This window comes from Amblyomma americanum, chromosome 1, assembly GCF_052857255.1.
Source record: "Amblyomma americanum isolate KBUSLIRL-KWMA chromosome 1, ASM5285725v1, whole genome shotgun sequence".
NCBI lineage: Eukaryota > Metazoa > Arthropoda > Arachnida > Ixodida > Ixodidae > Amblyomma > Amblyomma americanum.
In genome coordinates this window covers 522,904,415-522,975,504 of record NC_135497.1, presented here as the reverse complement: position 1 = coordinate 522,975,504, position 71,090 = coordinate 522,904,415, and the positions used below count along the sequence as shown (strand labels likewise).

Sequence of the window (71,090 nt, the reverse complement as noted above, 5' to 3'; positions counted from 1 at the left end):
AACATTGATGGCATGTATTGGCATTCCCCTATTCAAAATAACGTGTCTGTCTCTTCTCAATAGGTCATCATCAGATGGTGCCACTTTCATGCTTAGAAAGAAGCAGAGCTTAAATTCAGGGGGGTCTCGGCTGGCCTCAAAACACTTACCAAGACTAACGAGGAATCTGAGACTCCCCGTACTAGAATATAGGGAGTGTAAGAATCCGAAGCAAGCAACCAATTTTCTTATTCTTGTTAGCGGTGGTTGGAACATTTCTCCTGTCATTTAAAAAATGTGTGATGATTTTTAGCAAGAATAATTAACATGTTTTCTTAAAGTCGAGACAGGAAAAAAATGCAAAATTGACAGCACAACACACAGGGTGGAAGAAAAAGGGAAACCAGCACCCTCTTACCACGATTGAGTCCTGTGCTGGTCGCTCAGCTCCAAGGGTACACAGCAACGACAATCACACTGGCGTAGCCTCAGCTATGCCACCTTCTCTCTCTCTGGTTCTCTCCCCACCTAATCTAGAGTCACTAGAGACCCCTTCAATGCAGCCTGCCTTTAAAAAAACACCAGTGCATTTTAAGGTGATAATACTGCATGAGAACAATGCTTTTACCCTTTTTTCTCTAGTACCCATCTCACACGGCACTTCTCATAAACAATTAAAGCAGAAGGATAACCATGTCATCCTTCTGCAGTAATGCTGGTGTCACATGGCACTCCTCAGAGACTGCTGCAGCAAAGGCGTCTTATTTCAGTTGGTGAAAAAAATACCAATGGCGTTATATAGTGCAGCTATGAATGCGCCTCAAAGATGAAAAATAATTGCACTTGACAGCTTCTCTTGAAAGCTTCTCTTCTGAGGCCTCTCACTGTATAACAAAAGTAAAAACAGCTCTAATTTTTACACAAACCACACAGAAAGAACAGACAGGACAGCACCCGGCCTGTCCTTTCTGTGTGGTTTATGTAAAACTTAGCGCTGTTTTTACTTTTGTTACACATTTTTACACAAACTAGCCCAGCAAGAGGTACTGTTAAACGGACCTCTCACTGTAGTTTAGTTCCATTATTTTTACTGCCTCTAGATCTGAGTGGAAAATAAGCACTGTCTACTCCAAACTACTGCAGGGTCTGTTCAATTATAGCCTGTGCATAAAAAAGCAAAATTGCTAAGTGCAAAAAGGTGAGTGTTCACCATAAATCGTTAACTCAGCTATTATCTTAGAGAGTTTAATTTTTTTGCCATTTCACTAGCTTGGCGATGACACTGCAAGTTCAGTGAATATACTTGCTCTAATACATTTACTGGAAACTAGGAGCTTGTAGTGACCTGTTTGAGTCAGCCTTTCGGCATGCTACCTGATATCATAGTTAAACAAAGCTTGAAAGAAATTGCATATGCTATGGACACCAGATGTTTGCTTGCGTCTTCTTTCAAATGACGCCTTGGACATGGACCATAAATGAACCACACCGTAATATTTGCTCTATGACTGGTAAATAATTTATAATTGTGTTTCTACTTGTTGTTTCAGTATTATTAACCGAAATATAGCTGCGACGTGTAGTTGGTTTTCAGGTCATCTCAAAAGCCAGAAAACTCTTAATATAAATTCTGATATGGCATTGCATTTTTATTCCTTTGGAATAACTCAATTTTGCAACAGCATTGTTTTCCAATGGCTTAGTTCTTCCCTTTTGTTTCCAGTCATTATTTGCAACCGCATTTTGTTTGCAGTGTTTTACTTCTTGCCTTTTGTTTCTAGTCATAGTGACCGTATTCTGAAAATTGCAACATATATACGGAACGATTTACAGTCCCTGAGAATAAATCTTCAGTTTATTTGGTTTTCTAGAAATATACAGGCAGTGTATTTACTTGAGCAATATTGTATTGCCGTTCATGGGTCTGTGTGACCAAAAGTATTCATAAAATAAAATGTTTACAGAGAATCGGTCTGTGTTCTGCACAAGTGTAACAGTTTCATTACAAGACTGCAAGTTCACTTCCTAGTGCAAACATGCTTTTGCATTTCGCTTCATTGCAGCGCAGCTATTTGCAGGCTGTGTGTCCTCATCATGGGGAGGTGTATCCGTGTCACTCCCTTTCTGCATGGCGTCGCCACTAAATGGCTCTTTACACTGCAGGATTACGTTGTGAAGAAGGCATTATGCCACAGTACAGTTGCTCATCCTCAATGTGGGTTGTATGTCGATATTGTTGAGTCTTCTTAATTTTGCTTTGAGCTGAGCTAATGCTCGATAAATTACGGACCTTGCTGCGGCTAGAGTTCCATTGAAATTTGCTGTTTTCTCAAGTGTCCATTAATGCTGTATGGTCGCATTAGTCTACTGACACGGGATAGGCAAAGCCGCCTATGATGTGAAAATTCTCTGGCAGGTTGTCAGCTAATTTATCAAGGTCAGGCGTGACAAAAACTTTGGCATCATGGATTTGTCCCTGGCTGCCTTCACGTATGTGAGTGCATATCATGCTGCTGTAGCAGGAACCCTGTAAGATGAGTGAACGGAATTATTTCCTTCTATTGTACGCATCTTGCTCCTTTTCGAAATCTTTGAGTGCAATGTGGCAGCCGTCGTAAGCACCACCAAGCCCAGGAAAGTGCTATTTTCTGGAAAACTCCTGAGCAACTTCTTGCCGGTTTGCAGGCCAACGAATGAGGTCTTTTGCAGCACATGGCCACACTTCTTTAATAGCATTAGTTAGTTGAAACACCAACCCTTATTGACACCAAATCGATAATGAACCTTATGAAATGATTCCTGGTTCCCCGGCAACCACAGTGTCAGAGGTACGCGAGGTATCCTCTCTATGGTAAGCCGCTCTTGTGTTATCCTCAGCAGCACCTGCATATCAGGCAGAGTACTTAAAAGTCGGTCAGAGGAGAGCACAAATTCCTGTTTAGAGCATCGGTTGAGTGAATTTCAGAAGCAACAGAATAAATAGGTGGATTTTAATATACTGGCTAACTTAAAGTGTGAACTACTGCCCTTTAAGCGATAAGAAGTGCGATGTCATACATGTTTTCGTGTTTGAATAACCAGAGCCGCGCAGAACCCTTCATTTGTCTTAACGTGCCACACTTCTATTTACACTAATGAAGAAATAAAAGTATGTTTTTTACTTCCAAGGCGCTGCGGGTCATCTGGAATTGCTCCTTGAACTGAGTGTCAGTGTATCGAAGTACCACATTTAGTACGTAGCCCTTAACACCACGGATCATCCTCTCTGCGACTCCGCGGTGTACGTACATGCAAAAGGGACGGATAACGTTCCCTAACGGTAGCAAAATAGTGAAATGACACCTTGCATGGCAACACGGGCAGCTTGCAGAACGAATGTGAACCGGTGCTGCTGTCTGCGCCTCCGGGAACCAATTTCGTCCAGCTCATCTTCGTACATCCAGAACTGCAGTAACTTGCGCTTGTCTCCTGCCATAGTCAAAATGCACGCCAATTAACGCGCCGGAAACGGAAATGTTACAGGCGTCAGGTGGCGCTCTCATAAGTGCACGGGAATCAAATGGCCGTTAAGTTGCGCTCCGAATCCACTCCTAGGTGATGCGCTCGAGCGCGCCCTCTTGGAGCTTGGAGTACGCTAACTTAAAGCGCCCAATGGTAGAAAATACTCGGACATTCTCTAATAATCGACGGCGTGCGCGGCCATGTTCCCCTTCGCGCCGGGCCGGCGAGCAAAGTGGAAAGAGCAGAAGCACACGCAAGGTTACGCGCTTGTATTAGTTTTATTTGCGCTGTGCGCGGGCGCGATTGTTTCCGCTGCTTCGTTTTTTTTTCGAATATGCGCCGAATTCTGTGACAAAGGGGCATGTTATAAAAAGCGGGAATATGATTTCGCCGCAGTTGACGGAGTAAGTAAGCATTGGATGAATACTTGCGCGCGCTTTGAGCGGTAGATGAGATATGGGGAGGTTATAATCTCCAGAAAGGATGATTATATTACGTTGACGCATGTGCTGTTTCATGAATTCGGTCAATATGTGCAACATGTCAACCGCAGCGTCAGGGGCCTGTACATAGTACCGATATAAATAGAATAATCAGTTGCTAGCTTGCGCGGCAATGCTTCAACACGAACGACATCAGGCAGAGTAGTAGTCTGTATGCAATCATTAACCAGAATCGCGACGCCACCGCCATGGCCGCACCTGTGTTTACACAAAACCAAACAATATGATGGGAAGATGTGGTCGTTCTTAATGTGGGAAGATAGCCATGTCTAAGTGATTGCTATTATATCAGGCCTATGTTCAAGAGGGAACCCCTCATGTTCGGCTACTTTGCCACGCTTCTGGCGTTTATATTTACGATAAATAAACACTTTCAACTCTGAAACTGCGTTGTTTGCCGCCCGCGGTTGCGTGATTTTTGGAAATGGCTACTTTGTCAGCTTTTTTATCATTCCAGACAAAAAGCTAATCATTTAAATTGGGTTTACTGTAAATCACTCAAACTTTGTCATGGTTACCTTTGTTCATTTTGAAACTATCCCAAAGCCTTTTCTTGATATTGCGGGCTCTTAGTTACAAAACTTCACTGAATGATATATTTCATTCTTTGAGCTCGAGCAGTTTTTGAGTCTTTGATCTTATCTCTGACGTTAGCAGCGTTATCATTATCGGACGAGACCTATTTGCCTTCGTAGCCCCAAGCCGATGAATCCTATCAATTCCAGAAATTGATACTCCTAGTTTGTCTTTAAGAGCTCCTTCAGATACTTCTTCCTCAAGACTTTCACTGGTCTCTTCTTCATCTTTTTCCAAGACACAAATAATCACGTTTGACCGCCTCCTGCGCTTTTCCAGGTCATCAACCTGTTGTACTATGTGTCTAAAGCTGTTTTCCAAACCAGCAATCCTGTCCTCAACATTTGATACTCGGTTCTCGAGGTTTGCCAGCGCGTCCAGATTAATGTCTATGGCTGCTTGGGACTCACTCGCGATCTTATTTTCCTCCTTAATTGCATTGATGTCAGCGGCGATTTTACGTCTTTCAGCCATAGCCTCCTGCATTTTAACACCTGGGCTGCTTTCTTTGTCGACAGCAAGCAAAAAGCAGATGCTCCGAACAGACCAAACAGTCACTCAAAACCTCACAAATTTGTTTTAGGCATGGCAGCACCAAAAGGAACAAGTCACTACTATGAAAACGCTGAATAAAAAATACAAGATTGTTGTTGAGCAGCATATTCCCTGGGGTGCCGCCGCGCACAATGCGGATGGCATGCGCTGTGCTGCTTTTACTGTTGTCCGCTGTCGATGATTTTGGCGATTCCGGGGCGATTACCCAAAATACATGACCCCGATGATCTCGCTCGTCGAACGTTACGGCGTAGTTCACAGTTTCACGTGGTATCTCACAACGGTCGATGTTCCGGCGTGCGTAGTTGTGATGGTATCAGGCCTTTTCTGAAGACTCCATCGTCGCAGAGGGCGTTGCGTCTGGCCAGGGTGTACCAAGGAAGACCTGAATAAAAACAATACAAGAGGGTTGTTGAGAAGCATGTTCCCTGCGGTGCCACTGCGCAATGTATAAATAAGGGCCGATTATTTCTTTCGTTCTTCCTTTATTTTTTTCTTAGACATTTGCCTAAGAGAGGGCTGAGACTAAAGGCTTGGTATCTCCTGACGAGGCCTCAGCTGAGAGTGCTTACTGTTGAGAGGGACAGTGTATAGCATTATGCTTAGAGCTAAGTCGTGTATTAGTTGGTTCGCTTGCCAGTCTTTCAGTCTTCCATGGGGTTAGACGATGTGGCGGATAATGTGTGTGAACTGCTGGTCAGTGTGGATTGTGGAAGCAACATTAGCGTGTGCAGAGGATTCATGAAGCTACAGGCCAAGTACTCTATATGAATGGAGCCGAGGAATCAGGTTACCTGAGATTTGAACGTAAAAATGTGGTAGTGATACTTCTGGTATTTGGTCGGTTGGAGGAAAAAGAGTTGTTATTGTTTCTAGTGCAAGTGCATCACCGGCTTGTTCACGTTTCGCTTACCATGCTTATGCCTGACTAACGTATTTCCTCTACATCCCCGGCGCCCCGTGAGTGCACCACAGGGTAAGATCATCTCTAGAGAGGGTATGCTGCAGGCACGGTATTTCTGACTTCAGGAGAAAGTGAAGACATTCCTATGTTAAACAGGGTAGGGGTGATTAGGTGAATGGAATGTGAGAGGAAAGATTGAAAGTATAGATGCTCAACGCAACAGCCACGTCTGCCAAAAGCGACAACGACTTTTTTAACCGATGACATCCTGTGGCAAGGACCTCGCGCCACAACAGGCGATAGCCCCTATATCGCAGACCCGAAGGGCCAGGAAGTCGTTCCGTTCCCAGCTTGAGGGTCGCATGGTGCATCCACCAGAAGCTCTAAAACGCACATTGCTGCATAGCTTCATAAAGACCTTAATTAAAAATGGCGGTAATTTAGCTCTAGTTAACCTTGGAGAGATGCGATAGCTACAGCTGGACGAATGGAACTCGCTCAGTCGAATTGCAAAAGTCAGGCTTTCACCGCTGTGTTTCGCTGGCCGTCCCTTCTTTATCTTCGTCCCTAGAAGTGGATTCACTCTCGCTCCTCCTCTCCGCTCCTCCCCCGGTTTCGCTAGCACGCCGCACCTCCGGCAGTTGCTACGGTGGCCACGGCGCCTCCACGCTGATGGTTTGAAAAGGTAGCGTAATGTAGGTGCGCAGCGCGCACATTAGCTGCGTGCTCTGACGTCACTCCGCGCATGCGCACAACTGACGAGGCGAGAGGCGTCTGCTCCCCAGTGGGCGCAGCGATGAGGTGCGTGGCACGCACACTAGCTGCGGACTATGACGTCACTCAGCGCATGCGCATAGCTTTCGTAGCGTTGGTGACACAGCTCAGCGCGCAGTCACGTTGACATCGCGAAGTAGCTGGCGCAGTGTGGCTATCGTTACAAAAGCGGGCTTCCCTCACATAGCAATATTCGTTCGAAAGTAAAAGTCTTGATTTATGTCAACGTTTTATTACTTTTTTATATTACATCTGGCTTAGCAGTGTAGTAGTAGTAGTAGTAGTTGAAAACATTTATTCCAAAAAGGTAGGATAGAGAGGCGAAAATACAAATTTTGGGTGGAGTCCTGATTTCAGGACTCCAATGTCCACCGCCGTTGCTCTTGCTAGGGATATCAGCTTTCGCTGCGTCGCCAAGTCAGAGCTGAGCAGGGCAGACTCCCACTGTTCCTCGGAGTGGTGTTTGTCTAGTTCGGGGAGCTTGGGACCGGAGCAGCCCCATGTTACATGATATGTTGTTGGAATTCCGCCACACCAGGGGCAGATTCTGTCATATCTGTCGGGGAACAAGATGTGGTACTTGTGTAGGTTAGGAAAGGTGTTCGTCTGTAGTTGTCGCCATTCCGTCGCCTCTGCCGCCGTTAGCTTACGGTGTGGTGGGGGACAGACTTGTCTTTGTGTTCGAAGAAGGAGGAGGCGCTCGCCGTACGTACAGGGGAGAGGGGTGAGGTCGGGGAGGTTAGTCGCTCGGTTAGTATATCCTCGAGCTAGACTGTCCGCGGCCTCGTTTCCCTCGAGCCCCTCGTGCCCAGGAGTCCAAGTGATTTGGTGCTTGCATGTGGAATTTTGAACTTGTGGGGTAGTCAGAATGGGAGCGACGGAGTGTGGAAGTCTGCCAGAGAGGAAGAGGCGACACGCGGACTGGGAGTCGGTAAAATTTTTAGCTCATTTCCCGTACCATCGCTGTGCTGGATTGCGAGGGCAATTGCAGCAGTTTCTCATACTGTGGGAGAGCAGTTTCGTAGGGAGGCGCTGGCGATTTCCTCGAAATTGGTGTCCAACACGACCGCCACCGCGTTTGTTGAATCGGGGTACATGGCTGCGTCGACGTATACAGCATTTTGTGCCTGTCGATGTGTGCGGCGCAGATAGTCCACTCGCGCCTTTCGACGTCCCTTTTGTGAGTCCGAGTGCATGTTCTTCGGCAGTGGAGCTACATACACGCGAGTTCGCAGAGTTGAGGGTAGGTCTCGGTTGTCCTGGACAGCGCGTATGTCAGCCAGGGAACCCACTCTTTCCAAGATTGCGCTTCCAGCTTTGGTGGTGAGGAGGCGTTCCTTTGGTGATGCTAGGACGGCTTCTCGAATTTCTTCTATTGTGTTGGTCAGTCCCAGGTCCTCGAGGTGGCAGCTGGCCGTGTACATCGTGACGCCTAACGCATGTTTGTAGGCGGTACAGATGATGGCGTCTGCTTTGTCTCGCTCATTCCCCAGAAGTGGTAGGAATGGGAGACAGTATTACATGCGGCTCATAACTAGATCCTGTATTAGTCGAATTGTATCCTCCTCTCTCAAGCCTTTTCTGTTGCGGGTGATGCGCCGAATCATGCGGGAGATCTAGAGGGCAGTTGCCCTGAGACGCTGCAATGTGTGGTTGGCTTTCCTGTCGCTCTGAAGCCGAAGGCCCAGGATGCGTATAAGAGGGACTTCCTTTATTCTCGTGCCTTCGAGGTAAACCTCGATGTCGCCGGGAGATTTGCAGGCATAGCCCTGAATGCGGATAATTTCGGATTTGTCGGGTGCGCAGCGGAGGCCGCAATTTGCTGCTTGTCTTTCTACGCAATTGACTGCCTCTTGTAGGGTGTTTTCTTTGTCGGCAAGGAAACCCCATGTGGACCAGATGGTAATATCATTGGCGTAGATAGTATAGCCGATGCCTTCAATAGCCTCCAGTGCTTTTGTCATGCCGATCATAGCTATATTGAAGAGGAGAGGAGAGATGATAGAGCCTTGGTGAGTGCCTTTGTTGGTTGTCTGCTCTGTGCCAGAGCGGACATCTCCCATGCCAATCGTGGCCGTGCGGTTGCTGAGAAAGCTTTTGATGTAGATGAAGGTTTGGGTCCGCAATCGAGGGCGTTGAGCTCTTTCAAGATGGCGTCGTGAGAAACGTTGTCAAAAGTGCCTTTCAGATCAAGTGCCAAACATAAGTGCTCGCCGCCTCTCGGGATGTTACTGAGTACTTCTTCCTTGAGAAGGAGGAAAGCGTCTTGCGTAGAAAGACCTTTCCTGAAGTCGATCGTAGTGGGTGGAAAGAGGTTGTTGTCTTCTATGTAGTTTTGAAGGCGGGTCTGGATAACGCGCTCGTATAGTTTGCCAAGGCAAGAGGTGAGGGAGATGGGTCGTAATGCTTCCAGGCTTGGTGGTTGGCCTGGTTTTGTGATAGTAACGATTTCGGAGTGTTTCTACTCTGCAGGGAGTTCTCCCGCCTCCCATAGGGTGTCATTTATGTAGGTAGTGAGGACCTCTATCTGCGACTTGCCCAGGTTTTGAATCATCCCATTTGTGATTTTGTCCGCGCCAGCTGCCGTGTTGCGTGTGGCAGATCGAGACGCGGCGTAAACCTCAGCAGTGGTGATGGGGGCGTCCAGCCTCTCATTTGGGCCTCCCGTGTACGGGATTGTGCTGGGAGGATGGGGGTGCCGATGTATTTGGTTTTGAGGGCGGTGAGGAGGGACGCGTCGTCTCCGGGGAACAGATGGGCGATTTTCTTGAGTGTACGGTTAGTGGCAGACCGCAATGTTTGCGGATCGGCGAGGCTGCGGAGGATCGCCCAGGTGCGGGAGGTACCCAGCGTGCCGCGTAGTGACTCACAAAATTCCTGCCAATTATGTTGAGCGAGGTGTTGTGCATACTCTTGTGCTTCTGCCGTGATCTGTGATATGCGGAGTCTCAGGAGACGATTGAGGCGTTGGCGTTTCTATCGGCGAACCAGAGTTCGTCGGGTCTGCCACAACTTCAGAAGGTGACGATCGACCGCCGGACTATCGGGTGTGCATTGTACTTCGGTGAAGGCCTCCTTGTGTGATTTCCGAACCTGTTCACTCCATTCGCTTATTGATTGAATGGGGTCTTCCGGAACGGGCTGTGCATGGTATTTAGTCCAGTTCGTGATTTTTGCTGTTCCCAGGTTGCGACCAATGTTTGCAGAGGTGATAGACGTGCTTACGATGTAGTGGTCGCTACCTAAATTCTCTCCGCGATTTGTCCACGTAGCGTTATGGATGTTCTTGACGATTGTAAGGTCAGGGCATGAATCGCGTGTGACGTTGTTTCCTTCGCGGGTTGGGTATAAGGAATCAGTAAGTATTTCCAGGCCCAGGGCATCCCGAGCTCGTACCACACTCAGACCACGCAGCGAGTTCGTTTTGTAGCCCCATTCCCTGTGGGGAGCGTTAAAGTCACCGAGTGCGATAATCTGATGCGAAACAGCTAGCTGATCTGCCTCTTGAAGTATGTCAGAGAAATTGGCCTTGGTTGCTCGTGGGGGGTGATACACGTTCAGAACGAAGGTGCTGTTGCGGCTCCTCTTGTTGGGAATAATTTCGATCATGTTGTAATAGATCTCCTGTTCTCTCAAGGAGTGTTCGACCACCGTGATGTCCTTAGAAACAAGGGTGGCAACTTTTAGCGAGCTCGCGTTGTGGACTTTGTAATATCCTGGGAGAGTCGGCGCCGGGTCGGCTCCTAGCTCTTGCAGGTAGATTATATCGGGTTGAATGGGGGTGACATTGATGTGTTGTTTCAAGAGGCTTTGTTTTCTCCTGAAACTTCGACAATTCTATTGCCAGATTTCTAGGCGGTCAGGAGTGCCTGATTTAGAGAGCGGAGCCATCCTGGTGGCTGGTAAAGCTCCTGACAGATTCGTTGTCGCTACTCATGGCGACCGCCGCGGTCGCGGACCGGTAGGTTTTTGCTCGAGGGCTGTCAGAGCTGGTAACACGTTTTTTGTTAGTTGCTTTGGTGTTTATCAGTGCTTGTAGGGTAACAAATTGGGCGTCATGTGCGTCCAGGCGCGCGCCTATTTTTGCGATTTGGGCATAGTGCTGCGAGGTGAATGTTGTGAAAAGTGGGTTTATGTTATTCATAATGCTATTCAAAAGACGTCCATGTATTTCTTCAAATGTTTTGAGGAGGGGTTGGTTGTCGGTTGGCGAGGTGTGGGAGTGGGTGTCGCCACTGGTGGTAGAAGTGGTTTGGGGGAAGTCTCAACATCCCGCGGCGCGGGAGGTGGGGGAGGTTGGACATGGGGGGTGGTGAGAGGAGTACACTTGCGGGCTAGCTCCGCTACCTGGGATTTGTAGCTTGTCGATGGTGTGTGCCATTTTTGCGCAGTCTGGGCATTTATGTGGAGTGGGTGTGTTCGAAGGAAAAGTGGGAGGGTTCTTAACGAGCTCTGCCCAGCTCACCTTTTTGTTCGTGGCCTTGGATAGCCCCTGGTGTGGCCGGCTAATTTCCTTTTTTTTGCTTGGGTGCAGGGGGAGGAGGGGTTGAACGGTTGGTGGAGATGGATCTCGATCTGCTCCTACTATTGCAGCTTTGGCTGGATGACCCGTCGTCCGTGCTGCACCAGCGCGGCGTACAAGTTCGGGCCTGGTTGTCTTTCCTGGACCAGTGTTGTTCCTTGATGGGTGGGGTGGAGGATCGGACGGATGGTGGCTTTTGCTTGAGTGGTTTGAACCGATTGGGGCACTCTTTGCTGCCGGTTTCGTGTGTTCCTCCGCACACAACACACTTCGGCAGGCACTGATGTCCATGAGGAGGATGTCCGTGAAGTACACAACCTTGGAGGTGGTCGGGCCGTTGAAAGCGATCAGCATTGACGATGTTTTCCCCATGCGTCGTACGTCGAGTACGGTGGTCCCGCGTGAGCGAATGTATAGGCCCGTCTGGAGAGCTTCCGGTGTCACGTGGTCCGGAATTTCGTGGATTACGCCCCGTCTGTCGTGCTCTGTGAAAGGTATGTAGGCGTTCACGTCATGAGTGAGGTCTCCAAGGGACAGTGTCCTGATTTGTCGAAGTCCGTTGGGAACTTCTGCGTGCGGAGTGCTCGCTACGAGGATATTTGATCCGTAGTGGGGGCGAAGGAGGTACCTTCCTTCCACCTGCTGCGGTTCTAGACAGGCGCTGCTTACTGCTTGGGCAAGATCGAGATTTGAGAAGTTCTTTAAAGCGAGTCCTCGGCGAGGTCGAATCACGATTCTGAAGTCCGTTTGCGGTACAGGCGGGAGGCGGAATCGAAGGCCGCGCTTCTTTGGCGTAGGATGTTTGTGATTTGTTGGGGGGTCCTGGGAGTTGGTGCTGCCCTGCACTTGGCTATTGGTTTCAGTCCGGGCTGCTTTGCGAAGCTTCCTTTCTTGATGTATTTTCGACCTGAAATGGACTGATACCACCCATAATCGGTCAGTGAAGGTGTTCGGCACCCGTTCCCACCATTTTCCGTGCAATTCCGACCAGTTTTACCCGAAAAGGACTCTAACGCTCCGAGCCAGGCGCGGAACGCTAGGCCTCGCGTTGTGCCTAGCACAAGGGCGGTCCTCCAGCCCACGCCTCGCCACGCGCCACGCTGCGCGGCGCTGAAAATGAGCTCGGAGGCGTCCCTGCCACCCACAACAAATGAAGTCTTGGTTTCTGACATGGATTTAACCGACTCTCAAGACCGAACGGAGAGCTGTCCGACGACTAGTTCGTCCCCGGCCTCGTCACCGCCTACTACCCCTCTGCCCAACGGCTGGAAGATAGCCTTGAGCTGTCTTAGCAGTGCAAAAAATGAAATGAAATGGGTTTTTTTTGGGGGAAAGGAAATGCCGCAGTGTCTGTCTCACATCTCGGCAGGTACCTGAATCGCGCTCTAAGGAAAGGGATCAAGGATTGAGTGAAAGAAGAAAGGAAGAAAAAGGTGCCGTAGTGGAGGGCTCTGGATTATAATTTCGACTACTTGGAGTTTCCGGAGCCCTCCACTACGGCACCTCTTTCTTCCTTTCTCCTCTCACTCCCACCTTTATTCCTTCCTATACGGCGCGATTCAGGTATCCGCCGATATATGAGACCGATACTGCGCCATTGCGTTCCCAAGAAAATAATTTTTATTTTTTCATTTTAATCTTTGACGTGCACTGACATCACACAGCTCACGGGTGCCTTTGCGTTTCGCCTCCATTGAAACGGAGCCGCTCCGGTAGGTTCAAACACGGGTACACCAGATCAATAGCCGAGTGCTCCAACCACTGAGGCCCCCGGCGGGTTTAGTAGTGAAACGTGGTGAGCTTTCCGTTTTACCGCAGCATCCGTTATTATACGGTTACCAGCAATACCGTGATCGAATTAATAGAGGCTCAATGCACCAAACAATTAGTCCGCTTGAGTCCCGCGTTAACCGGGCAATGCCTACTGCGACAGCTCCGTCTCAATCCACCCATTCCCACGCCAACAAGTCCTACACCTTGCATGATTTCTCTGCGCACGCAGGATCATATATATCAGAAGCCCCTACGGCGCAATATGAGCGCTAGCCTCCATCAGGGTAGGCGGCAGGCTCGAGCGAGCTATTACACCAAAACATGCAGCAACCACTCCGATATCCTTTATGTTGACGTGGCAGAAAATTCTAAAGTAGGATTTTTCATGGCAGTCGCAGCCTATGAACACGGCACTGTGGGGGCTGCCGCCACTATCCGAACTAATTCACCTGCAGAGGCGGAAAGAGCCGCAATCTCAATTGCGCTGGCCCACTCGACCATTGATAAAAACATAACTGAAATTTGCAGAATCCCAGGCCCCTTACCGCAACTACCAAAAGGGCGTGGTGACGCCAGCCACACACCATATTCTTGCCACAGCCACATCTCTCTACCGAACGGTTACTCTGCCGTTGATCCCTGGGCATGCTTCGATCTCCGGTAATGAGCGCGTTCGTGCGCTGGCCCGAGAACGCTCCTCCCAGTCCCCGGACGATCAGGCAACCAACCCTGCGCAAGAGGCCCCATCGGTCCTTTATACAGATCATCAAATCACCGCATTCTACAAACTCAGCCGCATGACATTACCACCACCCCATAGTACTCTGTCGCCCTTATCCAGCGCCACAAGGCGACAATTACAGACGGGCTGCTTCATTTCACCCTACCGTTTCTCATGCTTTCACCCCGCCTTTCCTCCTAATTGTAACAACTGTGGCATGCTCAGATCCACACTTTTCCACTACCTTTGGGAATGTCCTTCCCCACAGGCAGTATTTCCTTTCCTCAATCCCACTCATTCTTCCTGGGAGGCTGCTTTTCGGACCGATCAGCCCGCCGGCAGAAATGGCTGGTGGATCTTGCCTTATGTGAGGCACAAACCCGTGGACTGCTGGACCAGTAGGAGACCACCCTGGAAGTTTTTTTCTTTCCTTTTTTTCTAATAAAAGCTGTTTCCATCCATCCAGCCTGGGGAAAGCGACCCGACCCAGCTTCTAGTAGTGGTTTTTCAGGAAAGAAAATTGCGCTGTAAAGGTGTCACTTCTAGGTGGACACCTCATCCGCGCCGTAAAAGAATGGAGGAAGCTTGGAGTGAACGAAGAAAGACAGAAAAAGATGCCATAGTGAAGGGCTCTGTGATAACTTCGACCACCTGGGGATCTCAAACCTAAATCACATCGAACACACGAGCACCCTTTTACGTTTCGCTCCACTGCCGCTATCGGGTTCCAACCTGGGTATTCGTGCTCAGCGGTTTCTAATCGCGTGACACGCATGCTGAACATGGAATGCAGAGAGATGAGACGAAGGCGTTAGGTCGGCGAGAGCTAGAAGGCTATGCGTCGAGAGCAAACCATAAGACGTGCCCCGTAGATGGTGGTGGTGAAAATATTGTAATGAAATTGCTTAGCAGGCTGTAGCGGCGTTTGTAGCTCAGTCTGGATGCACATTGGCGTAGGCTTTTGTCCGAGCCCTTTCGATGAGTTTTGTCTTGCTTCGTCCGAGCTGGTCAGAGCTGCGTCCCACCACTCCTGCGTTGGCTGGTTATTAATAATAACTGCCTGACTTCGTTGGCACGCCCATACCATATGCTACAGGTCCGCCTTCTCCCAGCATAATTTTGATTGTCAGTCAAATGACTCCAGATCTATTGCGAGTAGTCTTCGTGCGTTGTTGTAAGTGTTGGTCTCTAGCTTTTGGAGGTGCAGTTCTCCCCTTTGTCTAGTGTCTTAGCCGGCGGAGGCTAGACCCGACGGAATAATATTAACTGCTGCAGTATGTCAAGGTAAGTTAGTAGTAGGGTAGGAGGTTCCACGACATCCGTACTGGCTGCCGGGGGAGAAATTCTCGGGCTGAGGCATGCGCGCTCTCGCTACCTTAGATGCCCTAGGAATCTGGTACACATAAGTGTTTTTTGTCGTTTGGTAGCCACGGGTGTAGCTATCTTTGAGGATTTTATCTGCTAGCGGTGCGATTCTGCCCCTGAGGTAATAGCCATACGCTGTCTGTGAATCTGTAAGAACATATTCCGAGGTAGTGTGTGCTGCGGCTACAGCCATCGCCACTTCTTCCGCAGCCAGTACTAGTCCGTCCATTGTTTTGTTTTAGGGCGCTACCGCGACGGCCGTCATTCCCTGCTCGGGAGACGCAGCATCAACATCGGACACGCCCCCCCCCCCCCCCCCCCCGCCGTCCGTAGTGCCTTTTTATAGCTTCGTCTCGTGCTCGTCGTGTTGACTCCTGAAAATAGGGGAGCATATTCCTGGGTAGTGGAGCTTCCTTGAATTCTCCATTCCATGAGGCTGGGATGTCGTTCTTGGTATCTAGCTGTCGGGAAAATTGATGTTTTAATCATTGAGTACTCGTCGGCCTGTTCGAGTAGTGGAGAGCTGTACCACCTGCGCCGTGAGGTGTGCCTCTAGCAGCACAGTCGTAAGAGCGGGTCCGTCAATGTCGCAAGAGTGAGGCCCAGGGCATCCTTGTAGGCTGTTACGATTATGACGTCGAGTTTCTTGATGTCAAGATTCTTGAGGCGCAGGTAGAGTGCTGCGTAGACGACGCGGCTTACGACCAAAGCTGACACCAGTCTCAGAGTATCTTCTCGCATCCCTGGTTTTTACGTTGTTATCCTAGCTATCACCTTGGCGAATTGTATAGCCAGTGAAGGAAGCGTTCTGGACTAGAGTTGCCACCACATAGTCTGCTGTTCTTTCGTTAGGGTGTGGTGTGGTGGCGGATATGTGAGCCTTCCCTTTCTATAGTGTAGCGTGATTTTATTGTAGGTGATTAGTCTGTCCCGCGCGCAATCCCTCTGGACTGTTTGGCCTGCTCGGTTGACGTACGCACGAGGAATAGAGTGGGCCTTCTTTCCGGGTTGCCTGCGTGGGCTGGCAACCAAACTAGTTGAATTGGTCTGAGGTCGTGGGGGCTTGATTGGAGAATTTTGTAGGTGGCAGAATGAATCTACCCCTTTACAAAATTCCTGATTGCGGTTTTGGAGTCGCTCATTTTGAGTGTGGCAGTGGAAGATGCTATGGCCAGTGCTATGGTCGCCTCTTCCGCTTCAAGAGAGGTGGTAGTCCTTATTGAGCCCGAAGCCTTGTGTTTGAGGTCGTGTGACACCATGCTTAGGGCGTAAGCTGGGCTGCATGGATATTCTGCCGCGTCTATGTAGACTGCGTATTCGTTTTCCGCGTGTTTTTTATACAGAGTTTTTGCGCGTGCATCGCGTCTTTCGCGGTTGTGGGTTGGGAGTACGTTCTTGGGTAGTGGGTGGTCGATTAGCTTTTCCTTGATTTGTTTAGGAATGCAGTGGGTGTTGTCCGGAGGGGGACCTTTTGGTTGAATCGTTATTGCGGCTAGAATGTTTATGCCCATGTTTGTAGAGGACATTCTGTCCAACTGTGCTGTGCGGTAGTCTTCAGTCAGTTCTTGTAGAGTGTTGTAGACCCCATGCGGAGGAGTCTGTTGTTTGAGGTTCCTTGTGTTAGATTTAGGACCGATTTGTTGGCCTGTTCAATTAGCGAGTTTACTCTTTCCGTTTCTGTCTTTTTGAGGTAAAGGTAGGGGAGTGAATGTACCGTTCTGCTATTCACGAAGGATTGCGCTAACCGCTTGAGGTCGTGTTGCCGCATGCCTCGGTGCTTGTTTGCTATTCTTTTGATTAGCCTGATGGTTTGATGTGTCATTACCGCGAGTTTGGAGATGGTGTCTATTGAGGCTGTTGCTTTGGATGAACATTCTCAGAACGCAGAGTTTAGATACCTCCGGCACTGGGAGGCCGTCGACCTTCACTTGTAGAGAGGGGTTCCCCTTTTTGTGACGGTCCGCGGTCGGATGGAGCAGCAGGATTTCGGATTTGGTCGGCGAGCATGCGAGGCCTATACAGGCCGCGCACTGGAAGGAAGGAAGGAAGGCCTCAGACGTTGCTGGCACATACCCACTACGGGGGAGTGGCCAAGACACAGGCGGTTAATTACTGGATACAGGAAATTTTTGACGGGAAAAGCAGTGGAAATAGTATGTAGTCTGATAGATTGGAAGAGGGAAGGAAAGGGGTCCAGTTAACTTGGAGATCGAAGACGGGACAATTGCTTAATGTGCATAATAGTACACAATGCCTGTAATGTTGCAATGTCTTACTGACAGAGATCAGGAAAAAGAAATTAGAATGGGAGTCGCTGCGTTTCTTGAAGAAAATTTTGCACAGCAGAGCGCACACTCCTGTCGCTTCGTCCAAGCAAAGAAGCGCCAATGGAAAGAACAACCGCGGAAGACACAGGCAAGCCCAGTTGATGAAATGGAATTTGCAAAAGACGCTTCCTCAAATGAGAAAAGCGGCGGCAGAACAGCAGGAAGTGATCCATTGTCTCAGGTTCGGCACAAAAAGGGCACAGTGGGGAAGCTGCCAGGCCAGATCTGTGAAGGTAGAAATTTAGAAGGGGAACCCGGCAACGCAAGCGCGTGAAAGAGACCTCTAGTCTGCGTGAGCGCCAGTCTTTGCTACTCCAAGGATGCAGAAGATGCTGATATTCGGGAGACGATGTAAGAGCCGAGGCAGCAAATTCCTGAAATATTGTATAGCTGCGAAACCTCACCGCAGCTGAATATGCACACGATGGTAGGACAGCAACAATTGGGCCGCTGAGAGAGGCTCTTGCTAAGGAATCTGCAACCTCATTTAAGTGAATGCCCATGTGACCTGGTACCCAAAGCAACCTTACCGAATTTAGATGCAGCGGAATCAGGAACTTAAAGAGGCGTAATGGCCGAGAGTCAGTGGGCGAGGATAAGGAAGAGCAAATGGACAGAGAGTCTGTCATAACCACGACCTGGGAAACGGTAGATTCTAATTTTCGTAAGGCTAAGATTACTGCTAATAATTCAGCCAGAAAAATTGGAGTGAAGTCAGGAAGACGGAGAGAAAAAGACCAATCCAGTGAAGGTGAAAAAATTCCCACACCTGCCTTTTCGCGATCCTGCGAGGCATCGGTAGCAATAAGAACATGAGAGGGAAAGGACCTTAGGTGGTCCTGCAATAGACCCTGAAGAAGCGGGAAGGGCTGCAGCTTTGCATTCGATGGGAAAATGTCATCGAATTCAATCTGGGCAGATGAGGAGTTGTTATATATTTGGCGGACATCAGTGAAATGGATATTTATGCGATCAAGGAGGGACTGCACGTAACATATCTGCGGGGTATGAAATCGAGACCAGGCAGCACTAAAAAAGGCGGAAGGTTGACTAAGAAATATTATACTGGAAGCGTGAAGAGGGGAGTCGCACAATTTTAAAAATGTTTGAACAGTTAAAAGGCGAAACCTAGCTGATAACGAAGGCATTCGCGCCTCAAGGTGCAGAACAGCATTGGCGACATATTTTGGAAGCCCCAGACAAAGGCGCAACGCCTCACGCTCCAAAAGCACAAGAGGGCGAAGTTTATAGGCAGGAGCTCCTGAGAATAAAACACACCCGAACTCCAAAATTGGGCGGACGTACATTTTATAAATCATCAGAAGCGTATGCCTTCTCATGCCTGACCTAGCACTACAAAGCCTGCGCAGGATGCCAATGGCCCGAACTCCTTTTGCAGAAACTTGCTCAATGTGTGGCCGCCAGGAGAGAGTAGAGTCGTATATTACACCGAGATACTTCACCGTCTGGACTTGAGGTATTATGTTATTTCTATAGACCGGGCAGATGTTTACAGGAACAGAAACTGGAAATACTAACAATGCGCATTTCTTCACATTAAGGGACAGATGAATTCTTCCTAGCCAGTTGTCAAGAAGATTGAGGTAATTTTGCAGGGTGCGATAAAGAGTGTGAATGTCACCTGCTGATGCAAAAAATGCAATATCGTCGGCGTACACATAAGTTTTCACATTTTGAATGCATGAAATTGAGCTTAGAAAAATGTTAAAAAGAACAGGGGAGAGAACTGATCCTTGCGGAACACCTCTTGTCTGTGGAAATCGCCTCGAGGAAATACCATTTTGGCAGCAGTAAAATTCTCTATTTTCTAAAAAGACAGAAATCCAGGCTACAAAATAGCTTGGGAAGTTGAGTTCCTGTAATCTTAGTAATAGAGTCGAGTGCTCCACGCAGTTGCTCTACCTAGCACTGGCCTACCGCGCCCGCTTCCACTTGGAGGGTTTCTTCGTCTTCGCCGACATTTTCCGCGATCGTCCACAGAGTGATGTCATCTGCGTAGAAGGAATGGGATAGATGTGGGATGCGCTCTATTTTTCGTGCCATCGATATGCGGCTAATGTTCAAGAATAGTGGAGATAAAACGGAGCCTCGGGGTGCGCCTCTGCTTCCTAGGGGAAGGGGGAGAGTTCCGATGACTCAAATCTTACCTCCGCCATCTTGGTATTCAGAAAGGCGGTTATATAAGCGTGTGTTTTATTTCCTGCGTCAGAGTCAGATAGGGCGTTTAGTATGGCTTCGTGGTGGACGTTGTCAAACGCTTTCGTGAGGTCTAGGGCTAGTAGTGCTCTTTGTGCTGGCCGTGTCTGGGGTGTAGAGTTTCTTTCGAGATTTGAAGCATCACATCCTGCGAGAACAGCTTGCTTCTAAATCCCAGAATCGTATGAGCGAAGAGGTCCAGTTCGTGCATGTGGGTTTAGAGACGGCCGAGAATTACCTGTTCGAAGAGTTTTCCCACGCATGAGGTGAGCGAGATGGGACGGAGGTTCGCCAATTGAAGTGGTTTTCGTGGCTTTGAAAAAAAGGTGACCTTAGCGTGGGTTCATTCCGGGGGGCGGGCGCCTTCCCTCCAGTGTTTGTTGAACAGTTTATTTACGGCTTGGATCGAATTGTCGTCCAAGTTCTGTAATGTTTTCTTGGAGATTTTATCGGCTCCAGGCGCCAAAGTGGCAAGCAGTTTGTGCATGGCTGCTCTCATTCCCCACGTCGATATGTCTTCGTACAGCTCGGGATTCGGAGGGCCTGAGTATTGGGGGAGTGGGGTCTTAGCTGTTGTTGTGAGATACCTGTCTTTTAGGTTTCAGATCAGGGTGCTGTCGTCCACATCTAGTTTGTGGACGATGATGGTGACGTTACGCTTTTGGAAGTGTTTAGTGTTGTCTGGTTCCAAGAGGCAACGTAGAAGTTTCCACGTGTCTTTCAGTCCCAGATTTCCTTCCATGCGGTTGCAAATCTGGCCCCACTGTTGACAGGTTAGGTGTGATGCATGTGCTTAGATCTTTTTTACCAAGGCCACTATTCTTATTTTAGGAGGTATGTTGTGTTTGTTTTTGAGCCATCTGTTTTGCATACTGGAGTGTGCTTCCCACATGTGGCGAAGTCTACTGTCCATTGTTTCCGCTTCCCGATTGCTCGGGACTTGAGATTGTTTTTGGCGATCGTGAGATCGAAGGTAGTGTTTCGCTGCGCGCTGTTTCCTATGCACGTGTGCTGTTATTAATGCAAAACGAGGGTGAGGCCATAGTTTTCCATTAATGACTAGAGTTGTGATCCCTTTGTGCAGTTGTGCTTCTAGCCTTAGCTTATGTGCCTCGCGTTAAAATCTACTAGGATTAGTAGCCGGTTTTTCCCGCTAATCTTCAGAGCTTTCCTAATGACGGCGAGAAGGGGGGCTCCGCTGCTTTTTTGGAAGCTGTACGTGTTGAGGATGAATAAGCTTGGGCTTTTACTAGTTTTTGGAAGGAGCTCTATTAAGTGGAAGCCTATATTTTCTTGTTCGATTGAATTATCTGTAGCGGTGTAGGCTCTCTGGACAAGGGTGGCTATCCGCTCCAAAAGCAAGCTTCGAACACATACTCTTCATGTGCCGAGAACTCCAACCACCATCTCGCTGGAACCTCACAGACCTAGCAGGTTGAGAGATTGAGGTCTCTAACTCAGAACCAGCCTAAGAGGCTGGTGGAATGGGCGAAGAAGGTCGCCATAAGTCATGGACTGATGACCGCCAACCGGGATTAAGAACCAAGCCAACCAAACCTCCCTAACGCCTGCCCATATTTGGTTCACCAATAAAGTTTTTACCTACCTACCTGGCGACCTGTAAGCGAGCCCGATAGATGGTGGAGAGCAGGCCGAGAGAGGAAATCGGCGCTTTCTACGTAGCGTGAAAAAAATGGCTATGAAGAAATAATGGACGCAGTAACTCTCTCTCGCGGTGGACAACTCATGCGGGTTTTCATTGATGCGGTTGCTTAGGGCAGTACACTGAAAATGCGTTGTAAAATAAAGGAGAGACGCAGTAACTATCCAGCTCTCAGAGAGTACCCGACCCGCATCGTCAGGGATGAAGTTGAGAACAAGCAATACAAAAAAGAAAGATGCGGCAGTAACGCCCGGCTCGTGAAATTTCTACTGGCTTGGTTCCTTACCATGGACTCGCATTTGACAACACACGTAGACGTCTGTTACATCTCGCCCTTGCCAAAACGCGGCCTTCGCGACCAGGACTTCTTCAGTGCATGCGATGTTGTGCTGCGGAATGCGAGGACACAGGTTGATGTAGCGGCCAAAGAGGACACGTTTCGGTGGAGGTGAAATGCAAAACACGCCCGTATAGTATGCGATGTCTGTGCATGTTAAAGAATCTCAAGTGGTCGAAATCAATCCAGAGCCGTCCACTACAGCGCTTCTTTCTTTCTTCCTTTTCACAGTCCCTCATGCATCTTCCTTCATTGTGTAGTGCATGGTGTCCACCGTAAGGTAGATAAGTAGGTGAAAACTTTATTGGTGAACCTTATGGTTGAGTTACTGCCTAGGGATGGTCTGCCTCTTAATCCTGGGTGGTGGCCAACAGTTCATGGCATGCGGCGACCTGTCCAGCCCACTCTACCAGCCAACTATCTGAGGCCGGTTCGCAGCTGGAGACCGCGATATCCCAACCCTTTTTGTCCGTGAGGTGCCAGCGAGATGGTGGTTGGAATTATCGGCAAACATATAAAATGTGGTCAAAGTTGCCTCTCGGAGCCCCACAAAGAGAGCATTCGGGTCTGTGTTGACCTGGGAGCATAAGGGCTAACAAAGCCGGTGAAGGTAATGTGGGAGCCTGGAGGTGTCTACAGGTAGTTCGTTGTTTTTTCGAGCGAGAGATGTGTAGTGGGGGATAGACGAGTCTATGCTCCCTGTAATGGAGGGTTATTTCATGATAGGTGACGAGCCAGTTCCCAGCGCTACACACGTCTACGGTGTTCTCTGCTCGGTTGACGTACGCTCGAGCAAGAGAGTGGGCCACTTCGCGGCCGGGGTTGCCTGCGTGGGCTGGCACCCAGACAATTTGCCTGGTCGGAGTTGTGTGGAGAAATAGTTAGGAATTTTTCTGGTGGTAGAATGAAACGGCCCCGGGCACAATTCGTGATCGTTGTTTTAGAGTAACTAAGAATGAGTCTGGCAGCGAATGAAAAAATGGCAGGCGCTATGGCTGCTTCTTTAGCTTCAAGTGAGGTTGTTGTCTTGATCGAGCACGAAGCTATGTGTCTGAGGTCATGCGATTCTACAGTGATGGCGTGGCCGAATTGCGGATGTACTCTGCCGCGTCCACGTACACCGCGTCTTTCTTGTTTGCATGACCTATATGTAAAGCCTTGGCACGAGCTTCGCGTCTGGCCTGCTTGTGAACTGGGTGTACGTTTTTGGGCAAAGTGCGAACTATGGGTGTCCCTGACGTGTGTTGGGATGGCGTGGGTGTTGTTAGAGGGTGGACCTGCTGTCTGAATCTTTAGAGAGGCGAGAATGTGTCTACCCGTATTTGTGGAGGAGAGACTGTCAATTTGAGCCGTGCGATGAGCTTCAGTTAGTTCTCGTAGTGTAGTGACTCTCTTGTGGGGCCTTTTGTTTCTTAATTATCAATTTAAATATAACTGATACAGGAGCTAATCAAAAACAGAAGGGAGTGAGAAGCGGCATATTGAAGGTGTATAACGATCAATTTCGGCCGCCTGATATTGTAGCGATAGCAACACTACGCCAGCCACCTCACGAGGTCAGCATGGCTGCGCGCTGAGCCGTGGCACCACCACTCCGCCAGATGTGCACATGCGCGTAGTTACATCATAGCTCGCAGCTGGTGTGCGCGCCGCGCGCCTCGCCGCTGCGCCGACGGCGAAGCAGACGCCACCCGCCTAGTCATTTGTGCCCATGTGCGGAGTGACGTCAGAGCACATAGCTGGTGTGCGCGCTGCGCGCCTGCATTACACTAGCATTTCGAGCCTTCATATTGGCAGCATCGTGGCCACCGTGGCAGCTGCCGGTGGCGCGGCGCGCCGGCGAAGTCGAGTGGGCGAGGAGTGGAGAGGTGGAGAGGGGGAGAGAGTGCATCCACATGCAGAGACGAAGATGAAGCAGGAACGCCGAGCGAAACGTAATGGCGAAAGACTGACTTTGCAGTTCGACTGAGCGAGTTCCACTCGGCCAGCTGTAGCTGTCGCGTCACTCCAGGTTTCACTAGAGCTAAACCACTGCCATTTTTTTTTCTTTCATGTTCACTGACGTCGCATGTTGCCTCTAGTATTTCTCCAGCACCGACACGAAATTACAGTTGCGTCGGCGTAGCCGTCGAGGGAGAAGCGGCGTGGGGCGTGGCCAAGGGCTTAAACTCAGCGTTAGCGTTCCATTTAACGCGGAACGTTCATATTTCTGGTTACGCAGGTCGCTATACAAACCGAAAGCAAGGCAGGCAAGCAGCTAAAAAAGAGGAGATTTTTTCTTCAGTGCAATTTATGCTTACGTCAGCTCTCGACAAGGCAGAGTGTCAATTTGTAACTCAAGTTTTGCACTGGCAGACTTATCTGGGGAAAAGCTGCATTGGAGAGTATACTGCGCCCTTTGTCTGGAGGAGAGACTATCCTCCTTTCAAGTTTAAAATGATTAGTAATATCGTGAAAAGATGATAGGCCGTCCTTCGAAAAACTCTCAGCAACGACAGCGTCCCCTGCTCGGCTGACGAATCCTCGAGCTGTTATGTGTGCCGCTTCGTTACCATGGTTCCCCGAGTGAGCCGGGACCCATATCAATTCAATAATTCTGTCTAAGTCTTTGGTTTGACCCAATATGCTCATTGCTGCCTGAGAAATTCTGCCCCTCGCATAATTGCGTATGGCAAATTAAGAGTCGCTGAGTATGATAGTAGCTTCTGTGTTAATGATAGCAAGGGCGGTTGTCGCCTCTTCTGCCGTTTCCGAGGATTTCGTTATGGTAGTGCCGGAGACTATCAGTATACCTTGCGTATCCACCGCCGTTAGTGCGAACGCTTGTTTCTGGGCATATTCTGGGGCATCTACATATACTGCATGTTCATCTTGGTTGTATATGTTGTGTAGAGATTTTGCCTTAGCCCTTCTTCTCCCCTCGTGGTGAGCAGGATGCATATTCTTAGCTAGTGGCTTAACTCATATTACCTTAGCGATGCGTTTAGGAATGTTATCTGGATCGTTTTTGAACGACCCAGCTGACGAGCGTCGAGGATCACGACACCCGTGTTGCGAGTAATGAAGCCTTGTCGGACTTCCACCGGCGAGCTTCCGTCGTAGGCTTGATAAATGACACCTCTGACTGAGTCGTCTGGCGCTGCTACATACGTCGCCACTACATAGGTGCGACCTCCAAGCTGGAACGCTTTGACTTCGGAGTACATTGCACCTCGCTGGCGTGCCGGGGTGCTTAGAGTGAGCGCGTTGTTATTAGAATTAACACGCATGGTGTCTTCAGTTAGTGCGGCCTGAAGAGGAACCTTGGCTGCCGCGCACAGGGCGAGTTCGAGTTGGCGTGGCGCAAAGTCGTTTAAGTTCCAGCCTCGAGGACGGCAGACTATTTTGTAACTCGCTTTTTGGCAGTTGCGGTAGCGGCACTCGCCTTTTGATAGCGGGCGCATTCCGTTTCTTCTTGGCAGGAACGCCGGAGTCATCGTTGGCGGCGTCTTGCTGCAGGCGCCGGGCGCGGTCTTGTAGGCGAAGAACGGTTTCCCATTCTCCGGACGCCAGCTCCGGGGGCGAAATGTCATCTCCCACGACGGTGTAGTTCATAGCTGAGGTCGTATGAGCGGCCGGCTGGCTCGAACAAGCGAGCGCAGGGCCCAGGGCCCTGAGGGCACGGCAGAGTGTAGAGAAGGCCGTGAGGCACACAGAAAAGGGCGTTGACTTGCCAGAACTGCTGTTCGCGGGTACGGGGCAATGCTCCGAAGATTTCCCAAAAACGGCAGCTCAGAGAATGCAGTATTTCCGCCAAAAGTTGGCTGTGAAGTGAGAGCCCATGTAGAATACGTCCACACAGCTCGGTGTCTTCGTCTTCCTCCCCACTGGAAGATTCTCGAGAAACACGAGAACGCCGCAGTGATGCAAATAATTATGCGTGTCGCCAGCATCCAGCTGTTTTGACTGTTGAGAAATGTGCATAAAAAACTGAATTGGAATCTGGCAACGTTGTTCGTGGGAAGATTGTGGCATGCAGTGTAGCTCTCGACTGCTGTAAACATGTTGTAAACAACGGAAAAATCGTGGCGTTTGGAGCCTGATATTCAGCGATGCATACGTACTGTGACTTCATATGGGTGCCTTGTTTCTTCTTAATTGTTAACTGAAGATGAGTGCCGCGGTTGTGACGCGCTTGGAGTGCATTTCGTTCATTGAGCACAATGCATTATGCATGTCCTGTGTTGTCGGTCGCAAATACACGTAACATACGTAATATGAGCTCTTTCGGCTCTTTCTCCCAATTTATGATGAGTGTTTCCCTATCGTTGAGATAAAACCTTCAAAAAAAGCACGAAAGCCATGGATGACTGCTCGCCTGGTACGACTGGTAAAAAAGAAACATAAGCTCTTCGCGACTTTCATAAAAAGTAGAGCCCCCGCAGTGTTAGCCACTTATAAGTCGCTAAGGAACCGCTTAAATAGCGAAATTAAATCATCCAGGACTGCCTACTATAATAATTTGTTTAATGCGCATCTCTCCGACCACCCGAAAGAAAAGTGGAGACGCCTAAATGTTCTGCTAAATCGAAATAACCAACATCAAGACCTCGCGAGCCTAGTTATGCATGGCAAGGAAATAGCTGGGCCGTCCCTTGCAAATGCCTTCAACCAATATTTCACTGAAGTTGGAAGCAGTCAGTACAATCCAGGCATGTCTCGATTTTTGGACGACAGGCTAAACGAATCGATGTTTCTTGAACCAACCGACGAAGCTGAGGTTTACTCAGTGTGCAAAAGTTTAAAGAACACGACAAGTCTTGACCCAAGTAATATTCAAAGTTTACCTGTAAAATACGTACTACCTTTGATCGTGCCATGCCTCACACATATTTACAATACCGCGCTTCGCACAGGACGTTTTCCCGCTGCCATGCAGGTGGCCAAAGTTGTGGTTATTTATAAAAAAGGTGATAAAAACGTTCTAGGAAATTACAGGCCAATATCTGTACTACCTTTTTTCTCCAAGGGGCTAGAGTGAATAATGCATCGACGATACTACAATTTCCTACAGAAGCACTGTGTAATAGCCAACTGTCAGTATGGATTCACCAAGCATAGATCAACTGAGCATGCTCTGCTTGATCAAAAAGAATACATATTAAATAACTTTGAAGCTCAACACTTCACCTTAGGCGTCTTTGTAGACTTTAGCAAAGCATTCGATACACTGAATCACGAAACTCTGTTTAAAAAACTCGACCACTACGGTATACGTGGCCACGCCCTCTGTCTCATTCAATCGTATTTCAGTGCTCGTCGCCAGTATGTCGCTTTAAATCACTGCTCTTCGGACTTGTTAGCAATCACAAACGGCGTGCCCCAGGGCAGCCTTCTGGGGCCACTCCTATTCAACATATATATTAATGACGTATGCAACATCAGTAATTTAGTTAAATACATCATATATGCTGACGACACCAGTCTATTTTTGTCCTCACCTGACATTAAAGAACTAACTAGCAGCGCAAATACAGTTTTGTCATCATTATCTGAGTGGTCATCTTTGAACTCATAAAAATAAACAAACTAAAAACTAAAGCTTTATTGTTCCATCCGAAGGGGCATCATATAGGCAGTGTGCCACCACTCTATTTCGACAACGCCCCCATTGAGTACGTGGAAACCTTCACATTACTCGGAGTGATATTTACTGCTACTATGTCGTGGGACGCCCACGTAAGCAAAGTGTGCCTATCCCTTTCCAGATATATTGGGATAATTTCGCGGAATAAACATATTCTACCCGCCAAAACCAAGCTTAATCTGTACTATGCGTTCTTTTATTCTTATGTATCGTATTGCTTCCTTGTATGGGGACAAACCACAGCATCTAACATCCAGAAGCTTCTAGTACTGCAAAAAAGAATACTTCGCGTAATTGCTAATGTACCGTATGATGCTCCGACACGTCCTATCTACCAGCAATACAGAATGATACCCGTAACAAGAATGTTCGATTACAGGTTTTCATTGTTCTATCAAAAAATAATAGCCGAAGACGACGCATTTTTTTCCGGCATTGTGACACTTACACCACATCGGACACCGTATGTGACACGACAGCGTATGATCTATTCATTACCACGATGCAGAACAAACTATGGCTTTTCCACACTAAAATACATTCTTCCGAAATACTTGAACACGCCATTTTACGACACGTTACACAGCATGTCTGTCTCGGCTATTCGAAATGTGTTTTCAAGCTAGGTGCCACAGTATGTGTACCCATGTATAGGACTCTATTGCATTGAACTGTAAATTTTGTGTAAAACCTTTATTCTGTTGTGCGGAAATACTACTTGTCCATGCTAATAGTAAAAAAAAGTTCCCTTTCATGCATGTATGTGAAAAAAAAAAGTTTCTTTTTATGCACGTATTCAAAAAAAAATATTTCCTTTTGCGCATGTATTTTACACGCCTTGTCTTTCCATGTACCTTTGCGTTGTTACAAGTGTATGTAACCATCACAGTCGCTACCAAACTGCCTCTTTGTAGGGGTGGCGAGGCTTGTCAAGCGGTCGTAATGACTGCTTTTTTCTTGCCACCCTCAGTTTTGTAAAAGAAGCTGAAATAAAGTGATTGATTGATTGAAGCTGCTGCGCAATATAAGCAGCAAGTAGGTGGAAGCAGAAATGCACTTAACAGTGTAATCTTTGGCCCTATGAGGCCGAACACAATTACAAAAGGAAGCGAGTTTGCCATGGTAAGTGAAACAACTGCTTTCCGCGGTTTATTTTGGATGGTCAGCGTTTTGATAAGCGAATGTCCGAAGTTGCTGGCCCTGATACATTTTTTAATCGTTCTCCTTCGCCCAGGACGACTGTGCCGTGTTCTCTTATGCTGCGTACCGAGCTCATAAAGGGATTTTTCATCCGCAGCAACACTCACAGCTTTATCACGAACGACTGATACAGAAGTTGGCCGGTATGCATATAAGTAGCAGATACGTAGGCGCAGGTAAAAATGCACGAATCAATTTCATCTTTATTTACAGCATGTATTACTGCTGCAGAGCGTAATACAAAACCAATGTAAGCGAGAAGCAGCACCCATGTGTACTCGCGCCATTTGCCACTCGCCAAGAGCCACTCGGGCTATCATGCACCGCTGAGACAGTTTAGTGCATTTTATTAAATCCAAATGCTATAAATTAACGGGAATGTCGCATCAACTGGTAGTAAACGTGTCCTAATACATTGGTGCCTTTCGTGGCAATTATGTACCGCGAAGTGCGTGACGGAAAATCATCCGCACTCGGAACTCGTCTTAAAGGTGGACGTCACCGAGCGTCTGTACCTGCTTGCTGTTTACTTTTCCACGGCAGTCGGCATACTCGAGAATTGAAGGCAAAAGGCGCCCGTGTGCCATGCGGAGGAGAAAATTATTCCGGAGGCCTTCTACAGTGCCGGGCCAGCCATAGACATTTCGAGGCTGAGATCACATTTATTTTTAACCCAATTGCTTACAGCTTGAATTGTATTTGCAGTTTCCCTGCTTTCCATCTGGTCTAAGTTCTCGTGCCCGACATGCTTTAGCCCGAGTAGCGTCTTCTTCTTGCCGTGCGTTGTGTTTAAAAAACATTCAATTAGTGTTGCAAGTAAACATTTGTGAGAATATAACAAAAAGGTTATAACGGCAGACAGTGGCTTAATTAGTTAACAAATTTGTGCAGTGAACAAAGTGCGCCAGGAAATGAGTCGCTGAGCACTTTAGTGTGAATGGTTTTGAGACTAGAAAGAAAAGTGTTTTGTCAATAAGACAATGCAAGCCGAGAGAGTCGGCGTGCCTAGCAGTTCAAGGTTTAAAAAAACTGCACGCTCTACCGCAAGCGGTATGAGGGCAGTTCCAGGGTGTAACAGCCTTGTGATTCACTCTTTATTTGTCGCCAAATACTTCTTACAATCATTGCACTGCGTTATAGTTGGCATTTTAGCCTATATTACACGGCAAAAATATGCTGGTCTCTATGGGCTTTGTGCATTTAAGCCCAGACAAGCGCCGACTGGCAACTGAGTTTATTGAAAAAGGAAAAGCGGTAACGTATAGTGAAGGCCGTTTTTTCTGTTGTTTTATATTTTATCGTTTACTTTCACTATATATTACCACATGTCGCTCTTGAATAAACGTAGTTCCTACTCAGGGCTTGTCTTGCCTTTGTCCCGCCTTTGTTGGACTGTTTACCACCATGAATGCCTACCAACTCGCCCAAGTCTCAGCTTTACTCTCACACTGATAGATTGTTGTGACCCATTAAATCGGTCTTGTCAGATCGGCATGCTTTTTGAAAAGCATTTCGGTAATCGTCAACTTCTCAGTATTCGCGACATACAGTTGCATCTTGGTCTCTTTCAGAAAGCATGCAATATATTACCTTATAAAATAATGCCTTGCATCCTTCTGTTGTGAGCTGGATTTAAGTGATCCTAGCCGGATGTCAGCAGTTGGCCCGTGCTAACTCTTGCTCATCCTGCCTTTATTTTTGGTAATCTCAGGTAACTCGAAAGGTATTCCACTTGGCCCTTCCCTTTTCTTACAGTTATCAACGACATTCCTTTCACTTTTTCATTTAACTAGTCCTAATTGACTGCTATGTGGTCTGCCATCCCACTATCAACGCCAACATTCCAATCTCCAGAACAACCGTCCACGTGCTCGAGAATGGCCTATTTGCCAACGCTTATAGGACTGCAATAATAGTTTTTACCGTCAGCCATACCTGCCTTCATTACGAGCTGATATGTGCCAGTATTTCCTTTGTGCTTGAATCCTACCCTGTGTCAAGCGAAGCAACAGGGAGACTTCCATTATGTGATGTGGTTAAAATGCCACGTGAGCATGTGACGTTTATGTGCATGTGTCATTTGATCCTTATCCTCATCTGAAATGACCAGCCAGGTATGAATTTGGGCCAGCATTTACAGTATTTATAAAATGGTGCATCCTTCTCTGTAATAATGCTAAATTTGACATAAAGACTGTCGTAATGAATGGAGACAGATTACAGCTGCAGTTATGTTCTTACACTGACTGCAGCTGCTGTTTAAGGAGGATTATCATTTTGGTGCATGATTTTGAAAAGCAGGCCATAAAACAAGACACTTGTTTGACTAATACATGTAGTCCTTCTAGGACAGTTTAAACTCAGATACACTTCCTGTATGAAGCCAAAAAGGAATAGCCTAGGCAAAGATATTCAAGTAGATTAGCTTAACAACAATGTCATTTGAACGTAAGGTATGCCTAAAGGGAGCTTCGGCAGTTTGAAAACCAAACTGGGAATGAAATAAGCTTAACTTTTCCGAAGATGCTGCTAATAAGAAACAGTCAGCATGTTCCAAAGTTTTATGCGAGACAAGTGGTACAGACAGTGCTAACTTTCATCTGCTGTTTTGGGAACCAGAATCACTGTTGCGATCCCTCTTTTTCTTCTGGTAAGAAAAGACTCTTAAACATACTGTAAAGATATATGAGGGGAAATATGCATGTGTGCCCTAGACACAATGAAATGCTTATTTTTTTATTTCATTGTATTTTGCGTCAACACAGCTTTTACCCTGTAAACATGTTTCTACAATTTCTGCTTGACATAACCACTGTGCATGGTCAGTGTATCTTGTTTCCCGGAATATATGAAGTATTCTTTCCCAGCCTCAACCAGGCGCTGTCCAGATGTAAGCCATTTTACCAACTCCCACATAATGTTATGTTTACAATGGTGAAAGGCATGCATTGCCTTTAAATAAGTTCTAAGGAAGCACCTTGTTTTCATCACGTGGGTACTTTAAGAATTTTTTGGAGTTGTACAAACAGCATGCCAGTTTGTTTCTGCATGTTTCAGCATTGATTGGTTCTTAGCACAAGTCTCCAGGCATGTTTGCACTCCTGCATTCCAGCTTGCGCAATTCTCTTTGCAATATGAGTTCAGGAATGACTGCTAAAATAAAACCGGTCGCCCGCTGTCACTGTGCAAAAAAGAAAGCCGCCCATTTCAGCGCGGCGATAGATGGCTTGGCCCTTTCCTTTGTCACCACACTGTGCTATTTAAATTTTGGCTTTTCTGACGGACAGGTAACATTGCAGAAAGAAATCTGCACTCTTGAACGGTAACTCTTCTCTGAAATGCCGACTACCGTAACAACTGATTTTAGATATTTAAAATTACTGAGGATAATTTTCTCGTGCAGTTGCTTTCGTGTCCGACAGCAGTGTGCTAAAATGCCGAATTTTAAATGCATGCATTTTTGAGACACACACTTCTTTTATCAATAAATCAAGAAGTGTCTTCTACAATAACTTAGTGGGGAGCCTGCAAGGAGACCAGTTTTCTTCACAGTGACAACCAATGATTATTGATGACAACTATAGTGCGCATGAAGTATTGAAAAAGCCACCAAATAAAGGCAATTATAGTGCATGTATAAAGGCTGCAGTGTGCTATTTTTAATAACATATGAGTTAAAATGTGCCCGATCTGAGCTCAGATGGTAATTTTCCTGTTGTAACTACAAACGATCGAATACGTACTGCTAACCTATCTTGTGGTCGTCCCGTGTCCATGGATGCGAGAATTCGCGATACGAATCGCGTCGTCGTTCTGAAATCGTTATTGCCAGTTTGGGTATAGTGTAACTTTAATGGGGGCACTTTTCAAATATTGGGGGTGAAAAATCTTAGATCGTAGACAGAACGGTTGCATATATGGGGGTCCTCAGCGGAGTTTAATCGACTAGCGGTCGAATGAGTTGTGTCACGATCGCGGTGTGATGCTTTTTTTCACTTTCTGAAATAGAAATAGCGCGAACGTTAAGCGTTACCCTGACGTTGTTTCAGAACCTTGCCTGGGGTGTTGCAACTTTTGTTGCGGCTTCGTTCACGGACGTCAGGGTCGGCCGCGCTGAGATACATGACTATCACAGCCCATCGCGGTTTTACCCGCTACGAAAAATCTCACAGCTGATCATGACTCAGGTGAGCCACAGTATTAGTATGCGGGTATTTGTACGGCAATATATCTTCGTGTTTTGCTACGGCACTCGCCCGTGCTGCCGCAGGGGCGGCACTGGCGAGCACACCAATCAGAACGCCTGAGTCGTACGCTCGGTAGCATGCAGAAAACTTGACCGTAAAACACCTCATCCGCCTCGCGCTTTCACGCAGCCCTGCGCATGTTCTCAAGGACGCTCCGCATGCGGCTCAAAAACGATCGTGCAGACAGCGTGGGGGATTGTCTATTCATCGCTGGAAAGTTCTGACGCAATTTTTTTTTCCTCCTCCGCGCGATTTACACAGCGGCGACAGGCTACAACCACATCACCTTCGTCCACGCATAACTCGCCGCTAATGAATGAATGGGTGCTCCTTGCCTGTGACGAAATTAGCGCTGTTTTGTGGGGCTAATCGCGTCGAGGCTATCACACGGAATTTGTGGCGATGGCGTGGTTGTCGATCCTCGAAAAATCGCACTAAGTGACGAATGTACTTTGTAGAAGGCGATGTGTTCTTGTGGCGCCGATATCTGTGAAAAACGAAAACGTATTGGCACCCTTGTCCTACATTACTACTATAAATAAGGACCTTGGTGAATTTGCCATTTTCTAGCGGGAAAACAAGGCTGTGGTCACCGGAGGTAACACCAGTCTGCTCGCTGTTTATGTGCCGCGTTTGTGGCAATCCTTGGTATCACTCAGTAAATAACACGTCGAGTCGACGGCATGTTGTGTTCTCCGTTGAGAATATGTAGGTATCTGTGGCGGGAAGTGGCAGCAAAATAAGGCCGGATGTGGATCTGTGCAATGCGATTACGCAAATCTAAACATGCTTGCGAAACAATTCGCCCTTTTGCATGGATAGAACATTTACAGTGCATTTTCTCCGAAGTAATCGGACAAATTTTTGTACGATCGATCGGGTCGGTTGCCTCTCTCGCTGTCGTGAGTTTGCATGGGCTAACGCTGATGCCGAAATGGTAACCCTTCAGAAAAAGTTGAGAAAGCGGAGGTGGTGGGGTTCAGTCTAGATCGCCTACTATATGGGCGCGTAGCGTGATAATGCGAACGTGTTTGGTGATACTCGCCAAAAGGCGGTATCGTGCGTACCCATTTTTTTTTGTGTATCCATCGCAGCTTTCGGACACCATAAACTAGTTCCCGTGTTGGTGTTTCAGTGTCAGAACACCACCCTGAAATTTTGTGAGTGCTGCATCCCCCTCCTACCGGCCTTTACTTCGCCCATGCTAATTACACACCGCAGCGGTATATTAAAATGCTAAAATGAAAACAAGACGAGTCTCAGTTTCTTTTCGAAAAGATTGATCTGCGTTGTCGCGACTCTATAACAGGCAGTATAAATTTTTGCAGAAAGAGTCGATCTTCTTCGCCATGGCACGCCTTATGGTACTCGTTTAAATTGTACGCGCAGGTCACGCATTTAAACATACATTTTCACGTCGGCCTCCTTTTTCATCCTTTGTATTGTCCTCTGTCGGTAAAATAAAATGTTTTTTTTTTCTCAAAGTTCCTTGACTGCTGGGTGCAGGTTGTCATGAATTGTGTTGAAGTTTTGACAAATGTCGTTTGTTCGCAGTTTTTGACCTTGTTATAAAGCAGAAATTTCTGTGGGGTTGCATATTTTGTGAAAATAATGTAGATAGCTGCTGTTTTTCGCACGAAACTTTTTTATGTGAAAAAAAAATGTTCTTCGCGATTCAAGTCCTGGAAGTCTTACGTGCACTCGTCATTTTCTGTAGATATTACAGGGAACGAAACAAGAAACCGCTAGGCTTTAATAAAGGAGAAAAATGACTGCGGTATTTTTATGCGAAGGATCACTTTTTTTTTTACCGGCGGCGTATAACACTCTTTGAAAAATATTTCGGGCTACATCACTGATAGTGTGCATCCACATTGGTATATACTGAATAAATTTTCACTAATGTATACAAATTGTAAGGGCCATACTCCACGTAAGAGTTAAATCTGTACAGCGTACGGTGAAACGCCTTCAGAATGAATGACAATTTATCACATCAACAATTTATGGAACCTCATGTCCACCACATATTGTATCTGGTAGGCTTTAGTTTGGTTTTATAACTTTCATAACTGTCAAAAAGGCTTCATGCGGCGTAATGAAAGCCAATATCACTTTATTGCCATCCATATGTCATATCTCATTTAGTTATTTGGCTCTTTCCTTTCAAACCATTAGGTGTTTGTAGTCTATGCTCTACAAGGATTGACATGAAGAATGTTTTCCTGTAGATGCTCTGTATTTCATTCACTTGAGGTTTCAATATACTTGGATGTTCAATATACTTGGATGTTCACCAGTGTTGTGCAGATACTAGTGGTGAATATTGGGACGCATTTCGTAAACTGGGCTTTAATAAGGGCGATAATGCTGTGCAAATGAATGTGTGTGATTGCTATGAAGTAATTGTTGGAATGGTTGTGATAGGCGAGTACCATAAACAGTAGCAGTATTGGTTTATTTAAAAATAAATAAAAAACGGAAGGAAAATAATGTTGCCGGTCGCGAAAATGGCAATCTAATATCTTAAGCACCCGAGCTGCAGCCGGCGGACGTCAAAGGAAAAGGGAGAGGATAGGAACTAGAAATACAGAGGGGAGCGATCGAAAGAAAGAACAGGGGAGAGCATTATACACTATTTACAAAATATATAAAAGAATCAAGTTGGCGTCGCTCGCGCGCTATTGTTCCGGCTATGTTATAAAATAAGTGCGCGCGAGCGGCGAATGTGCAGAATTATTTACAGGAAAGAAATAAATTTTATATGCACAGCCGCGCACACGTAACGTCCTTTCTCGAACTAATCGCGTTTGCGCCACATTGCACGAGTGGCCGGGGTGGGGTGCCCGGCCGCGTACTGTGCCATAAGACAGCAGTGTCCACTTTGCTCATAGCGTAAACACTATTGTCGTTTTTGTATCTACTCTGTTGTTTAATGCGAATGATATCATTGAAACTGAATTGAAATGTTTCCTTCCTGTGGGCGATGATTCGTTTGATGTCAGTAGAGGGCAATGATGTGTTTGGCACTGCTATTTAAATTGATCCATGCAGGTGTATCGTTCTTCTGTGGTTGGTATTGGTACTTTATGCATTCTTTCTATTTTATTACTCTTGCTCATAGAAAAAACATGAACATTCTTTCTCAATGCAAGCTCTTTGTAACGATGATATGGTTAAGGCAGAAGAACACTGCTGTAAAAACTGAACATTGAAAAATAACATTCATGTTTGCGTAAATGAACGCATAAGGCATGAATCCCAGCTCTGCTGGCAGTGCAAAGACTGTGTGGGTACATAGCAGCCAATAGGTGTATTATTTAGTTGTCTGTGCGTCACGGTATCAATGTAAAAAACTTCTCTGCATAAGGATGATGCATGCGGACACACACGAAATCTAGAAGGAGCTGCTCCATGCCGGCGTGGCACCTCCTTGTGAGCGATCAACGCATACCTTCCAGCTCGCCCCTCTGCCCTCGCAGCCCAGAACAGTGATCCAGTAATGGGAAGTCACTGGTTGAGAATGGCCCTACATAGGTCCATGATTCCCCACAATCGCCCAACAATGGTGAGGCCATATAAGAAGTCTCTCTACATTGGCCCACGTTCTCCTCCGTTTACCCAATGTAGGCCTAGCCGACTTAAACATTGGCCACACTGGACACGTTCTCCACTGTTTCCCCAACGTAGGCCTAGCCGACTTTAAAATCTGGCTGTTGGCCCAAGTTGACCTCTGTTCATCCAACGTAAGCCTCGCCGACTTTAAAATCTGTCTACTTTGACCAAAGTTGACTTCTGCTCATCCCACGTAGCCCTCGCCAATTTTAAAGCTAGCTACGATGAACCACCGAATGAATTTTGTTGACCCGATACAAATTTGGTCATGCTGTTCTGGGAAAAGAGTTATGAGGCACCAATATAATCATCCCATGTTTCATAGTCTGTACCCTATGGAGATAGATTAAATGGAGATGTGGTTCATTCATCGTTCATTCAGAACGCACTTGAATAGTGCTACAATAAGCTAGCCTGAGTGGGAAATCACTTGTTTTTTTCATATTTTGCGGGCTTTCTTTAAATTCTGAAAAAAAAGACCACGTCGAAGATACCTTGCTACAAAAAAAAAACGGATCGGTTCTTTCGTGCCCCCTCTACAACTTAATGAAACGCATCTGTCACTTAAGTGAATATTAGGTTTTTCATATTTACTCTTAGCTAATTATTTAAGTAGAATATAAAAAGTTCTGTGTTGAGTGCCACACGACAAAACAAATTTTGTCGTTGGTTTCACCTGGCTACGCCACTACACATTTTTAATCATCTGGTAATGTAATCTGAAACACCCTTTTGGACAGAATAGACGGTGTGATTGAGGTTTTATCGCAAATCACGACAGCGGACGTGATCACTTGCTGTACATAAACTGCGTGAAGAGACAGGTGACGAGAAAGAAAAGGGGTATAGCTTAGATTTAAAAAAGCAAAAAAATATAAAACGCAATATCTTCTCAAGCTGCGAAGCTAACGTGGCTAGCTTTTTTGTGGTTGTAAATTGTTTTTGTCATTTTACTGTGCTTTCGAGTTTTTTGCACCTATGGTTCTTGCGTACGTTTTTGCTTATAAACATCGCCTTCATTTAATAAAAGCGTCGCAAGTTGTTATCAGTCGCAATTGCACTTGTTTCTCTTTGCTTTTCCTTCCCTACCTCAAACACGCGTTGGCAGGCAGCATGACCATTCCTGAGGTCGGCCTGTCTACCTTACTGTGGATAAAACGTACAGGATTTTTCGCTCTCTCAGCGAATCAATGTATTGATAAACTGTGTTCTTGGACGTGTGTTATCCTACTTTGTGTGCCTCATGTGTCATACATGAAACGCTCGAAGAAAACATATTTCGCATATATTTTCAGTTATTGTTCCACATTTTTTATCTTGATAGCAACACTTTTATCTCATCTTGAACCAAAGAGGCTACAGCACAGGAGAGCAAAGATCACGCAAGTATTTGGAGACTTTTTTGTAAAATCGATGACCGAGCTCTATGTTTTTGCTTCAAAAGTTTCCGGCGCCGAACCTGAAGGCTCGTTCTTGGTACTTGATTTTCCTTTTGCACTGAGGCAGCAGTCTAAAACCTTCCCAAGTAGCACAGGTCATCGGCCGAATATTGCAACAGGATGGTCCCATCCTGATCCTTTGTACGGCCGGCCTTTGCCAATACGGTTCCAATGTTGGGCCAATTACTTGTGCGGCTTGGGTTGGCATCGTCCTTTACTTCGCTCTTATCATCTTGTCATCTTCCTATGACGCATCCACCAAGCCGTCTTTTCATGGAATAATTTAGTCCATATAGAGAAAAAGCTTCGTTCAAAGTTGTTTCGACGTCAATTGAGTGGAGATGCTACCACCTGTGGCATAACACTGCTCAAATAAAAAGGAAAAAGGCGGCTCGTTATTAATACATACGTAACTATGATAATAACGCTGAATATACGTTGATTTCTATTCATTACTAAGTTTAACTTTGTGAATTTTAATATGTTTATTTGGGGGTGTGAAACGGCGCATGAAGATTTGAAATCGTCCATTCACTGGTTGGCAAACATGATGAATTCGTTTACACATTTTGCAATTACTGCGGTGATAGTTCTTAAGCATAATTTACAAATAATTTTATAGAAATGTTTTGCGAGTATCTTCTCGCGCACTGTGCGCCGCAATGCTAATAATTTTTGCCTTTTCCTGCTATGGTCATACTTATGCTGATAGCCACAATGAGTATCTTTTTACAGCTTCGACGTATTGCGAGGCCATCGTGCAAAAGCTGGACGAGGAATTTGTTTGATGGGTCTGCAAAAGTTATCTTTCAATACAAGTGCGATGAGTAGTTCTGATACGACTCGAGATTTCACTGGAGGACAGCCCCACAAATCACTTTGTGGGCGTCTTAGCCGTGCCACATCAGCTTGCCAAGCTGTGTAGCCCGAGCGGAATGCTCAGAAGGGTAGCAAACTTGATAATAAATGGTGCTTCAATGAAATATGTCCGGTAGAGTTGGTTGAATCACTTAATTATCTTCAAGTGATACACTTTATCAAGACACATTCCAGAATTATTTGAAAGTTTTATGACTTACAACAAATCGCACATTACAATACAAAAGGTCCAAGGTATTAAAAACACAAACGGGACCTCAAGTTGCATGCGATAAACCTTCACTGGTGTTGTTGGGAAAGCCAATGGTTTGGCATGTTGGAAATGCCTATAGGCAGCCACCGGATGCCAATAACTGAAAAGCCACCATTCGTGCTTACTGGGCCGTGCACAGGCCAATTGATGGCAGTCGGAGTGGCTGAACGTCGGCCCATTACTGACGCGAACGATAAGCCATACTTAGAAAATATAGTAATTTGCCCAAATTCCGATGAAGGACCAATTTTGGAGCCAATTTTCGATAATCTTATGCCATCGGTCGTCCATTATTGGCGCGCTGCTCGGGCTGCTTACTCGCCGTTGTGTGTGTGGACTTGGCTCCTAGGCCAGCGTGCGTCTTTCGCGGACCTTATTCGTAATAAAGGCACTTATCCAACAGTTGACTTTTCGGCCGGTCGTCGCTTCCTCGCAGTTAATGCAATGCAAGTGTGGGCTTCACGCTTAAAATGCGTAAATTTAAAATCCGGCGAACAGCGCCAAACAGGCGAACGATGCGCAACTGACCCTTGTCGCAGTTTCTCGCGCGGTCCAATACTGAGCTTGGTTCCACTGGCCGGTTGGAAAAAGATGCGGCCAAAAATATTTGCGATAATGGATTGCTCTCCAGCAAGCATCTGGGGATAGCTTTAAATTGACTCAATAGCGCGAGCATGAAAAGCACTCTGATCCCAGCAGTTGCAGTAGTTTGCGCGTGCCGACGTTGCGATAGCAAAGGCGAGTGCGAGCACAACAGCTGCACAGGAGTTTCGCACCTTAGAAACTTCGGGAAGAGATATTAGATACTAGGAAAGACGAAATTGTACCACTAGAAGTGGCGAAAATAGTACTGTTTGTGTGACTTTTTCCAGATTCATTTGATTTGATAGATTGTTTTCGTTTCGACAGCACACAGACTGAAAATCGAAGGGAAGCAAGCTAAAGGCGTATAGAAACGCCTGGCAAAGCCCTGCCCTCCCCATGTAAACTAAAACAGAGTGGCACTTGACAATGGTACAAAATTTTCATAAGTAATACAAAGTCCAATGGAGCGGACAGAGTGACTACGAAATGATGAGATCAGTCATGCATAATCCGAAGCGTAACACAATTAACTTTGTTGGGTCGAGAAGACACCACATTTATTGATGACAGAAATATTCGTGAATAGTTTTCCTATATGTTGCCTAGGTTGTGTAATAGGTTTTTAATATATAAGGAATTGCGCGAGTTATTTGTTGGAACCCGTAGATTGTACGAAATTCGGATGCATGCTATTGAGGGTACCTGAAACTGTATGCTGTTTTTGCACCTATATATCTGGTCTCAGAAGTCTGCCTGTTTTCATTCACAAGAATGGTGGGCATACTGAAAGCACGCAAAACGACGATGGAGAAAGAGAAGAAAGCACAGTACAAAACGCGGAACTTCAACTGGGATTTACTACAATGAAGACCACATTGTCTGTTACATGCCTTTGCCTGTTACATGTGCATCACTCTTAAGGTTTGTACATAAATAGCTAGTTCCTTATGGCAAGCGGCAGCGATGGTAAGCAATTTTTGATTGAAAAAAAAAAGGTGCCGTGGCCACATTGTGATATATATTTTCAATCACCTGTATAGCTCTTTTTTGTAGAGGTGGTAGTTTCACAAGATTGGTCGAGGTAGTTATTTCCTAGATCAGCAAGCAATATTGTACAAGCGAAAAAACCATAGAGACCATATAAAAAACCATATAAAAATGTGTGCGATTTGCATGCATCCTCCTCTTATAAATTATTACTCCAATCTGTGTTAGCAAAAAAGCGTCGGAACTCAGATACACTGTTTTGGTCAGTTCTCCTAAATGCCGAAGTTTACGGTTGACTCGTGTGTAGTTTCGGTTGACATGGAGCTATACAGAATATATGCATATGATCACTAACGCGTAACGATAAAACGCCAGCGGGGACGTCACTACTTCAAATATTCATAAAACAGACATCAATAAGTGTTCCACAGTTAACTGGCGTTTTACCCAAAATGTCTACACTTATATCAACAAGAAGTACGACCTCACAATTGTTAAGAGAGACATATTCGAAACTTTTTTAAACAAAGTTACAAAGTTCAGACGCAGATCCTGAAAAAGGCTTATATATACATATAACAACAATTTTTTCGCAGCACACAGAGCTGCTGCATCTTAATTCACTTTACACCATTCAGGTATACAGTGATAGGCGATTTCAATCCTCAAATATATAGACAAGCCCCCTCTTCTCTCAGTATGTCGCGTCAGAGATACGCATTTATAATCATCAATGTTAGGATCGTCAATACCACAGTTAAACCATGTTTCTGAAAACACTAATACGACAAACTATAAACTCACTTTTGAAACAACACAACCACTTCATCTATTTTGTTTTGCAGGCTCCGTGCGGTTAAAGGCACTGAAAGAATTCTTGAAACTTTCTCAAAATTGAACATGTACTTATTGAAAGTATCAATATCAAAATAAGCCACGATGAGTCATTTATTTTAAACAAGAAATCAGCGCGCCTGAAAAGCTTAAACGCTACCGAATATTTTCCAGGTCATCTTCGCAAGCAATGCAGATTGCATGCCCCCCGGTTATTTTTCTGACAAGGATTTTGCTGTTTCTCTGCCAGGTATAATGGAAGCCATGAGCGTTTGAACGCGCCAATTACAACAGTCGCCTGTTGAATGCTGTCAGGTTTTAAAAAGGCGTATTTTTGATTCCTTATCTTTGAGACACTTTACATTCTCCAGCCATTGATCTTTTGTTTTCTGCCTGACAAAACGGATTAGCACAGGAGGAATTTTCCCCTCGGTAGTTCTTTGAGGAAGGCAGTGCATACCTTCAAATTCTAATTCAGTGAGCGGATCAAGGCTCATAGACAGTGCAAGACCTTTGACAACAGACATCAAGTTTTCGTTCTCAGTGTATCTCAGATCATGAACCCCAAGATTTTGGCATCGTTCCTACAGTTCAAAGTCGTTTATTTGCCTTTTCAAGCGGCCCACCTGAGCTTCAGATCCTGCCGATTCTGCAACTTCACGCGGTTTGTTCAGATTTTGTATCTCTGTAACGGGACATTTCTGAGTTACTTGAACCTCATCATATTTCGCAAACCTCATCTGTACTTGGTTTTAAAGACACTCTATTACTTATTTTAAGGTACTTATAGCGTCAACTTTCTCTTTCGTCTGCGCGAGAGCAGTTAACTTAACGTTGATTGGCGATAGTTCAGCTGTGTGCTCCTACTCCTGCCCAGTTACCGAATTTTCGTTTCACTTTCCCCTCTGGTTCCAGCAAGCAAGTAAGTTGGACACTTCCATGTGGTCTTAAAAGCTTTCCACTCGTCACTTTTGCCTCCGCGGTGGCTGAGTGGTCATGGCGCTCGGCTGCACGCCCGATAGACGCGGGTTCGATCTTGGCCGCAGCGGTCGAATTTCGATGGAGGCGAAATTCAAGAGGCCCGTGTGCTGTGCGATGTCAGTGCACGTTAAAAACCCCAGGTGGTCGAAATTTCCGGAGCCCTTCACTACGGCGTCTCTAAAAGCCTGAGTCGCTTTGGGACGTTTAACCCCCATAAACCATAAAAACCAAACCTTGTCACTTTTTTCCTAACCTCCTGAACAGTTTTTATAGTCGTAGCTGCAACAGCATCCGGCACAATTGATAAACTCGCCGCCATCATCGAGGTTATCTTTACAAGCCTAACAGATAGTATTCTCCGGCATTGCACGAGGCTACCACAGCAGTTAAATACCGTGTGCAACAGAGAAAGATGACACATGCACTACAGTACAATGGCAGCGGCAGCAGCAGCCAAGACGAATAGCTCTTGGTATCCTTAACAGTAAGAAGTATCAATGCACACCAACCTGTAAAAGTAGATGAACCTCATCACAGACTGTCTGTACGGTGCCGCTGCCACTGCCAAAGTGACAGCAGTGCACGGAACGACGCCTCCCTGACAAAGCCGACCAACAGGGAAAGAGCCTCAAGACATTGAAAACAGATTGCAGCAGAGGAAAATCCGGCCAGAATTCGAAAGACGGTTGTTCTGGATATTTTGAACTGCGATGATGCTGATATATGTGTGGAGAAGCACAGCACGTCCAATCCTGCGGCGCCGATCGTTACAGCATGAAGATTTATGGAGCGATGCATCACTTCGTGCATTCGGACAGCGGAACGGTGATAAAAATAATAATTAGTTTTGGGGAAAGGAAATGACGCAGTATCTGTCTCGGATATCGTTGGACACCTGAACCGCGCCGTAAAGGAAGGAAAGCAGGAGGAGGGGAAAGACAAAAGGAAAAAAAGAGGTGCCGTAGTGAAGCGCTCCGAAATAATTTCGACCACCTGGGAATCTTTAACGTGCACTGACATCGCACAGCACACGGGCGCCTTAGCGTTTTGCCTCCATAAAAACGCAGCCGCTGCGGTCGAACCCGGTACGAACCCGGTTCTAACTCCGGATCAGCAGCCGAGCGCCCTAACCACTGAGACAACGCGGCGGGTAGCGGAACGGTGCAGATTTCACTTCCCGTTAAGTATTTTGTTTTTATTGCGAAAGCAATACTGCTCGAGGTTTCCGCTCTTGGCCGTCGTCCCGGAGAATCCACCATTGACCTTTAGCGTGACCTATGTGTGACGTCATACCAGCTGTGGAAAAGCGGGGCCCCAACTCGGCTCGTCGCGATCGCCCGAGCGAATCCTCTACGCGCCGCTGCCGTGGGGGAGGCGCTCGCTCTACGTGACGTCATGCCAGCTGTGGAAAAGCGGCCCCCCCAACTCGGCTCGTCGCAGTCGTCCCAGCGAATCCTCCACGGTATGTCGGATGATGTGTATAAGGTGAAGCTGCAACGATGTACTGCAGCTAAGAAGCGGCGGCGTGCGGAAGAAACGGATGAAGAGCGGAAAAAACGTTTAGCTAAACGGCGGGCATATTTCATTTCCCCTTGGAGCGCGCTTCGGTTGTCCACCGAGATAAGTGAAACAGAGGTCATTTCCTTTCCTTAAATTGCTCATTTTGACAGGGCGTCGCGCCGAACAAGCGATGACGTTCAGTGGACCCCTTTAATAACACTGCAACACGCTGTCGCGTCCCACACTTAAAGACGAAGCTTACCCGTCCTGCGGTGTGGAAGCAGTTGCGAGCGGCCGCGATCAGTCGTGCCAGACGCCTCCTGAACGCCGATCGGGAAGGATGCCGCCTAAACGCTCTTTGTAGTCTTTAATAATCAGCACCACACATCAGGGACACAAGCAGCAACAGCGCGCTAAATGGTTTCGCCTCACTGCATTTTAGGTCGACAAAGCTCCCCCCTGAATTTTTCTTTCGTTTCTATGAGCGTTATCTTGTGTTCCCATTAAGCTAGCGAGGGGTGTCTGCTGTTGGACCTTTGCTTTTGTTTTCATGCCTGCCCTACCAGGAGCCGCATAGATTGGTTACATCGCGGCGGAACCCTGCACCCAAGGCACCTCTTCCTTCTTTCACTCCCACTTTCCCCCTTCCCTCACGCCACAGTTTAGGTGTTGACTGAGAAGTGAGGCAGTTACTGTGCCTTTCATTTCCTCATAACCAACCATTGAGAAAGCAGTTCACGCGCTCAGGTACTTTACCTCAAATTTGCACGCGCCTCTCCAGTTTTGGAGGTGTGATTGTTCCCAGGGTGCGGAATTGAGCTACGAGTATGCTCATGCGCCCTGGCAGGTGTCCGCACCTACGGGCATCTACGCATGCGAATATAGCTCCGCGCGGAAGCGGTTTCCTGCAACGTTTAACGCATCGCTCTTCGCTCAAGCTCTCTCTTGTCGACTGGATGCTGAAATCTCAAAACTAAGAATGTACGCACGCCGTCACCATTGCCTTGCAGATGATGATACGCCGCAGGTCGGGGCCTAAAACTACAGATGCCGCCAAGATTATCAGGCAGTCTCGGAATACGATACAACCCCAAGACCGAAGTCATTCTACAGCGAGGCTTTGACCTGCTTTGCTTGCGCCGCGTGCGCCGACGCCGCAGATGAAAACGTAAAAGAGAAAGGCCGCTTCATCTGCTTCGCCTCCATCCTATCGCCTCTATCTTTGTCACCAGGCCGTGTGATCGGGGAACAGCCGCCAGCAACCTGCATCTAGTCCAGTCCATTGACGCCAATCTATCTGCTACTGCATCGATAAAGCATACCGCTGAAAGCTGCTCTCTCGTTGAACGCAAAGTATAGGGCTTTCTTCGGTCTCTGAGCAGGTGGTGACGCCGACGGGTCCCTCTTATTTGCGCTGGCAGCTATACTGCATTGAAGCGTCAGCCGGAAATTCTGCCTTGACTTTGGAAACGCTAAATCTACAGTTTGATCTTGAGGAAAACAGCCTTATTTAGAAAACATATTGTTAGAAATGTACATAAAGCGATGTTCTTTGAAGAATGCTGGCGACAAAACTGTGAACACCCTCGGCCGTACGAATTTAAAAATACAGCGTTACTGTCCTGACATTCAAATGTGGCTTAACTGGCATCTCAGTTGTATAACTCCACAGCTAGATTTTTATTTCGCGTGAGCTTATTGTCCAGCCCTTTTGTATCTGTTCCTTTCACACATAATTATAAGGTATTCATAATTTTTTCGATAGCCTCAAATTGATGTGAAAATTGTCTGCGGCGAAAGCAGCTCGTTGAAACAAAGGAAGGCAGCGAGTGTCTGTGGTCTAAGATGTGTAACGCTTCAAAGCATCTCAGTGAAGCCGTAGTTATGTCAGTGATGCGTAGTCAGTGATGCCGTAGAATCACGTGACGCCCACTCCGGCTCTCATTGGCCCTCTGGCGCTGCCCTCTCCTGGCGTCGGCGGGGCGTTGGCGATTTTATCGGTTCCACCAGAAGCCGACGATTTGGCAAAAACGTCCTCTCGCGCGGCAAAAAAAAAAACGCTCCGCTGCCGTCGACGCCGACGAATCACCCGGAAAAACGCTCCATGCGGGCCACGCTTTAGAACCGACGTTGTCACTCCGGCAGACGCGGTTGTTGCGACGCCAGCATGGACGCGTCTTTTTTTTACATCTTTCTTCTCACATCCTTCTTTTCTCCCCAGTCTGTAAGTGGCAGCGATTGTAGCTCAGCTAGAGCCAGGGGCAGGCCCATGCACTTTCCTTGCACGAGGCGGGGAAATTGTTCTCTTTATCTCTTTTATGAGCCAAACACGAGGAGATGCATGTGTATGGTACTCCTCAGAATTTTTAAACAATTGTGTAAGAAGGCTCGAGCATCAAGCTGTACGACAGTCGGCGATAACAGAATCAGCACTCGCCTCGGCTGCCATCGATGACAACTTGTGGCCACATATCTGCCCGCAAAGATGTTTCGAGCATTGTGCCCGCGAGGGCTTTTAAGGCGAAAGCCTTTAATTGCTCATAGTTGTGTCTTTCCCACCGTCCGCGAAATCTGGCACACATTAGCTGTCCATAATTCTAGTGACGTCATGAATGACACAATTGCTATAACCCATACTTTTAGCACTAACTAAATAGTTATTAGTAAATAGTTATTGTAGTAGTAATTTGTCATTAACTAGTGATTATAAAAGAAAAACAAAAAGTGGAAAAGTAGAAATAGAAACAAAAATAAACAACATTGAAAAAAGAAAAAGAAAAGAAAAATATGCAATGGCTACAGGCGCCGCGGAAAAAAAAACCGCGTTCTAGAAAGTTCTATGCTTTAGCATTCCTGCACGTAATCTGACAAATTCTCTTACACATTTTTAATAAAGGAGATGTTTGCATCAATTAAGCATTTCTCAAAGCATACCCGCGTTTTCACTGCGCAGAACGCAACGAAGACCGCGCTCTCGTATCGCGCTCAACAACCCGCCAAATAGTTCACCACATGCATGCATGTGCGCGTCTGAAGGCGTACTCGGGGCTTGTTATGCAGCCGCTCTCGCGAAAAGGCCTTTGAACGCCATCAAGATATCAGCCGGGCGCACGAAATTAACTCCCGAATTATTTTCTGAATGAGAACTATGCGATCGTGATATACCCGCCACGGTGGCTCAGCGGTTAGGGCGCTCGGCTGCTGATCCGGAGTACCCCGGTATGAACCCCTCCGCAGTGGCCGCGTTTCGATGGAGGTGAAACGCTAAGGCGCCCGTGTGCTATGCGATGTCAGCGCGCGTTAAAGATCCCTAGGTGGTCGAAAATATTCCGGAGCCCTCCACTACGGCACCTCTTCCTTTATTATTTGTCCCTCCTTTACCACTTCCCTTACCGCGCGGTTCTGGTGTCCGCCGATATGTGAGACAGGTATTGCGGCATTTAATTTCCCCAAAAATGTATTCCAATTCTTCGTAACATAAAGCTTAATTGATAGGTGGTGAGACTATTGAACTGCGAACACACACACTAAAAAACAAATAAATAAACAGCGACAACTACCGCAAAACGCGTCATTAGAAGAACCCGACTGCAGCTGCAGCGTTTCGATGGAGGCGAAACGTTAAGGCTCCTGTTTACTGTGCGATGTCGGTCTTGTTAAAGATCCCAAGGTGGTCGAAATTATTCCGCAGCCCTCTACTACGGCACCTCTTTCTTCCTTTCTTCTTTCGCTCTCTCCTTTATCTCTTCCCTTACGGCGCGCTTCAGGTGACGCCGATATGTGACACAGATACTGCGCCATTTATTCCCCCCCCCCAAAAAAAAAAGAACCAATTTTTCATTTTTTTTACCTGCCGCGGTGGCTCAGTTGTTAGGGCGCTCTGCTAGAGAGAGAGAGAAAAAAACTTTATTGTTGGAGAGGAAGTCCGGGCACGCCCCTGGGTCTCCGCACGACCCCACTGCACTCAAGAGTTTATGTCCCTAAGGTCCATAACACTGCCAGCCCGGCCGGTGGCGATTGTCTGAACGGCCGGGTCCTCCGAGCGCAGCAGGGTCTCCCAGTCCTCCCAGGTCTTGAGGTCCTCTAGGCCGCGCGGGGGAGGGTCCGTCGGGCAGAGGGGGAGGATGTGGAGGGAAGAGGCGAATGGTTCTGGGCACAAGGTGCAGGCAGGAGTGGGGAAGGAGGGGTGATATAGGCTAGGGTCAGGGGTGAGGGGAGTGTGTGTGTCTGTAGTTTGCGCCAGAGTGTTGGTGTTTGTTATTTAGGGAGGGGTGTGGCGGGGGTAGAGCTGGCGCGAGGCTCTGTAGGCCTGCGTCATCTCGCTGAACGAGTGCATTCGCTCCCTCGCGAATCGCCGATCCGAGGCAACCTGAACCCGGTTTAAAGAACCTGGGGCTAAAAGGTTGGCGGCCTCGTTTCCGGGACTCACGGAGTGCGCAAGCACCCATATGCTACTGATCCAGAGTACCTGGGTTCAAAAACGACGCTGCGGCTGCGTTTTTATGGAGGCAAAACGCTAAGGCGCCCGTGTGCTGTGCGATGTCAGTGCACGTTAAAGATCCCCTGGTTGAACGGAATTATTCCAGAGCCCTCCCCTACGACACCTTTTTCTTCTTTTCTTATTTCACTCCCTCCTTTATCCTTTCTCTTACGCCGCCGTTTAGGTGTCCAATGATAAGTGAGACAGATACTGCACCATTTCCTTTCCTGAAAAACCAATTATTATTTTTATTCATTTTTGACAATTTTCCTGGAACACGTCTGTGGTTCGGCTCAATATTCCCAGACTGCACTTTTATTCGTTCTAAAAGCACGTGCTAGTGAGAATACCACGAGGAGATTGAAAAATTTTTCTTGAGGAAAGGAAATGGCGCAGTGATTGTCTCACATATCTGGGTGGACACCCGAACCGCGTCTTAAGAGAAGAAAGAATGAAGGAGGGTGGAAGTGAAATAAAAAGAGCCAAAGAGGTGCCGTGGAGAAGGGCTCCGGAATAATTTCGACCGCCTGGGGGTCTTTCACGTGCAGAGACATCGCACAGCACACGAGCGCCTTTAGCCTCGACCGAAGCTCGCTCACAGTGGCGGACAGGCCATTCCTGTACTGGCTGAGCGCCTGTACGAGGGCCTCATTCGACAGACACACTAAAGCACGACAATAGCAGACTATGGTGATCAGCTGCTCTCCACAGGAATGACGGGCACACGCTCGCTACCGATGACTAGGCAGTATGCGTCGACGATGAGTGTAATAGACGCCAAGTTCTCGACGGTTAATTGAAAGGACTGGGCGCCCGTGCACTGAACACAGTCGGCTTTCCTCAGACCAGTTATTGGGAACATCGCGACTACGACGGTCTCAGGGCTGATGGAGACGCCACTAGTGGAAATTACACAGGGACCGAGGCACCCATCAACGCAATTGTGTCGCACGCTTAATGTATATTTAAGTAAGTGTCCACGTTATTTACTCTGCATCAGATTTTTCCCCTATATTTCTGTACTTGAATTTTTTCATAAATATTTTTCATGGTAGAACTTTTGTATTTAGAAAAAGTTTGACATTGACAACTGCGTGGGCGTTGACATTGTAACGAGTGGTAACGAGACGCAGACAGAGTACACATCACAAAAGTAAAGCTCAAACTGGGACGCTATTCATTACTAAACTTTATTTTGATAGTACAAATGCCAAGGTTACGGGATACATTAACATTCACATGACATGACGCTAAGCATGTAAGGCGAGCCAATTAAAGAGGTACTATAAGCATCCTTGAGCAACTAACTTGAATTGCTTGTTGGCGATGTAAAGCGGGATAGCATACCTATTGACAGAAGAGTGAAACAACAACAACCAACAACATATTGGCAACGAATTCAGCGAATCGTAATTTCTGCAGCTGGGGTCATTTTCATGAAACAGCCAAGGTGCTCAAGTTATTTACGCTGAGCAGTTCAAGTTAACACCTAATTTTTCCCCCGCACAACCTTTTTTCTCCCCTCTTTCGCTAATTTACTTCTTCTCATGTAATCAATAAACTTAAAAATGAGGCCGACAGTGTGGAAAACGATAGGACAACCAGCTGAGCCGAAATCAGCAAGCTGCCAGTTCACGGTAAGAGAATGCCGGAAAGAAAGGAAAGGCGCACTACATGTCTTCCTGCGTGAACACCCTTTGAAAGCGAAGCTATAGTTGGGGCACGTTCTCGCGCTCAGGAACTTTAGGTCAGAATTGCACGCGGGAGTGCAGTCTCGGATGCGAGATTTTTCCCGTGATGTGGAATTCTTCTCCACGGTGAACACTGTTCATGTGCTGTGCTAGGTGTCCGCACCCCGGGGCCATTTGCGTATGTGAAGATAGCTTACTGCGGAAGTGGATCGCGTTAGCGTGTGATGGATTGCGCTACGCTTAATGTAGCTAGCTCTCTATCATTCATGAATACGGGTGTCACATAAGAATCTACTAGGTGCTGCTGATATGCCCGTGACTAAGTTTAAAAACAGGTTTTTTTGAGGTAAAGAGAAAAAAAACCAGCAACACGCAGCCTTCCTGGGCTCCTCCACCACGGCGGAGTTGATGGGGATCCGGCTCGGGCTGGACCTGCTGCTCACCCTCGGCCCTTCGCCGCCCAGTAGTGCTCTGCTGTGCTGTAACATATGTACCGTAGCATATGTTTGACATCAATTTAGCAGTAGAGTAAAAACAGAACTTTTCAACGAGTGAATCAAGCGTCCTAAGCTTCTGCGCTTGACGCACGCCGAAACATTAGCATTTGCAACGCTTTTTCGCCTTTAATTCAAATACGAAACGTCAAGCGTGAACATAATAATGCACTTACAGCATGCACACCTTTTTTACGGTTTTATTCGCACGTATTAACGCATGAAGAGCCGAATTCAAGCTTAAAAATTCCGCATTTCAAGCCGTTCAAGCAAAGCGCTGCACACACGCATCTCGCCGAACGAATCGGAAGTTGGAGTACCCAGCATGCGTAGCGCCCGGTTCAGATTGGACGCCACCTATTTGTTACGTTCTTAATGCATACAAAAATTTTTTTAACATAATGAAATATATTCATTTGAAGAGCTAACTTTATATCAAAACATAAAAAAAATAATCTCATTCGTGTGGTCACTTTTGTTTTCAGTCTGTGCTCCCAATCCACCCGGTATACCCATGGTCAGCGCAAGTCAAATATGGCAGCTTCCATCAAATTTTCTCATTTTCAGTAGCATGCACACGTAGTGAGTAAGTTTTCGAAGTTCTGAGTTCGTAGAACTCGCTTTTCGCCTGTCTGCTCGTGACCAAGATCTGCAAGGATGTCTTCGTTCGCAAAAGCGGCGAAGGCCAGCGAGAGAGTTCATAAAGAGCGGCAGCAGGTAACCAAACGCGTACTCTAAATTCTCTCGCCAAGCTAGGAAAGACGACGACGTCAAACCTGTGCGATTGTTGATGCTGGTAACGACTTACGTGGTTTTTGTGCGTTTCAGCCTGAGGCCAGGCGTCACTTTGGTGTTATAGAAAAGAAGAAAGATGACAAGCTCGAAACCAGGTGAAGGCTTGTGATATCGTTTCCGGCCTGGTGATGTTGACGTCCTGCAGCTGTTTTTTCTTTACCTGTGTGTTTCATTATTCTTTTGTGACAGAGACTACCAGAACAAGCAGTTGAAATTAAAACGATTACGCCGGCGAGCGCTTACAAGGAACCCAGATGAATTCTACATGCACATGGTCAACTCTAAGCTTCATGTAAATCCATAGACCTCAAAACTTTTTGTAAACAGTGCTGCCGTAGCGCTTGTCCTGATTCTCGGTTAAATCTGCAGGGAGGTGAACACCACGACAAAGTTAAGGGCGAGGAGTTCACGCCTGCTCAGCTTAAGCTCATGCAGACGCGGGATCTGAACTTCGTCACCACAAAGCGTCTGTCAGAAGCCAAGGTATATCTCAAACTTTCGTCATATCTTGTACACTCTGGGTCACACCACTTATCGCTGCTCAATGCAGCGATTAGTTATTAGTAATTTTTGACAAATGGTCATTGGTGTTTTTGTCTTCTTTTTATTGTAGAAAATTGCGAGACTAAAAGCGAACCTGCGCCTTCTCCGTGTTGAAAGCGGGCAGGTGAACACCCACACGTTCTTTGTTGACACCAAAAAAGAAGGTATTTGAAAAATTTTGCCTCCTTCTCTGCTGATTCTCAACAGACGTTGAAAGGGGTTTCGCCCACCGGTTACGATTGCAGCAAATTGCTGCAAGTGATTTGCTACCTTTGACAAAATACTGCATGGCCTTGAGAGTAGGGAAAGCCTGTGAATGCATGCTATTTAAGGTCCTCTACAATGACTCATTTCACCGAATATAATCAGTACATTGCCAGACCAGTCATTGTGTATGTGTTATTGTGCACCAGATGAAAAGAATATGCATTCTGAAGAGCTGCGCCCTCAATCTCAAAACACTCGGACGAAGGGCACGAGCCTTCATCGTAACATGAAATGTTTCAATTCAGCTTTGATCAACATGAATACGCTACTACGTACATAAATTTCACAAGCTTCCATGGGCTGCTTTTTCATTCTCTGCTGTCTAGCTCGCAACTTTGATTTTGCTGAAAAGCTTAGAACCCACCCTTCCCTGTTGTGCCGAGGGTTCAACCGATCCAAACTGGAGACTCTCCCCAAGGAATGCATAGCTGATATTCCAGAGGATGTGATTAAGGCAAGTATTAAGTGCTTGAAGTCTAGAGCCATGAGTAATGTCGCGAAGCATGTGTTGGCTATTGTACATGCTCATACTGCCTTCTGACAACAAGGAGGTTTCAATATTGTTGTGCTGCATGCAACAGTATGTGGCTCTTTTATGGATTTATAGGCGGAATACAGACAGCTGACAAAGTTCAGAGAGATTTAATTATTCATTCAGAGATGACTCCAAACACTGTTGTTTGTCCGTCCCGGAGTTCTTTTTTATACTTCTCGCTATCTATCGAGGCTTTCGTGTTTGTGCGACAGACTTTGATACATCACTAAACTGAAAAGCCACTACTGGGTGATCTAGCTGGAGAGATGAAGAATTGTAAGCACTTCACAGAAAGGAGAGCACTAAATCAGGGTGTTTGGGCAAGCATTGACAATTTTGCATGTTCCTTGACAGGCTTTCCTTTCTACTTTCCAGTTTGCTGGAATTTGGGGAGGGGGGTGAGGAAGGAAAAGGCGCCGAAAAAATAAAATGAGAGCAGCTTTGTAGAATGGGGAGCTCATATATCGCACCATGCTTGATTCGACACATGCCTGAATATCTGTGATGTAAATTCATATACATTGTTGAATAAAGCAAACAACTGCCCCCTGCAATTTTTCTCCAGATTTTTGGTGCACTTGCCAGAATCATTACATGCAGCACAAGAAACATGTGCAGTGTGGTTTGGTAGCATCCCGTTTCATGATGTGTGGAGCTACATTTGTGTTTTCTTCATTCTCAAGGAAGTTATTGTCACATATGATTGTCAGGCAGTTGTAGATGGGAAGTTATTGCTGAAGAACTGAGCATGCTTGAGGCTGTTGTTTTTTCAGCTTCCCCTGTACACTCATGTTACTCACGACTCGCAGGTAGTTAGCAGGTTTTATTAGAGTTCGTGCGCACTGGTGGGCGCGTTACAAATGCTTTGCCTAAGGGCGCGTGCTCTCTTGCCGCGCGGTGATAACCGGGCCTTCGGGTCGGATGCCGCAGTGAGCTCGAACGATGCACGGGCAGCGAGAGCTGCCGCGAAAAAGATGCGCGTCGCGCGCCGAGGGGTGAGAGGGGCCCCGATCGGCCGCGACAGGGCTCCCTTGAGGAGCGACAAGGGTTTGCCTATGCATCTACCTGGTTGATCCTGCCAGTAATCATATGCTTGTCTCAAAGATTAAGCCATGCATGTCTAAGTACATGCCGAAATAAGGCGAAACCACGAATGGCTCATTAAATCAGTTATGGTTCCTTAGACTGAAAACTACACACGACCTAAAGCCTTGCATGAATTTTCAGTTCCGCTGAATAATTCAGGTGTAGATTTGCACAATCTGCGAGATGTAATTATGCAAAATGTACGCATGTATGAGAACTTACACATGCTCTTTATGGATGGTCTTTAATTTGTTACAATGAGCTCTTTTTTTGATGTTGCACCCAGTTAAAGACTTTGTTCTTCCTACCACACCATTGTTGTGTGTGCTAGTTTGTAGCGAAGCCCATCCATGGCATCTCCCACAGATCAAGTTAGGTACTGCCATCCCTCCCCACTTCTGTACGCTTCGTTTTCTTGCATCTTCTAGTGCAAGGAAAAATAGTCATCATGTTCTTCAATCTCAACTGTGTTGCTTTTTCTCACAACAGAATAGGATGTAGACAGACGAACTAATTTGCATTAGAAAAGTACACTCTGGTAAAGTAGTCATTGAAAGTGGCAAATCAGGGGGAAGGGATTGCATATCAAAGAATCTGGTTACTTAACAAAGCACATTGCATTGTATCTAGCATAGCAGTGCGGTGTGGCACCTTTTGCTACGTGTTGTCATTAAACTTTAAACAGTGCAACATGGCCAAAATGAGCCCAGTCTCCTCCACTACAGCAATTCTCGTAGCCCATTTGCCGCTTTGGCACATTAAACTCTACGTATCACTGGTTCTTTATCTCATATTTTTCCTAAAACTAATATTCCTCCTTTTTTGCAGAAAGTCTTGTGTTCATAGTTACTTGATTTCTGCACCTTAATGACCTTCTCTGTACTCTGGCTGGCTTACTTGCAAAAGGAATTTCTGATCAGCTGCACAAACAACACTTCAGTGATTGGCTTCTTTGGGACCTACATTGTTTTTGCCGTTTGCTTACGTGTTCTGGTACCTTTTTTTCAGGAGGCAACCCACGAGATGAAGAAAAGCTACCGAGAGCTGACGAAGCGATTGCAGAGAGAGAAGGAACTGAAAGTGGTTGAGCAAAAGATGATCATGAAAAAGAATCTTCTTGTAAGTTCATCTACATCTCGTTGTCATCATGCAGGCTTTCCAACTGCCTCGTGACTTTTTGCATTGATTGAATCAGTGTTTGCCATCTGCTAGTGTTACTTATTTTCAGTGACACAGAAGGATTCTGTGCACCAATTTGATCACGCACAACCATCATGTTGACATGAGTTGTTTTCATTTTGTGTTTGCTAGCTTCATCTCTTATACTTAGCAGAGATGAGAGAAATTACCATAAAAACCGGCATGTCGTACAGACCCACACATAATACGGCGCGTAACTTGTGGATAGCAAAAACCGAAATACGTTTTCATTCATAGATAATACGAGTAAGGGAACGCAGTCACCTTAATGGCCTTCCGGAAGTCACAGAAGCCTAACACCCTCCAATGATTTGTGTACACCGGTGTGCCGGATACGATACGTGTAGCCTGAGCAGCAGATACAGTGGCACTGCGCCGCGAGCATGCCAGACCGGTTCCAGCATACACGGTGGTGCGCGCGCTCCGGGACTGTCTGTATCTGAGTTTTAGCGACCGTCAACGTCGGGTGCGCTGTCTTAACGAAGGCACTGGAAACACACCTTCGGTACCATGAAGCACGTTCGATATATCCCGCATTTCTTAGGATAAAAAGCAGAGAGCTCCTCAGGAATGCTGGCCCAGGCCTCCGTGATCCACCTGTACAGCTTGGCTTGCGAGGCCAGTGTCCATCGGCGGTAATGCAGGCTCTCCCTACCTCACCCAGGCCATGTAGCAGCTCTAGATGCGGTGGCGATGCTTTCGGCAGCTGAGATTACTCTCCTTTTAAAACCAACCGACTGTTACTTTCGCGGCACCCATACCATGCGAAATGTGATCATTCTGGGCGTCGCGAGGTCAGGTCAGTGTAGGGAAAGGACGTCGAAATCGAAACTACCAACCTGCCGCACTACAAGATAACACCTGCCTCCTCTCACCGGATGCATGATGGGGATTGTGCTCAATAATAATGAAAGAGTAACTGCAGATTTTTGCAGAAAAGTGTTCAGATTCGCATGAAATATGAGGTTGAAATTTGACATGCAAAAATAGCGAAAAAAATCTCGTGATATATGCTGGCTTTTATGGTATAAGTGGCATATTTTGACACCTCTATCTTTGACTAAGCTGTATAAAATAGCTGCCGCGCTGGCTCAGTGTTTATGGCGCTCGGCTCCTGACCCGAAAGATGTGGGTTCGATCTCGGCCGCGGCGGTCAAATTTCGATGGAAGCGAAGTTATAGAGGTCCGTATACTGTGCAATGTCAGGGCCCGTCTAAAAACCGCAGGTGTTCGAAATTTTCGGAGCCCTTCAATACGGCATCCTTCATAACCTGAGTCGCTTTGGTGCATTAAACCGTCATGAAACCAAACAGAACTGTGCAAAATAAGAAGGTCGAGCTCCTATGTTCTATATTGAAGTAATTTGCAACTTTTTTGTCACCAGGACAAGAAGAACCCACCTGTCAAAAAGGTAAAAGAAGGAACAAAGGATGCTGCACCAGTCTACCTGTGGAAAAAAGAAAGAAAGCGTTAAATTCACGTGACAGCAGTCACGGTGTCATATTTTCGTGTTGTATAATCTCCCACACAGTGCAACAGAGGCAGAAATAAAAAAAAGGAGAGAATATGCATGGCTGCATTCTTCTTAAACCAGCTGCATATCTGCTTCTGCAGCCATTTCTCCTCTCGTCAGGAAATACGCATATTGTTACTTCTCTTCTTCACTCATGACGATGAGAAGAGAAAAGGTTTAGTGAGCCTTTCTCTAAAGATTTCTTATTTTGTGACAGGGCATTTCTAAACGAAAATTCCCGCATTATAGTACACGTCGCCGGCATCTCATACCCTTACTTTCTATTACAGCCTGTCGTTTTATGCTTGAAAAACATGTGAATATGTTGTGGATTGCTCGTGAGATTCGAGGTTTTGGTTCACATCATGAAAGCCCGTCATTGTTACTTTGCATCTTATGTAGGTGTGCTGGTTGGACCATCTTGATCCAACTGCCACTGTTGTCATCTTTTGCCTGTAACATTTGCTTCATCTATTAACTGACACAAAGCTGAAAGGAGTGTTGTAGCGAACGAGTCTTCAAATATGAGTAGACTCACAACTCAACAAAAGGCAGACTTGATAAAAAGCACCACTAATGCCCTAGAGTTAAACGTGCACTTCCTTGACTGCACTTATACAGAAGGTGTAGGGCCGTTCGTTTTCGAGTTTTTTTTTCTAGAATTCCGGGTAGCGTTAAAATAAGACAATATTTTCAGCTAGAATTTTTGTAAAATCGGTATATTCAGCACGAGTTTCAATAACTCAGATTGTATCGAGTCACACTTTACAGCCGGAATTAATTTATTAAAGTAAGCACTCTTTCCTTGTGCGGGACATAAAATTGTCTTCTTGTGCATTGTTTTGCCAACAACTTATCTTGAACTTTTTTCGCTGCATACAGTATCACCTGCCGCGCACCACTACCGCCTCCGTGGAAGCCATGGCTATCTTTGTCTCTACACTGCGAAAACATTTGTCCAACATCACAGCAATATTTTCGAATGCAGAAGAGCTTGGGAGCAGGACGTTGTTAGCGTCGGTAGTACTTTATACTGTGATGCCAATAAGAAGCCTAGTCAAGACCCTTGTTTTGACTTCTCGCTTTCAGAACGTACTTTTCAAACGTAGCCTCCAATTAGGCACCGTCACAAATAAAAAGAACTCAACATGGCCAGGATTCTGGTTCATCCGCTCCTAGTTCACAACGCCCCCACCACGGGCCGCATGAAGTTGAGCTCCTCCTCCTTCACTTACATTCTTCCTCCCGGTTTGAGAGAGAGACGCTAGTAAGCTTCGCCCATTATCCGCTTTGTGTGTCCTCCCCTCAAGCCAAGCTCCTCGGGAGGGGGGCACCCTTCGCGTTTCTGTTTTTTTTTTTCCACCCAGCGTGTTCGAAACGGGCTGACTGTGCGGCTCCTCTAGTCTGTTCCTTTACTGCGGTGCAAGAAAAGAAAGAAGTCGGGTTGGGGTTGAAGCTGTGTACACGCCCCGTCTTTGTCCGACTTTGAGGGGCCATTTGTCAAAAACTACTGGCGGTATATGTGCACATCACACAAGATATGGCTAAACGTTCCAGAATTGTGCCAAGGCCCAGCTATCACTTAGTGAGTCCAGAGCATAATGCGTGGAATAGAATTTTTTTAGCGCTGCACCCAACTTCTCCCCGTGGGACGGTCTGTGTCTTCATGGTAAATGGTGTTTTGCTGTACAGAAAATCTGATGACTGGTGACAGAACAGAACTAGCGGCCGTATAAGCGTCAGTAAGAACCTTGTGTTGCGCATTTGTTTACACGTCAGTGTTTTTATTTTTTCGAAAGAGGTTGCAGTTATAACCTGACTCACCATAATTGACAAGTTTTTTCGCAACGGGGAAAAAAATTACGGACAACAATTAAGTCTACTGACGAGCTGTGAAGGAGAAAGCTTGCACCGTGGTGTTCGGCTGCGGCGATGGCGTGCTGCTCTAATGCAATGGCCAGCCAAGCTGATCAGTTCACGCCGCCCGAATGGAAGTTGATGAAGGCGACGATACCCAAACCCAGCTCGAGCCCCTGTGCTTCCTTTTTCGAGTTGAGTTGAGTTGTCGACAGAAGGACGAAAGGAAAAGCACGGGCTTGCTTACTGGCTCAATGCGGAGCCACGCCCAGCTGCCTGCGTGCTGATAGTAGGAGGTGAAAGATGGGAGTAAAGAGACAGAAGAAAAGCGCGCGCAATAGCCCGTAGGCCACGGGCCAATCCCGGAGGCAGTGCAATACCGGGCTGACCTGTGCCAGAGTGCGTTACGCCAAGCACTCCGCCATACTTTCAAAAATATGCGTAACACCCAAGCCTCAAGGGCCCATATGAAATATTAAGCCAAGTATGTGAATGGCATGCCCCTTCGAAAGCGGACCGGGGATTGGGCCACACCCGAATACTCGATCCTGTGCTTCCTTGCTATCGCTCCCCTTTATATTTCTCCTCGATATCATTTCCCTTTCTCCTCCGCCGGCTGCAGCTCGGGTGGTTAAGATATTAGATAGCAATTGCCACGGCCGGCAACATTATTTTCCTTCACTTTTGATGCGAAAGCTTCACTATGCTACCTCGTAACGATTTCGCGGTGCTTACGGTTTTGACCTTCAAGTGGGCCAGAGGTCAGTCCTCTCACGGCGTGGTTCGAGCGTCCACCGATATATGTGAGACAGTTACTGCGCCATTTCCTTTCCTCAAAACCAATTTTAGAAACTAACCTTGAAAGTAAAAATTGAAAATTGGTTTTTTGAGAAAGGAAATGGCGCAGTATCTGTCTTTCATATCGGCTGACACCTGAACCGCGCCGTAAAGGGAAAATGGAGGGAGTGAAAAAAAAAAGAAGAAAAAGGTGCCGTAGTGGAGGGTTCTGGAATAATTTAGACCACCTGGGGATGTTTAGCGTGCACTGACATCGCGCCCTATCCACTGAGCCAATGCGGCGGGTTCCCTTCGTGGGTGCGGAACCCACTTCGGAAAGTATTTTATTTACGAAACTTAATTTTTCTTTTTCTGATTAGGTCACGTGGTTTTTCCAAACCTCTGGGGAGGACAACGCCTGATTTTCCTCCTTATGAGCTGCTGTGCTTTCGCAAAAATGAAAATATGCTGCCTTCTACCTACGAACGGCGCTGATCATTTTACCTAGGCTGCTTGCACACAACATGTGTTTCCTGCATTTATACACAAGTATGGTGACAGGTTGCTCAGCGTACAAATTATTGAATAATACCATTTAAACGTGTAACCATTTTCGGGATGCGCTTGTATAGGAATTGTACCTGCATGCACGTGACTTTCTGGCGCCCTAGTTCACTGCCTTTTTCTGCATGTGTGCGTGTGTGTGTGTGTTGGGCTGAGTGTGTGGATGTGCGCGCGCGCGCCACGACAGTGGCGCAAAAACGCGGAGCTCCCACTTGTCTTGTCGCAAGTTTGGCTTGGTTAGGAGGGCGAGGGCCGGCTCAGGATGTGAAGCTTTTAAGTTCCATGGCTGATCACCGGCCTGTCTTATGACGTAGGGATAATGTAAACAGGACATTCCAGAATGTAACATGCAACCAGATCCCTCGGATTTTTTTTTTTCATCACATTACTCCGCATGAACATGTCCAGATATCGAGAACCACACGCTCGAGACAACACAGGCTTTTTGCGCGCGTGGTTTTCTTCCACCGGCCTTGAGGAAACGCCTGTGTTGTCTCGAGCGTGTGGTTCTCGATATCTGGACATGTTAATGCGGAGTAATGTGATGAAAAAAAAAATCCGAGGGATCTGGTTGCATGTTACATTCTGGAATGTCCTGTTTACATTATCCCTACGTCATAAGACAGGCCGGTGATCAGCCATGGAACTTAAAAGCTTCACATCCTGAGCCGGCCCTCGCCCTCCTAACCAAGCCAAACTTGCGACAAGACAAGTGGGAGCTCCGCGTTTTTGCGCCACTGCCGTGGCGCGCGCGCGCACATCCACACACTCAGCCCAACACACACACACACGCACACATGCAGAAAAAGGCAGTGAACTAGGGCGCCAGAAAGTCACGTGCATGCAGGTACAATTCCTATACAAGCGCATCCCGAAAATGGTTACACGTTTAAATGGTATTCAATAATTTGTACGCTGAGCAACCTGTCACCATACTTGTGTATAAATGCAGGAAACACATGTTGTGTGCAAGCAGCCTAGGTAAAATGATCAGCGCCGTTCGTAGGTAGAAGGCAGCATATTTTAATTTTTGCGAAAGCACAGCAGCTCATAAGGAGGAAAATCAGGCGTTGTCCTCCCCACAGGTTTGGAAAAACCACGTGACCTAATCAGAAAAAGAAAAATTAAGTTTCGTAAATAAAATACTTTCCGAAGTGGGTTCCGCACCCACGAAGGGAACCCGCCGCATTGGCACAGTGGATAGGGCGCGATGTCAGTGCACGCTAAACATCCCCAGGTGGTCTAAATTATTCCAGAACCCTCCACTACGGCACCCTTTTCTTCTTTTTTTTTCACTCCCTCCATTTTCCCTTTACGGCGTGGTTCAGGTGTCAGCCGATATGAAAGACAGATACTGCGCCATTTCCTTTCTCAAAAAACCAATTTTCAATTTTTACTTTCAAGGTTAGTTTCTAAAATTGGTTTTGAGGAACGGAAATGGCGCAGTAACTGTCTCACATATATCGGTGGACGCTCGAACCACGCCGTGAGAGGACTGACCTCAGGCCCATTTGAAGGTCAAAACCGTAAGCACCGCGAAATCGTTACGAGGTAGCATAGTGAAGCTTTCGCATCAAAAGTGAAGGAAAATAATGTTGCCGGCCGTGGCAATTGCTATCTAATATCTTAACCACACGAGCTGCAGCCGGCGGAGGAGAAAGGGAAATGATATCGAGGAGAAATATAAAGGGGAGCGATAGCAAGGAAGCACAGGATCGAGTATTCGGGTGTGGCCCAATCCCCGGTCCGCTTTCGAAGGGGCATGCCATTCACATACTTGGCTTAATATTTCATATGGGCCCTTGAGGCTTGGGTGTTACGCATATTTTTGAAAGTATGGCGGAGTGCTTGGCGTAACGCACTCTGGCACAGGTCAGCCCGGTATTGCACTGCCTCCGGGATTGGCCCGTGGCCTACGGGCTATTGCGCGCGCTTTTCTTCTGTCTCTTTACTCCCATCTTTCACCTCCTACTATCAGCACGCAGGCAGCTGGGCGTGGCTCCGCATTGAGCCAGTAAGCAAGCCCGTGCTTTTCCTTTCGTCCTTCTGTCGACAACTCAACTCAACTCGAAAAAGGAAGCACAGGGGCTCGAGCTGGGTTTGGGTATCGTCGCCTTCATCAACTTCCATTCGGGCGGCGTGAACTGATCAGCTTGGCTGGCCATTGCATTAGAGCAGCACGCCATCGCCGCAGCCGAACACCACGGTGCAAGCTTTCTCCTTCACAGCTCGTCAGTAGACTTAATTGTTGTCCGTAATTTTTTTCCCCGTTGCGAAAAAACTTGTCAATTATGGTGAGTCAGGTTATAACTGCAACCTCTTTCGAAAAAATAAAAACACTGACGGGTAAACAAATGCGCAACACAAGGTTCTTACTGACGCTTATACGGCCGCTAGTTCTGTTCTGTCACCAGTCATCAGATTTTCTGTACAGCAAAACACCATTTACCATGAAGACACAGACCGTCCCACGGGGAGAAGTTGGGTGCAGCGCTAAAAAAATTCTATTCCACGCATTATGCTCTGGACTCACTGAGTGATAGCTGGGCCTTGGCACAATTCTGGAACGTTTAGCCATATCTTGTGTGATGTGCACATATACCGCCAGTAGTTTTTGACAAATGGCCCCTCAAAGTCGGACAAAGACGGGGCGTGTACACAGCTTCAACCCCAACCCGACTTCTTTCTTTTCTTGCACCGCAGTAAAGGAACAGACTAGAGGAGCCGCACAGTCAGCCCGTTTCGAACACGCTGGGTGGAAAAAAAAAACAGAAACGCGAAGGGTGCCCCCCTCCCGAGGAGCTTGGCTTGAGGGGAGGACACACAAAGCGGATAATGGGCGAAGCTTACTAGCGTCTCTCTCTCAAACCGGGAGGAAGAATGTAAGAGAAGGAGGAGGAGCTCAACTTCATGCGGCCCGTGGTGGGGGCGTTGTGAACTAGGAGCGGATGAACCAGAATCCTGGCCATGTTGAGTTCTTTTTATTTGTGACGGTGCCTAATTGGAGGCTACGTTTGAAAAGTACGTTCTGAAAGCGAGAAGTCAAAACAAGGGTCTTGACTAGGCTTCTTATTGGCATCACAGTATAAAGTACTACCGACGCTAACAACGTCCTGCTCCCAAGCTCTTCTGCATTCGAAAATATTGCTGTGATGTTGGACAAATGTTTTCGCAGTGTAGAGACAAAGATAGCCATGGCTTCCACGGAGGCGGTAGTGGTGCGCGGCAGGTGATACTGTATGCAGCGAAAAAAGTTCAAGATAAGTTGTTGGCAAAACAATGCACAAGAAGACAATTTTATGTCCCGCACAAAGAAGGAGTGCTTACTTTATTAAATTAATTCCGGCTGTAAAGTGTGACTCGATACAATCTGAGTTATTGAAACTCGTGCTGAATATACCGATTTTACAAAAATTCTAGCTGAAAATATTGTCTTATTTTAACGCTACCCGGAATTCTAGAAAAAAAAACTCGAAAACGAACGGCCCTACACCTTCTGTATAAGTGCAGTCAAGGAAGTGCACGTTTAACTCTAGGGCATTAGTGGTGCTTTTTATCAAGTCTGCCTTTTGTTGAGTTGTGAGTCTACTCATATTTGAAGACTCGTTCGCTACAACACTCCTTTCAGCTTTGTGTCAGTTAATAGATGAAGCAAATGTTACAGGCAAAAGATGACAACAGTGGCAGTTGGATCAAGATGGTCCAACCAGCACACCTACATAAGATGCAAAGTAACAATGACGGGCTTTCATGATGTGAACCAAAACCTCGAATCTCACGAGCAATCCACAACATATTCACATGTTTTTCAAGCATAAAACGACAGGCTGTAATAGAAAGTAAGGGTATGAGATGCCGGCGACGTGTACTATAATGCGGGAATTTTCGTTTAGAAATGCCCTGTCACAAAATAAGAAATCCTTAGAGAAAGGCTCACTCCACCTTTTCTCTTCTCATCGTCATGAGTGAAGAAGAGAAGTAACAATATGCGTATTTCCTGACGAGAGGAGAAATGGCTGCAGAAGCAGATATGCAGCTGGTTTAAGAAGAATGCAGCCATGCATATTCTCTCCTTTTTTTTATTTCTGCCTCTGTTGCACTGTGTGGGAGATTATACAACACGAAAATATGACACCGTGACTGCTGTCACGTGAATTTAACGCTTTCTTTCTTTTTTCCACAGGTAGACTGGTGCAGCATCCTTTGTTCCTTCTTTTACCTTTTTGACAGGTGGGTTCTTCTTGTCCTGGTGACAAAAAAGTTGCAAATTACTTCAATATAGAACATAGGAGCTCGACCTTCTTATTTTGCACAGTTCTGTTTGGTTTTATGACGGTTTAATGCACCAAAGCGACTCAGGTTATGAAGGATGCCGTATTGAAGGGCTCCGAAAATTTCGAACACCTGCGGTTTTTAGACGGGCCCTGACATTGCACAGTATACGGACCTCTATAACTTCGCTTCCATCGAAATTTGACCGCCGCGGCCGAGATCGAACCCACATCTTTCGGGTCAGGAGCCGAGCGCCATAAACACTGAGCCAGCGCGGCAGCTATTTTATACAGCTTAGTCAAAGATAGAGGTGTCAAAATATGCCACTTATACCATAAAAGCCAGCATATATCACGAGATTTTTTTCGCTATTTTTGCATGTCAAATTTCAACCTCATATTTCATGCGAAGCTGAACACTTTTCTGCAAAAATCTGCAGTTACTCTTTCATTATTATTGAGCACAATCCCCATCATGCATCCGGTGAGAGGAGGCAGGTGTTATCTTGTAGTGCGGCAGGTTGGTAGTTTCGATTTCGACGTCCTTTCCCTACACTGACCTGACCTCGCGACGCCCAGAATGATCACATTTCGCATGGTATGGGTGCCGCGAAAGTAACAGTCGGTTGGTTTTAAAAGGAGAGTAATCTCAGCTGCCGAAAGCATCGCCACCGCATCTAGAGCTGCTACATGGCCTGGGTGAGGTAGGGAGAGCCTGCATTACCGCCGATGGACACTGGCCTCGCAAGCCAAGCTGTACAGGTGGATCACGGAGGCCTGGGCCAGCATTCCTGAGGAGCTCTCTGCTTTTTATCCTAAGAAATGCGGGATATATCGAACGTGCTTCATGGTACCGAAGGTGTGTTTCCAGTGCCTTCGTTAAGACAGCGCACCCGACGTTGACGGTCGCTAAAACTCAGATACAGACAGTCCCGGAGCGCGCGCACCACCGTGTATGCTGGAACCGGTCTGGCATGCTCGCGGCGCAGTGCCACTGTATCTGCTGCTCAGGCTACACGTATCGTATCCGGCACACCGGTGTACACAAATCATTGGAGGGTTTTAGGCTTCTGTGACTTCCGGAAGGCCATTAAGGTGACTGCGTTCCCTTACTCGTATTATCTATGAATGAAAACGTATTTCGGTTTTTGCTATCCACAAATTACGCGCCGTATTATGTGTGGGTCTGTACGACATGCCGGTTTTTATGGTAATTTCTCTCATCTCTGCTAAGTATAAGAGATGAAGCTAGCAAACACAAAATGAAAACAACTCATGTCAACATGATGGTTGTGCGTGATCAAATTGGTGCACAGAATCCTTCTGTGTCACTGAAAATAAGTAACACTAGCAGATGGCAAACACTGATTCAATCAATGCAAAAAGTCACGAGGCAGTTGGAAAGCCTGCATGATGACAACGAGATGTAGATGAACTTACAAGAAGATTCTTTTTCATGATCATCTTTTGCTCAACCACTTTCAGTTCCTTCTCTCTCTGCAATCGCTTCGTCAGCTCTCGGTAGCTTTTCTTCATCTCGTGGGTTGCCTCCTAAAAAAAAAGGTACCAGAACACGTAAGCAAACGGCAAAAACAATGTAGGTCCCAAAGAAGCCAATCACTGAAGTGTTGTTTGTGCAGCTGATCAGAAATTCCTTTTGCAAGTAAGCCAGCCAGAGTACAGAGAAGGTCATTAAGGTGCAGAAATCAAGTAACTATGAACACAAGACTTTCTGCAAAAAAGGAGGAATATTAGTTTTAGGAAAAATATGAGATAAGGAACCAGTGATACGTAGAGTTTAATGTGCCAAAGCGGCAAATGGGCTACGAGAATTGCTGTAGTGGAGGAGACTGGGCTCATTTTGGCCATGTTGCACTGTTTAAAGTTTAATGACAACACGTAGCAAAAGGTGCCACACCGCACTGCTATGCTAGATACAATGCAATGTGCTTTGTTAAGTAACCAGATTCTTTGATATGCAATCCCTTCCCCCTGATTTGCCACTTTCAATGACTACTTTACCAGAGTGTACTTTTCTAATGCAAATTAGTTCGTCTGTCTACATCCTATTCTGTTGTGAGAAAAAGCAACACAGTTGAGATTGAAGAACATGATGACTATTTTTCCTTGCACTAGAAGATGCAAAAAAACGAAGCGTACAGAAGTGGGGAGGGATGGCAGTACCTAACTTGATCTGTGGGAGATGCCATGGATGGGCTTCGCTACAAACTAGCACACACAACAATGGTGTGGTAGGAAGAACAAAGTCTTTAACTGGGTGCAACATCAAAAAAAGAGCTCATTGTAACAAATTAAAGACCATCCATAAAGAGCATGTGTAAGTTCTCATACATGCGTACATTTTGCATAATTACATCTCGCAGATTGTGCAAATCTACACCTGAATTATTCAGCGGAACTGAAAATTCATGCAAGGCTTTAGGTCGTGTGTAGTTTTCAGTCAAACTCTAATAAAACCTGCTAACTACCTGCGAGTCGTGAGTAACATGAGTGTACAGGGGAAGCTGAAAAAACAACAGCCTCAAGCATGCTCAGTTCTTCAGCAATAACTTCCCATCTACAACTGCCTGACAATCATATGTGACAATAACTTCCTTGAGAATGAAGAAAACACAAATGTAGCTCCACACATCATGAAACGGGATGCTACCAAACCACACTGCACATGTTTCTTGTGCTGCATGTAATGATTCTGGCAAGTGCACCAAAAATCTGGAGAAAAATTGCAGGGGGCAGTTGTTTGCTTTATTCAACAATGTATATGAATTTACATCACAGATATTCAGGCATGTGTCGAATCAAGCATGGTGCGATATATGAGCTCCCCATTCTACAAAGCTGCTCTCATTTTATTTTTTCGGCGCCTTTTCCTTCCTCACCCCCCTCCCCAAATTCCAGCAAACTGGAAAGTAGAAAGGAAAGCCTGTCAAGGAACATGCAAAATTATCAATGCTTGCCCAAACACCCTGATTTAGTGCTCTCCTTTCTGTGAAGTGCTTACAATTCTTCATCTCTCCAGCTAGATCACCCAGTAGTGGCTTTTCAGTTTAGTGATGTATCAAAGTCTGTCGCACAAACACGAAAGCCTCGATAGATAGCGAGAAGTATAAAAAAGAACTCCGGGACGGACAAACAACAGTGTTTGGAGTCATCTCTGAATGAATAATTAAATCTCTCTGAACTTTGTCAGCTGTCTGTATTCCGCCTATAAATCCATAGAAGAGCCACATACTGTTGCATGCAGCGCAACAATATTGAAACCTCCTTGTTGTCAGAAGGCAGTATGAGCATGTACAATAGCCAACACATGCTTCGCGACATTACTCATGGCTCTAGACTTCAAGCACTTAATACTTGCCTTAATCACATCCTCTGGAATATCAGCTATGCATTCCTTGGGGAGAGTCTCCAGTTTGGATCGGTTGAACCCTCGGCACAACAGGGAAGGGTGGGTTCTAAGCTTTTCAGCAAAATCAAAGTTGCGAGCTAGACAGCAGAGAATGAAAAAGCAGCCCATGGAAGCTTGTGAAATTTATGTACGTAGTAGCGTATTCATGTTGATCAAAGCTGAATTGAAACATTTCATGTTACGATGAAGGCTCGTGCCCTTCGTCCGAGTGTTTTGAGATTGAGGGCGCAGCTCTTCAGAATGCATATTCTTTTCATCTGGTGCACAATAACACATACACAATGACTGGTCTGGCAATGTACTGATTATATTCGGTGAAATGAGTCATTGTAGAGGACCTTAAATAGCATGCATTCACAGGCTTTCCCTACTCTCAAGGCCATGCAGTATTTTGTCAAAGGTAGCAAATCACTTGCAGCAATTTGCTGCAATCGTAACCGGTGGGCGAAACCCCTTTCAACGTCTGTTGAGAATCAGCAGAGAAGGAGGCAAAATTTTTCAAATACCTTCTTTTTTGGTGTCAACAAAGAACGTGTGGGTGTTCACCTGCCCGCTTTCAACACGGAGAAGGCGCAGGTTCGCTTTTAGTCTCGCAATTTTCTACAATAAAAAGAAGACAAAAACACCAATGACCATTTGTCAAAAATTACTAATAACTAATCGCTGCATTGAGCAGCGATAAGTGGTGTGACCCAGAGTGTACAAGATATGACGAAAGTTTGAGATATACCTTGGCTTCTGACAGACGCTTTGTGGTGACGAAGTTCAGATCCCGCGTCTGCATGAGCTTAAGCTGAGCAGGCGTGAACTCCTCGCCCTTAACTTTGTCGTGGTGTTCACCTCCCTGCAGATTTAACCGAGAATCAGGACAAGCGCTACGGCAGCACTGTTTACAAAAAGTTTTGAGGTCTATGGATTTACATGAAGCTTAGAGTTGACCATGTGCATGTAGAATTCATCTGGGTTCCTTGTAAGCGCTCGCCGGCGTAATCGCTTTAATTTCAACTGCTTGTTCTGGTAGTCTCTGTCACAAAAGAATAATGAAACACACAGGTAAAGAAAAAACAGCTGTAGGACGTCAACATCACCAGGCCGGAAACGATATCACAAGCCTTCACCTGGTTTCGAGCTTGTCATCTTTCTTCTTTTCTATAACACCAAAGTGACGCCTGGCCTCAGGCTGAAACGCACAAAAACCACGTAAGTCGTTACCAGCATCAACAATCGCACAGGTTTGACGTCGTCGTCTTTCCTAGCTTGGCGAGAGAATTTAGAGTACGCGTTTGGTTACCTGCTGCCGCTCTTTATGAACTCTCTCGCTGGCCTTCGCCGCTTTTGCGAACGAAGACATCCTTGCAGATCTTGGTCACAAGCAGACAGGCGAAAAGCGAGTTCTACGAACTCAGAACTTCGAAAACTTACTCACTACGTGTGCATGCTACTGAAAATGAGAAAATTTGATGGAAGCTGCCATATTTGACTTGCGCTGACCATGGGAATACCGGGTGGATTGGGAGCACAGACTGAAAACAAAAGTGACCACACGAATGAGATTATTTTTTTTATGTTTTGATATAAAGTTAGCTCTTCAAATGAATATATTTCATTATGTTAAAAAAATTTTTGTATGCATTAAGAACGTAACAAATAGGTGGCGTCCAATCTGAACCGGGCGCTAAGCATGCTGGGTACTCCAACTTCCGATTCGTTCGGCGAGATGCGTGTGTGCAGCGCTTTGCTTGAACGGCTTGAAATGCGGAATTTTTAAGCTTGAATTCGGCTCTTCATGCGTTAATACGTGCGAATAAAACCGTAAAAAAGGTGTGCATGCTGTAAGTGCATTATTATGTTCACGCTTGACGTTTCGTATTTGAATTAAAGGCGAAAAAGCGTTGCAAATGCTAATGTTTCGGCGTGCGTCAAGCGCAGAAGCTTAGGACGCTTGATTCACTCGTTGAAAAGTTCTGTTTTTACTCTACTGCTAAATTGATGTCAAACATATGCTACGGTACATATGTTACAGCACAGCAGAGCACTACTGGGCGGCGAAGGGCCGAGGGTGAGCAGCAGGTCCAGCCCGAGCCGGATCCCCATCAACTCCGCCGTGGTGGAGGAGCCCAGGAAGGCTGCGTGTTGCTGGTTTTTTTTCTCTTTACCTCAAAAAAACCTGTTTTTAAACTTAGTCACGGGCATATCAGCAGCACCTAGTAGATTCTTATGTGACACCCGTATTCATGAATGATAGAGAGCTAGCTACATTAGGCGTAGCGCAATCCATCACACGCTAACGCGATCCACTTCCGCAGTAAGCTATCTTCACATACGCAAATGGCCCCGGGGTGCGGACACCTAGCACAGCACATGAACAGTGTTCACCGTGGAGAAGAATTCCACATCACGGGAAAAATCTCGCATCCGAGACTGCACTCCCGCGTGCAATTCTGACCTAAAGTTCCTGAGCGCGAGAACGTGCCCCAACTATAGCTTCGCTTTCAAAGGGTGTTCACGCAGGAAGACATGTAGTGCGCCTTTCCTTTCTTTCCGGCATTCTCTTACCGTGAACTGGCAGCTTGCTGATTTCGGCTCAGCTGGTTGTCCTATCGTTTTCCACACTGTCGGCCTCATTTTTAAGTTTATTGATTACATGAGAAGAAGTAAATTAGCGAAAGAGGGGAGAAAAAAGGTTGTGCGGGGGAAAAATTAGGTGTTAACTTGAACTGCTCAGCGTAAATAACTTGAGCACCTTGGCTGTTTCATGAAAATGACCCCAGCTGCAGAAATTACGATTCGCTGAATTCGTTGCCAATATGTTGTTGGTTGTTGTTGTTTCACTCTTCTGTCAATAGGTATGCTATCCCGCTTTACATCGCCAACAAGCAATTCAAGTTAGTTGCTCAAGGATGCTTATAGTACCTCTTTAATTGGCTCGCCTTACATGCTTAGCGTCATGTCATGTGAATGTTAATGTATCCCGTAACCTTGGCATTTGTACTATCAAAATAAAGTTTAGTAATGAATAGCGTCCCAGTTTGAGCTTTACTTTTGTGATGTGTACTCTGTCTGCGTCTCGTTACCACTCGTTACAATGTCAACGCCCACGCAGTTGTCAATGTCAAACTTTTTCTAAATACAAAAGTTCTACCATGAAAAATATTTATGAAAAAATTCAAGTACAGAAATATAGGGGAAAAATCTGATGCAGAGTAAATAACGTGGACACTTACTTAAATATACATTAAGCGTGCGACACAATTGCGTTGATGGGTGCCTCGGTCCCTGTGTAATTTCCACTAGTGGCGTCTCCATCAGCCCTGAGACCGTCGTAGTCGCGATGTTCCCAATAACTGGTCTGAGGAAAGCCGACTGTGTTCAGTGCACGGGCGCCCAGTCCTTTCAATTAACCGTCGAGAACTTGGCGTCTATTACACTCATCGTCGACGCATACTGCCTAGTCATCGGTAGCGAGCGTGTGCCCGTCATTCCTGTGGAGAGCAGCTGATCACCATAGTCTGCTATTGTCGTGCTTTAGTGTGTCTGTCGAATGAGGCCCTCGTACAGGCGCTCAGCCAGTACAGGAATGGCCTGTCCGCCACTGTGAGCGAGCTTCGGTCGAGGCTAAAGGCGCTCGTGTGCTGTGCGATGTCTCTGCACGTGAAAGACCCCCAGGCGGTCGAAATTATTCCGGAGCCCTTCTCCACGGCACCTCTTTGGCTCTTTTTATTTC

At 46.5% G+C, this 71,090-nt stretch overlaps 3 protein-coding genes across 3 annotated transcripts; 2 read left to right on the top strand and 1 right to left on the bottom strand.

Annotated features, from left to right (window-relative positions):
* The first annotated feature begins 27,410 nt into the window (after positions 1-27,410).
* LOC144107276 (uncharacterized) lies at positions 27,411-27,977 on the top strand. Its single transcript, XM_077640280.1, has one exon. The coding sequence runs from the start codon at positions 27,418-27,420 to the stop codon at positions 27,967-27,969; it is 552 nt and encodes a 183-aa protein (XP_077496406.1). The 5' UTR covers positions 27,411-27,417; the 3' UTR covers positions 27,970-27,977.
* Positions 27,978-51,084: 23,107 nt separating this feature from the next.
* On the top strand, positions 51,085-56,489 carry LOC144107269 (putative U3 small nucleolar RNA-associated protein 11). Its single transcript, XM_077640276.1, has 8 exons — positions 51,085-51,245; positions 51,357-51,418; positions 51,513-51,615; positions 51,693-51,806; positions 51,937-52,030; positions 52,460-52,587; positions 54,763-54,873; positions 56,339-56,489. Exons 1-8 carry the CDS (start codon positions 51,186-51,188, stop codon positions 56,426-56,428), a joined length of 762 nt encoding a protein of 253 aa, XP_077496402.1. The 5' UTR covers positions 51,085-51,185; the 3' UTR covers positions 56,429-56,489.
* Positions 56,490-63,760: 7,271 nt separating this feature from the next.
* On the bottom strand, positions 63,761-68,726 carry LOC144107263 (putative U3 small nucleolar RNA-associated protein 11). Its single transcript, XM_077640267.1, has 8 exons — positions 68,658-68,726; positions 68,485-68,546; positions 68,288-68,390; positions 68,097-68,210; positions 67,873-67,966; positions 67,316-67,443; positions 65,377-65,487; positions 63,761-63,911 (listed from the first exon to the last, which is right to left on the bottom strand). The coding sequence occupies exons 1-8, from the start codon at positions 68,715-68,717 to the stop codon at positions 63,822-63,824; spliced, it is 762 nt and encodes a 253-aa protein (XP_077496393.1). The 5' UTR covers positions 68,718-68,726; the 3' UTR covers positions 63,761-63,821.
* Between the last annotated feature and the right edge of the window lie 2,364 nt (positions 68,727-71,090).

Coding starts and splice junctions, on each gene's coding strand:
- LOC144107276 (XM_077640280.1), top strand. CDS start 27,418: ATGTCGTGGGACGCCCACGTAAGCAAAGTGTGCCTATCCCTTTCCAGA.
- LOC144107269 (XM_077640276.1), top strand. CDS start 51,186: ATGTCTTCGTTCGCAAAAGCGGCGAAGGCCAGCGAGAGAGTTCATAAA. Junction 51,807..51,936: donor AGCGTCTGTCAGAAGCCAAG/GTATATCTCAAA, acceptor TTTTTATTGTAG/AAAATTGCGAGACTAAAAGC. Junction 52,031..52,459: donor TGTTGACACCAAAAAAGAAG/GTATTTGAAAAA, acceptor TCTGCTGTCTAG/CTCGCAACTTTGATTTTGCT.
- LOC144107263 (XM_077640267.1), bottom strand. CDS start 68,717: ATGTCTTCGTTCGCAAAAGCGGCGAAGGCCAGCGAGAGAGTTCATAAA. Junction 68,211..68,287: donor TGGTCAACTCTAAGCTTCAT/GTAAATCCATAG, acceptor TTAAATCTGCAG/GGAGGTGAACACCACGACAA. Junction 65,488..67,315: donor TTCCAGAGGATGTGATTAAG/GCAAGTATTAAG, acceptor CTTTTTTTTTAG/GAGGCAACCCACGAGATGAA.